This window comes from Hypomesus nipponensis, chromosome 23 (assembly GCF_054491055.1).
Source record: "Hypomesus nipponensis isolate SF chromosome 23, ASM5449105v1, whole genome shotgun sequence".
In the NCBI taxonomy this organism is placed as follows: domain Eukaryota; kingdom Metazoa; phylum Chordata; class Actinopteri; order Osmeriformes; family Osmeridae; genus Hypomesus; species Hypomesus nipponensis.
In genome coordinates, this window is record NC_140383.1 from 19,997,059 (window position 1) to 20,058,006 (window position 60,948).

Here is a 60,948-nt window from a genome sequence, read left to right on the forward strand (position 1 = left end):
CCTCACCACCAGACCACGCGATCTGGACGGCTTTACACCAACACACCCCTACATCTGGACAACATTCTCCCAGTAAACCACCAGATATGTTTTATATGTTTTACGGCCCCCACAGTACAAGTATGCAAGGCCGCAACATGACCAAATACTTATGCTCTCTTCCTTTTTTTTCCCCCGTTTTTTTTTTTTTTTGGGGGGGGGGGGAGGGGGTTGCGATAACTCGGTCCGTGTGGCTGCGTTAGCTTAATGGTGGTTTTAGTGGTCTGGGGTGTAATCTGTAAGAGTGTGCGATGCTGTGTTTATTTGCTGCTAGATGGAATTTGGAGGGGGGGGGGGGGGGAGGGGGCGGATAAGCAGAACGGGGGGCGGCGGAAAGTGGAAGGGACGTAAAGATGGCGCCCAGTTTGCTCTCCTCGCAGCTGTCGTCGGACATCGCCTACAGTGCCCTGCTACCACAGCCCTGCAAGCCTCCTCTTCCCAGGGCCCAAGATGGGCACGCTGGGGGGGTGGGGGAGCAGCGCCCACGGTTAGCTGGGCGCCCCATACAGCCTAGCAGCCCCACGCAAGCTCCTCCGAACAAAACCCCCTCAAAACACCGACATCCTGGGAGCAAACGGCCATCCAATCCAACAACTCCGCTGTGTTACCCTGCGCGGCGGCTCTCTCTGACATAACAGCAGCCTGCCGCAGACAACGTGGCCTACTGGTAACAGCCAGCAGGCCAGCTCACCAGGCAGAACGTCAGTGCGGACCATCATCGTGTGACCGGGTCTTCTGACGGCAGGCGCGACCCTGTGCGGGGTTGACGGCGAACGGCGCTCAGCAGAGGTCGGCGGCGGCGACGTTTAACGACGGGCTTCTTGGAAGGGAACCTCGGTCGGTTCACGTCCTGGCTCCATTTTCTCCCTTCCTATCTCTCGCCCTCTCTCTCTCTCTCAGCCCTCAGATATGTACACTCACCTGCATTTCGCAGCCAGAAGCTGGGTCGGACACTCAGAAATGAGAATGCGGGTAGATTTGTGGGTGTCTCCTTTACCCTTGGCTACTCGCACGGTCTTTAATATGCAAACTACCTCCAGCAGTCTACAGCTGCTTTGCTTGGGAGAAATAAAGGAAGAAGTTGGGATGAATAAATAAAGATGACTGAAGGAGGAGGAGAAGGGAGGGAGGGAGGGTGGGAGGGAGAGAGGGAGGGGGGAGGGGGGAGGGAGGGGGGGAGGGGGGAGGGAGGGAGGGAGTAAATCAATGCTGCGGTGTATCAACAAACTGGCTGTCCACTGCGAGCTGAGAGGAAGACGAGGAGGAAGATGAGGATGAGGGAGGTTTGAAGGTAGGGAGGAATAGAAAGGAGGCGGAGGGAGGGAGGGAGGGAGGGAGGGAGGGAGGGAGGGAGGGAGGGAGGGAGGGAGGGAGGGAGGGAGGGAGGGAGGGAGGGAGGGAGGGAGGGAGGGAGGGAGGGAGGGAGGGAGGGAGGGAGGGAGGGAAAAGCACAAGCAGGAGGAGTCGGAAGAGAAGAACTGGGGGGAAGGTGTGAAACAAAATGGTCAAAAAGCCATTAATATTTATCAGGTTTCCATGACCCCCCTCCTGTCTCACACTTCCTCCTTTCTGGATGCACACGCACACACACGCACACGCGCACACACAAAACATCCACGGCACAGGTCTTTGGCCCAGCGTGAGGCTGTGTTTGGTTCTCCACAGCCTCAGGTCTCAAGACATGACCGACAGAGCGAGAAATTCTGCAGGACGAACAGGAACACTGAGACGGGCAGCCCAGGGAACCAAACTCGTTCGTTTGTTCACATTCTCTCTCCTCCTTTCCTTTTTTCTTCCCTGGCTCTCCTGTCTGAGTCAGCGCTGGGGCCGGCTGACCTCGCCCTCGGCCTCTCAGAGGTCTGGCCTCCCTTCTGGTCTCTCGCGCGGTGGCGTCCCACTGTTGTTTTATCAATACCCCTTTTCCTGGTACCGTTTCTTCCGGTGTGCCTCTATACAACTCTTCTTTCCGCATGGTCCAACCTTCCACTCTTCCGGACCCATCCCCCCATCCTCTCTCTCTCTCTCTCTCTCTCTCTCTCTCTCTCTCTCTCTCTCTCTCTCTCTCTCTCTCTCTCTCTCTCTCTCTCTCTCTCTCTCTCTCTCTCTCTCTCTCTCTCTCTCTCTCTCTCTCTCTCTCTCTCTCTCTCTCTCTCTCTCTCTCTCTCTCTCTCTCTCTCTCTCTCTCTCTCTCTCTCTCTCTCTCTCTCCCACACCATATTTCCCCCTCCCCACCCCCCTCCAGTCCTCAAACATGGCCTCGTCCCTCTCTTCTTTCCCCTCTCCTCTCCTCTCTTCTGTTTCCCCCCCCCCAGCCCCCCAGGCCTCCATCCTCGCCCCCTCCTCTCCTGTCTCATTAGTTTTTTTTTTTTTTTTATGCCTTAATCTGCTTCACGAGGATCCAGTCATGGTGGCTTTTCTTCACCAGCCCATGTCTGTCCACCTGTTGTCCACCCTCGGTCCCCGGCCCTCCTCCCCCCCCCCCCCCCCCCCGCCTCATACCCCTCTCACAATGCCTCCTACCGCAGTGGCAACCGCAAACACACACACCCTAACACATCCCCCCCCTACACAGACACACGCGCACACAAACACAACCCCCTCCGCACACGACCACTCACACACACACACAGAGATAGAGAGAGAGACGCACACGCACACCCGAACATCCCCCTACACAGACAACCACACACACACAAATAGAGAGACGCACACACACACCCGAACATCCCCCTACACAGACAACCCCTCACACACAGAGATAGAGACACACAAACACACACCAACACACACACACACACACACAGAAGGGAGATGTCTTTATTCAGGGTGCTGAGCAGGAAAAGCCAAAGAGCGAGAACTCAGAAGGATGCAGCTTGAGGAAAAGTTTCAGAAAGCACAGAAAAAGAAAATAGTCTAAGACCGTCACCGAACAGTTGTTCTCGCGTCTGATAATTAGGCTGAATGAATCGGCCGGTATTTTTAATAAGGCTGATTCATAGCCTGGTATCCTGATACCAGATCATGTTTCATCCCATTGTTTCATTACAGTCAATTTAAACAAACGTCATATTACATTTATCAGCGAGTCGCAATAGAAGTGGAAATAAAAGGTCAAGCAAGTCGTTTGGGGAGTGGGAGGTGGGGATGATGGGCTTACTTTTAACTTAGCATTTTTATTGACTCGGGCACAACAAAATAAGCTCTTTCTCTGTGAGTGTGCGCTCTGCAACAACCATTCAAGCCCTGTGAGCCCCATTGTAGCACTTAGAGGAGGATGAAAGGGGCCCCAGGGGTGAGGGCCCCCACAGAACAGCCCCCTCTGCCAGGCCACGACTGTTCTGGGCGCCGTGAAAGGAAGGACGGCCTCCTGAAGGAAGGGGCCGGGGACAAAGACGCCAAAAGGGCTGATGGCGAAGACACGACCGGGCCTCGGCCCGGGAGAGCGGGGAGGAACGGATGCTGGTCCAGGGGTCCAACTGTCTGTCTGACTGTCTGACTGTCTGTCTGTCTGTCTGTCTGTTTGTCTGCCTGTCTGCCTGTCTGCCTGTCTGCCTGTCTGACTGTCTGTCTGTCTGTCTGTCTGTCTGTCTGTCTGTCTGTCTGTCTTTCTGCCTGTCTGTCTGCCTGTCTGCCTGTCTGTCTGCCTGTCTGTCTGTCTGTCTGTCTGTCTGTCTGTCTGTCTGTCTGTCCTCCCTCCATATTTAAAAGCCGAAGTGATGTCTGCTTGCTCTCGATTATCTTGGGGTTTTCAGACATGCTCAAAGCGCAAAAAAAATAAATACTTGACTGAAATTTGAAACAGTTACTCAACAGTAATGTCTATTCTTGTTCAACTATTTTCTTTCTACCGAACGACACCCCTCCAATCAAGCTCAGAAGGAAGAGTGCATCTACTCATGGACGACAGGCTCATGTTCGTGTTACGGCTGGTGAGTGTAGTTCGGTAGAACGAATATAGTACCTTCATGAAACTGCTCACAACTAGTTCTGTTTTTAAAATGCGTATAAATATATATATACAACTCACACCAAAACAATCTGGATGGATAAACAGCACTACGAGCAACAGAAAAACACGCATTTGTGGGGTGAACAGTCCATCGATCCCTTACTCCTTCTTCCAGTCACATCCCTCCACTTTCAACGTTTTTTGTTGTTGTTGCAATTACACTTTCATTCTTTAAAATGAAGACCAGATTTGATCACATTTAATGCTATCTCTGTCTTTGCAAGTCACAAACAGAAACAGTGTTACCATTGATAAAAAATCGGACCAAATGCGACAACAATGCAACAACCCCTTCTTCCAGGGTTCCTCTCAGGGAATCTTCTAGAGTAACCTGCAGGTAAGCTGCCCTCCCCAACCCCAGTCAGGCCCAAAGCCCAGGCTCTAGCCCCGGGCCCTAGCCCACGACACCTCACTGCTACCCGGGAGCTCTTTCTGCCCCCATCAGGCCCTTGTGATGGATGGATCAATGTGGTAATTGATTAGTGATGTGGAGGTGGGGATAAGCACACAGGTCAAACGTCAATAACGCCCCTGTGACAAAAGGTGACAGACATAAAATGTAGCAGTGGATAGCCCCAAGCCACAGATCTCACCATCAAAGACTGCCCGAGCCTGACACAGAGGCTGGGAGCTCTCCCAAGACCCTCCCCCCCCCCCCCCCTTCCCCCCCGGCCCCCCCTCCCTCTGCAAGTATCCTTTTCTCGTGGTAATGCCTTCAGTTAAAGTGACAGGAAGCGTGATGGTACCTACCGGTGGGCTCGCCCCCATAAAAGGAGCCGTAAAGCAGAGCCCCATAACAGGCTCGTCCAGAGCTTCATTACCCTTCCCACGTAGCCCCACGGCCCAAGGGGGGGGGGGGGGGGGGTGGGGGGTAGCAGGTTATTAGGTGGGGGGTTGGGGTGGCTGTGATGGTGATAGTAAGGAGGGAATTGGTCAGTTTTGGGGGGGGGGGGGGGGGGTGGATGCTCCTCCATGAGGCATTTTTGCGGTCTTTGCAATGACCCCTTTATCCTCTCTCTAACCTCACCGGGACCTCACCATGTGACCACAGGTCTCTTACCTGGCTCTGTGGGCCAGTCCCCAGCTAACCTGGCTAGCCCCTGACATAGGGGCTGGGTGAGGGGGTAGGATGAGGAGGCACTACGAGGAGGTTAGATCAAGGAGGTGGGATGGTCAATTCGGATTAGGAGGCAGGAAGAGGTAGGATGAAGAAGGTAGGATGAAGGAGGTAGGATGAAGGAGGTAGGATGAAGGAGGTAGGATGAAGGAGGTAGGATGAGGACACAGGAAGAGGAGATTAGATGAAGGGGTGAGGTCATGAGGAGGGGTGTAGGGGTGAGGGTGTAGGGGTGAGGGGGTGAGGGTATGGGGAGGGTGTAGGGGTGAGGGGGTTAGGGGTGAGGGGGTTAGGGGTGAGGGTATGGGTTTAGGGGTGAGGGTGTAGGGTATGGGGAGGGTGTAGGGGTGAGGGGGTTAGGGGTGAGGGTATGGGTTTAGGGGTGAGGGTGTAGGGTATGGGGAGGGTGTAGGGGTGAGGGGGTGAGGGGTGAAGGGGTGAGGGTATGGGTTTAGAGGTGAGGGTGTAGGGGTGAGGGTGTAGGGTATGGGGAGGGGTGTAGGGGTGAGGGGGTGAGGGGTGAAGGGGTGAGGGTATGGGGAGGACACATCAGGTAAGTTGACGCCTAGCAGACAAAACACAAGTGCATATTTTAGTCTTAGACTTACTAGTGAGAGAGAGAAACAGTGAGAGGAGGGAGCGTGAGGGAAAGAAAAAGACAGAAAAGAACAGAGAGAGAGAGAGAAACAGAGGGAGGGAACAAAGACTGATTAGTGTTTGTTTTCAAGCAGCTCCTTGACCAATAAGAGCGCAGAGGCCCCAGCATGCACTGGGACATGCGTCCCAAACATCCCAAAACACTCTCAGCCAGTCAAGTCTAGTCCTACACCCCCACCCCATCTCCGCCAAAACCACTTCTCCCCCTCTCCACTACACACACACACACACACACTCCTCCAGCGCAGTCAAAGCCCAGCAACATCGCTTGGCTCAAGGCCAGAAAAGGCTCAAATGTGTCCCCACTAAACCATATGGACACATCCAAGCCTAATCTAACGGACACTGCTACACACACACACACACACACACACACACGCTAACAAAACAGCCTGAATCCCAGAACAGCTAGATAGTGTGCCTGTGTAAGGGCCAGCAGAGCAGTGACCATCTGACACAGTGTAACCTGAATCCATTAAGACTGTGTGTGTGTGTGTGTGTGTGTGTGTGTGTGTGTGTGTGTGTGTGTGTGTGTGTGTGTGTGTGTGTCGGCCAAGGTGGGATCTACGCCCTCAGGAGTTCAACCGGCGTCCAGTTACATAAGCAGCAGGGCTGGGCAGCAATCAGAGATGTTCAGAGATGTTCAGAGAGGTTCAGTGATGTTCAGAGAGGTTCAGTGATGTTCAGAGATGTTCAGGTGATGTTCAGAGATGTTCAGGTGATGTTCAGAGATGTTCAGGTGATGTTCAGAGATGTTCAGAGATGTTCAGAGATGTTCAGGTGATGTTCAGAGATGTTCAGGTGATGTTCAGAGATGTTCAGAGATGTTCAGGTGATGTTCAGAGATGTTCAGGTGATGTTCAGGTAATGTTCAGAGATGTTCAGAGATGTTCAGGTGATGTTCAGAGATGTTCAGAGAGGTTCAGAGATGTTCAGAGATGTTCAGGTGATGTTCAGAGAGGTTCAGAGAGGTTCAGAGATGTTCAGAGATGTTCAGGTGATGTTCAGGTGATGTTCAGGTGATGTTCAGAGATGATCAGAGATGTTCAGAGATGTTCAGGTGATGTTCAGAGATGTTCAGGTGATGTTCAGGTGATGTTCAGGTGATGTTCAGAGATGTTCAGAGATGTTCAGGTGATGTTCAGAGATGTTCAGGTGAGGATCCCCCCCCCCCCCCTCCCAGTCACTCTGAAGAAGGAGCAGTCATTAGGGTTAGCAGCTCATTAGCCATCCGTCCGCTTCCCCCCCGACCCAGAGCACGCAGGGCGTCGGAGAGTTCCCACGGCAACGCAGGTGCACGCTGACACAGCTATGACACGGCTCTCTCCCTCGATCTTCTCTTCTCTCTCTCTCTCTCTCTCTCTCTCTCTCTCTCTCTCTCTCGCTCTCGCTCTTGCGTTTACCTCTCTCTCTGTCTCTCTGGTGGTTCAGTCTCTTCCCGCTAGTGTAGAAACAAAGATGGACAGCACAGGTGTGTGGGGAAGGTACGTGGGGAGTTGGGGCCGGGGGGGTGAATCCTTCTCTGTCGTAGCCCCATACCCCTCTCTCACAACGGCTTCGAGGGGCTGAAAGGTGTGCCCGGGAGACCAGTGACAGAGACTCTGGAGAGACCAGTGACAGAGACTCGGATGATACAAGTAACAGAGACTCTGGAGAGACCAGTGACAGAGACTCTGATGATACAAGTAACAGAGACTCTGGAGAGACCAGTGACAAAGACTCTGGTGAAACCAATGACAGAAACTCTGGAGAGACCAGTGACAGAGACTCTGGAGAGACAAGTAACAGAAACTCTGGTGATTCAAGTAACAGAGACTCTGGAGAGACCAGTGACAGAGACTCTGGAAAGATCAGTGACAGAGACTCTGGTGAGACCAGTGACAGAGACTCTGGAGAGACCAGTGACAGAGACTCTGGAGAGACCAGTGACAGAGACTCTGGAGAGACCAGTGACAGAGACTCTGGAAAGACCAGTGACAGAGACTCTGGAAATACCAGTGACAGAGACTTTGGAGAGACCAGTGACAGAGACTCTGGAAAGATCAGTGACAGAGACTCTGGAGAGACCAGCACACAACAGGATAGACATCAGGACAGATCACATGCACATGTCCACTTCATTCAGCAGATGACGAAAATAGGTGGCCCATTCTGAATCAAATCCTTTCAAATTAAAGTTACTTTTTTTTTTTTCTCTCTCCTTTCCAGTGCACATCTCTCCTCCCGGTAAGTTGCCTGTGCCCCCCAGTGGCCAATCACAGCAAATGCAGCAGTTTGACCAACTTGACAGCTTCCGGATGAAATAACCTTTCGTGTGAAAATGATGTTTGAAAATGATTGATTTAAGACAGATGCATTTGCAAAGCATGCTAGGACTGGACCTGTCACGAGGCTTTCGGCCTCTGGTCCACCCTTTCACTCACTAGGCCACATGTCTGTAGGCTACACACACACATCCACACACACACATACACACACACACACACACACATCCACACACACTGGCAAAGAGAGAGATTCTCCAGAATGATTTCATCTTATCAGTGACTCGAATAGCTTTGCTTCAGTCTGACACACTTGGATAGGCACTGAGTGTTCAGCCGCCTCTCTCTTTTACCAGGGATGGAGGGATCACCTCTATCCTCTCTCTCTCTATATCTCTCTATCTCTCTATCCTCTCTCTCTCTGTCCTCTCTATCACTCTATCACTCTCTATCTCTCTATCCTCTCTATCCTCTATATCTCTCTATCACTCTCTCTCTATCTCTATCCTCTATATCTCTCTATCACTCTCTATCTCTCCATCCTCTCTCTCTCTATATCCCCTCTATCACTCTATCCTCTCTATTACTATCACTCTATCACTCAACCCTCTCTATCCTCTATACCACTCTATATCCCTCTATATCACTCTATGACTATCACTCTATCACTGTCACTCTATCCCTCTATCCCTTCATCCCCCTGAAACACTGGCTTAGCTTGCTGGGAGAGGACCAGTCATGCCACTCCAATGTTTCTGGTGATTCTGGTCAAATGAGCTCACAGTTTACCCAAATCCACACCCAAATCACGCTCATTACCAAGTCTGGTGCCAGTGTTCCTGTCTTGTTGGTGCATTTTTTAAGGATGGCATGCCAAATGTTAATATCGAAGGATTTTGGAGGTATTTCAGAACAAAGAGCACACCTCCTGTTGCTCCAATGATAGACAGCTCATTCATACAAGCATGGCTTCTGCCCTCCAGTCCAGCCCCGGCCCCAAGCCTTTAATTAAGACTGGCTTAGGCCCGATTGCTCCTGACACACCAGGGAGTTTCCTGAGAGCCAGCCCATCTAACCCCCCCACAACACTGGGATGAAATCCACCGACAGGCCTCCCTCCCTCCCCCACTCACTCCCCCTCGCTCTCTCCCTCCTCCCAGTCATACCCCTCCACGCCATTCTCCTTCTTACCCTTCCCTCCGTCCTCATCCGTCAAACTCGAACACGAGCACACACACACACGCACGCATGCACACACACACACACACACGACCTCCACCTCCGTACCAAAACAAGATTGCGTGGGGACTGTAATTAAAAGCCAGTCTTCGCAGGGGTTAAGGAATCACCTGTATAATAGGCTTTGGCTGCTTCTGTGAAAGTAGTCTTTAACTCCTTCAGTCAACACCGGCTCTGTTTGTAAAGCCCCTCACCACAGGGTGACAGGCAGGGCAGTACCTGACAGGACCTTCATGAGCCAGACGGCTGAACCGTAGCCACCGGCTCCCGGTCTCACGTTCCGGTCTTTTCCGGAGGATCCTAGGACAGGCCACCACCATCCTCCACTCAAACAACCAACACATCGAGAGCATGCCAACGTCAAGCAGAACATACAGTCCCATGGGCAAGGGACCCCGTTGACATGGGACAAAATAGGAGACTCCAGTACGCAGAGAAAACGTGATAGTCGTGGACAGCCTGAAGGGGAGTGAAACCCTGCATCCACATTGCATCACGGTCAGTTTCTGGGACAGCGCGTCCAGACGTGGAGGGTGGAGTCGGTGGGACACACAAACACAAAGGCCGCACGTGCATACGGAGGGTGGGAGAGCTGGCTGGAGGAAATGTGGAAAAAGTCCAAACCGAAAAAGAGAAAGGGTAGATGGGTGGAAAGAGAGAGGTGTGTGTGTGTGTGTGTTCCAGGGTGTGTGTGTGTGTGGTCCAGGGTGTGTGTCAGGTGTAGGGTGTGTGCGTGTGCTGCAGGGTTAGATGAGAGGTGACATCAGTGCCCCTTCCTTCCCCTAAAGGGAGGAACATGGAAACTCCGCCATGTGGCACAGAATATCTTTACTGATGAAAATAAACCCTTCATGCCATTATCAAAAGGTTATGCAGACGGCCAGTTACATGTTAGTGTAAACAGGAGAAACTGGACTGATTGACAGACAGACCGACAAACAGACAGTCGGGGGGGGGGGGGGGGGGGCGACCAGCACAGAAGGTTTGCTGTCGAGGGCCAGTGGTGTACAGCAGAACAGGTGAGTGGGCCCCCACCAGGGACAGCCAGGGGCCACGGGCTCCGGTGAGGAGGGTGGCAGATTGAATCGTGCAGTGAACATTCCACGGGGGTCAAAGGTCAGAGGTCAGGAATACAGTAGAACTGGGGCACGGCTGGCGCCCAGACAGGAAGTCATTAGGCAGATTCCATTTCTACTTCCTGTGGTGTTTCCTGAGGAGAGCGTGGACTGGGCGTAGCGTGGCAGCACTGGAAATATCTGCTGACTGACATGGGGTCAAGCGGGTTGAGACGACACCAGCTCTATTTGGACTGGCTGGGAATACGGTCCAGAAATGTGCTAACTCTTTCCATATTTGACATTGAAGCAATTTAAAGTGAGAAGTTCCATAGCCTATTGGTCTCCACAGCAACAGTCAATTGCAATAAATTGACTTAGTTAAAGTGGGTGTGACCAGTTCAGTTAAATATAATAACATATTAAATATGTAGCTTTAGATACATATGAAAAAAATAAAAGGTATGGTATCACTTTCCCTACATGACTGAACATGTGTATTAGATTTAGCCTTGAGTTGTGCTGATCCACTAAATAACACATTCCTCGACTTTTCTATCTCCTTAAGTCCAGTGCAGAGATATAGTAGTACAAAGTAGCTGAATGAAGGTCCTGACCAGTGTACAACTCTCCCACAAACTTTCTCCCAACTTAGCTAGCAAGTGACCAACAGACTGCATGTTGGGCTCAACAGTGCCCCCTCAAGGTGGTGGTAAATATCAATAAAGCAAATCCTCTTGTGTTACAGCATACCTAGCCTAGTATGACTTAGTCTGTCTTACAGTAACTGAGCCCCTCTAATCGAGCCAGACTGACTGTCTGTAGTGTAAAGCGCAAACCTGTGTGAGATCATTTAACCCATTGCACCGACTACAAAACCATTGAGCGAAGCTAGGAATGAGGTCAGTGGAGCATTTTGAAACGTTTTATGATCGAGCATTCCTCCCATGGAGGAGCAAATAAAAACAAAACATGAATCCGGCCAAATGTCTACTCCTCCCTGTCATGCCCATCTCACCCCCATCCCCTCCTCCATCTCTTTGTCTTTCTTTCTGTGTGTCTCTCTCTCTCTCTCTCTCTGTTTCTCTCTCCCTCTCTCATCCCTCCATCCATGCAATGGCTAACTCAGTGGAACGCGAGGTCTCCGGCTGCATCCTGTATTTTCCAATTATCACCTTTTAAAGGCCAGCTGGGCGCATTCCAAACCGTCGGGGGGGTGGTGGGGGGGGGGGGGGCAGTTCCATTTGCATTGCCCTGAGACAAAGTCACGGCCAAGTACTTTCATGCTAAAGTTCATCGCGACTCGAGTCGCCGCGGCGAGCGGGACGTCGCCGTCGCTAGCCGGCCGCGTCGAGCCAGACAGCCTTTCGTGACAACACTTGAGGTGAGGGTTAGGACCTCTCTGGTGGCACATTCAGGTCACTGATCATCTTGTACCACACACACACACACACACACACACACGTCTCTCTCGCTCTCAAACGGGCTAGGAAAAGGGAGTCGTCTCACATTTTGTTTAACGGTCTGTTCCTCGACATGTCTACCACTGCTCCAGTCCTATAATGACGAGACAGTGAGAGGCAGGATAGAGTTGGAAAAGCATTCGGACACATGGCCAGCACTGTACACGGTACGCAAGCTCCCGTTCCTGAAAGGTGTTCTGTTCCGGCCGTCTCTGGGACTGGCGTGGCTGTAACGCACCAGGACAAACTTTCTACTCCTGGTCAGATCAATGTTGGACCCCAGGGAGAGCACAGCATTGCTTAGAATTTCACCTCATTAAGTGGAATTTATTCGTTGGCTTCATTAACTTGATTTTTAATCAGTTGCAGGGAATATTTTACATCTATTTTATTTGGGTCAATTTCTTATGCCCATTGAAATGCTGTGCTATCAAAGAGCTGTTCCCTCTATTGATAGCACTGGTGAGTTTTTACTATTCCATTTGCTTTGCACATTAATGAACATAGCTCTGGGTGCCTTCAGGCTCTTCCCTCTCTCCGCCCCCCTTTCTTTCCCTCTCTCCATCCCTCTCTTTCTCGCGCTCTCCCCCCCTCTCTTTCACTGCCCCTCTCCCTGTCCCCCCCTCTCTCTCTCTCTCTCTCTCTCTCTCTCTCTCTCTCTCTCTCTCTCTCTCTCTCTCTCTCTCTCTCTCTCTCTCTCTCTCTCTCTCTCTCTCTCTCTCTCTCCCCTCCACCTCTCTCTCTCCCCCTCTCTACCTCTCGGACTGCATATAGCAGCATTTAGCTGTGAATTAATTTGCGTGTTTGGTTATACCCTGCTGGGGTGCGATGCTGCCGGTGCATAATCAAAATCTGCAACACTACATATGGGCAGAAAGCAAGGCCTTGTGGGTATTTTCACAGCGCTGTTCGGTAGCTGGGCAGAGAGAACCAAAGGTGTGGGGGGGGGGGGGGGGGACGACAGAAAGGACATGACAACTCCAGAACAGGGTAATGACACATCAAACCTGCCTGTGTGTGTGTGTGTGTGTGTGTGCGTACATTTCTGAGGCATGTGGCTGTCCGTGTGTGTGTGTGAATGTCCCGGGCATCTGTACGTGCGTGTGTGTGTGTGGGTGCGTATGTCCATGTCCAAGACGTGCGTGTCCGACCAAGGGGACAGGAGGACACGCACCCCCAGTCCCAGACCTGACACCAGCAGCCGCTAACACGGTGTGTCTAATGCTCCTATTTAGTGTTTGGGGAGCATTAGCGCGTGGCGGCAGGTTTTGGGGAGGGGAGCGCGGGCAGCACCTAGCCCCCACAGCTGTGGCCCTGGAGGACGGACAAAAGATCGGGGGGGAAGTAGCGCATCACTGACGACGGCACTAACAGGCATGGCACTTGGCCCGGGCCCCGGTCGACTCCTGTCCTTTGATTGGCTGCGGAGCCCTTCTTCATGGTTCATCTGGGCAGGGAGGACACGGAAGGGTTAGGGACTGAGACACACCTACTACGGCTGGGGAGACAGCTGAACTTCACTGCCAGTGCCTCGAGTCCCTAAACGTTCTACTCGTGAACATGATCACGGCAACCCTGTTGTCCCTTTTTAAGCGTATACAAGTTCATGGATAGCCATTATATGTATTAAGCCGTTTGCTAAACATTGTGTGGACACGCGTTGGTACGGTACTCCTCCGTACTATGACAGGCAAAGTGCACACAAGCTTGAGTCCTACGGAATCACAACACAATTCTGTTGTACTTGGATTTTAGATTTGACTACATTTTTGTTGTTGGTACACACCAAACTCTAACCCCAACTAAACTATTGTACCAATGTTACATTATTTCCTGGCCAGTTATAACTTGTTTGGTTACAGTTAACGTTTTGCTTTGGTGCAGGGATCCATTTTTTGATTCCAGAAATCCTGCTGTTTTGGCATACAGAAAAGGAACAACACTGAGTCAACTAAAAACACAATAACACAGTTACAAAATACCCAAATACGCTCCAATTGAACGTAAAACGGAGGCAGAGAGAAACAAGACTTCTTCTGTGCTTGTTCTCTTTCCCCTGGTCTTTATTTGTAGCCTAATCCTTTGATAGGAGGGGAGTCCCTTTGTCATCCTGGATACATCAAAGACAGGCTACGCTGCTTTCTGTGTGTTTGTGTCCGCACAACATTCAAATGAGCCGACTTGTCAAGCATAATGATTGCAAAGTTTACAGAGGCACAGTCTGCCTGGGTGAAACTGTTGTGTACACCTCCACCAACGTCTGGGCTGGCGTTGGACTGGGAGTGATGTCGGATTTAGAATAAGCTTTAACCTTTTAGCAGACCTTTTGAGTCCAGCAAATCCCATTCACTCACCCTTTCAAACGTTTTTTTTTTAAATTTATTATATATTTTTAATAAGAATGGCTTAGGGGCCAATTCATAACCCAGCTTCAAAACGTTGCACCGTAAGCTGTGATGGAAAGCTGGCATAATGGCCTACACTTCCATCTGAAACACACACAAACCAACCACACAAAAAAACTATACAGACACGTCTTCAAGAAACGTCTGATAAGTAGCCTACATTAATCTATGAGAGCATTTAGCAGCTGTGGCTTATTTAGGAAAATACAACTCCATTAGTGTTTGCAGAGGTGCTAACAGCGTTCCCTTTGAATACTGCTCACGGAAGCCAAGACAGGCAGTAATTAGTTGTTTGCTGGCTGATCATCAGCCAGTAGGTGATAATTAGATGAGCATTTTAAGTCTTCAAAAAATAAAGGTTTGTTTGATCCAAACACGGTTCCCCCCTAGATGGACAGAGAATTTTCAATGGATTCATTACAGCATATTCTCATCACAATCGACGGTATCGGCTGAACAGCGGACGAAAACAGCGTTCCTGAACACAGTACGCTGCGGTAATCACGTAACATCGCAACAACACTTCGCGACGGCAGAGCTAACAACGATGACGACCTGATAAAAGGTTCCCCGAACAGCATCTGGGTTCTTCATTAAACACAACTCACATCTTTCTATTATCTTTGTAATGGGGGATAACAGAGAGTTTCGCAACTACCCCTTTCATGTTTTAAAGGGAATATGAAGCATGTATTACAGCTGTTTGGAGTAGCGTAAGCTGTGCTTTGCTAGGGAGCCCAGAGAGCCTTGTGAAACAGCAGCGATGCTGGGGCCCAGAGTCAGACGAGCTCAGAGATGGAGGGGGCGGCCTGTCCCGGCGTCCGTATCAATGACGGGGCCTGTTATGAAATGGAAAGCAAAATATTTGGAGTTTCAACTTCACAGCAAAATAGGAAAACGAGCCAGAGTATCCATCCATTGCACACAAAGAGGAACTTCCCTTGTTCCACCCAGTGTCCGCACCTACGCGTGCACACACATACACACACACACACACACACAACCTACGTCAGGGGAGATGAATCCAAAATATCCACTGGTTTTAATTAGACCATCAAACGCTTCACTGCTGACCCGTTTCCTGACGGTGGGTGTGGGTGTGTGTGCGCGCGTGTGCGGGCGTGAAGGTCCAGAGTTCTCAAGTCGCTACAATAACACCAACCAGGCCAGGGAGATATTCACCATTTCGAGTCAGTCATCCCACGACCACCAGTTCTCAATAGCTTGGAACCACTCCACGCTCACATCGATCACTCACAGGCAAAAAGCTGGATGTGAAACCTACTTGTCCCTTAGACCTGAGAGAAAATTCAGAGACCCGGGCTGTGAGTCTTTCATGGTGAAAACAGGCAAACATTGCCCTGTGAAGTCCAACACTGCACAGCCAAACCATGATGCTTCTGTCAAGCGACTCTAGAAACCCCATTCACAGGAGTGACTGGGACACAGCCAAACGCGTTTCCATGGTCTTGATAAAAAAAAAAAAGATAGCTAGGCTAATACCCGTCATTTACACACATTTTGAATCCCTAATCACTCATTTCCCCTCCCCCAAAAGATCAGAGGGCCCCAATAGTGGATAGAACAGGAAATACTTAATCAGAAAGATATGTCCTCTAGACCGTCTACGTCCTATTTGTTTGTCTGTTTGTTCGGTGTAAGCAGCCTACAGTTTAAGTCAGCTTAAAACTAAAGAGAACAAGGGATTCCCTGCCATTCAAAGAGAACATCTCATGAGTTTCCCAGGAGGTCAAAGAGTGTTGTCACAGTCCACAAGCTTCCATAAACAAGTTACATGATACACTCTACAAGCTACGGTCCGAACCTTTGTACACAGTTTAAAAGATGCAGTACAGTCTACAGTGCAGAAGCTACAGTCTACAAGCTACACAATGCACTCTACAAGCCAAGGTGTACAAGCTATGTAATACACTCTACAAGCGACAACGTCAAAGCTACAGTGCACAATTTCCAAAATACAAGCTCGGATCCACAAATTAGACTAGGCCGGGGTTGCACGACTGGACTGGATGCTACACAACCACAGTACAGTAGACGCCCCATGGGCTAATTGAGGAGGTAGCTTTGCTGGAATAAGATAGATTTGCACCATATATCGTAAGCGTTTCATACAAGAGCCATCACAGGAAGCCCCGTTCCCACGTCAAACAGTACAGTGACAAAAGCCCTGAACGCATCCTTCCAACGTGATCATCCAGATAGACAGTTCCGCTCAGGTCTTTTCTCCCACAGGGTCACCTGCAGGTCAGCAGGACAAAGTACACCCCCCCCCGTCCCCCCCCACACACACACACACACACACACACACACTACCCCAACCCCCCAGCAGTGATAAACCTCTACTCCCTCTATCCTTACACCTTCCAGTGTAATACTCCCTCCTACCCTTCCACCCTGCCCGGCAGCTTTCCCTGCATCCCTAAACCCCACCTCCGACCCTCTCATCTCTTTAACACACGACTAATCAGCCTGCGATTACAGCTGACGTCAGACCAGAGCCCCCCTCCCCCTTCTACGCGCACCAAGAGAAACCGCCGTTGACAAGTCCACCCAGCACTCTGGCTAACTCCAAGGCAAAAGCGGTTGTCTGTGTGTGTGTGTGTGTGTGCGCGCGCGTGTTTGCGCGTTAGGAACCAAGCTACCCTGTACGTTGTGTGTTGTGGAGCCCGTCGACTTCGCCCCTCCTCCGTCGTCCAGCGAGTGGTTTGACGGGGTAAGCCAAGAGAGGGGGTGTCTTGGTCACCGTTTCCCCGGGTTAAATCGCTGCTAGGAATGGGATTAGCGGGACTGGAATGCCAGGGTAATCACTCATTCAATGACGGCCTGGAGAAAAGGCCTGCTTAAGGGGCAGGCCGGGCCTTTTATACAGCCGGCCGCTTTGATTAGCGCTGTTTTCAAAACCACATCCGATGCGTCAAGACGTCCTCCCCCACGTTTACTGGGGTGGCACCCCCACTGCACCCCCTCCTGAGTTCCTGTAAATAAATGATGTGGGTCTGACTTAATGATGCCCAGACAGGACCAAGGTAGTCTAAACTAGGGTAGGCTAGGCCTGGCCAGACCGGACCAGGGTAGTATAAACTAGGCTAGGACTGGTCAGTACAACCTGAGCAACAAGGCAAGGCTAGGCAAGGCAAGGCTACGATTAGGACGAGATCGGTAACCCCAGACCAGGCCATATTATCCCAGACTGGGCTAGGACAGCAATATTAGGCCACACTAGACCTAGTCAGGCTGGACCAGAATGTAACCATTTGGCCAGATCAAACCATTTGAGACCCAGGCATAGTAGGTCTGACCACACCAGTGTGGACGAGGCAAAGACAGGCCAGTTTGCCTATGAAGACCAGCAGACGCCGTCAGTCATTCCAGTCTGAAATGCACAGGCCGTCACAGAACGCCTACAAAAGGCAAGAAAACGTTTCGTCATAGACCATGTTTGAACCAATCTCTATTGAAGGTTAAGAACAAGAAAGTAGCCTCAAGTGTTTAGGAATGCAAGGGCATGCTTCGTTTCTCACACAGTCTGAGTGGGTGACCACCGCTGTGTGATGGATGCTCATCGTCTTCCTCTGTGAAAACAATCTTCTTTGGTTTGTTAGAGTTACTATTAAAATGGTCTTTGCTGTGGGTGTAATGTCCTCTTACTCAATTCTGCACTCATACTTCCAGCGCACAAACGTTTCATCCCAAAAGTTTTGTTTACTGCGAAGTGTTGGTGTCGTGGGAAGACCTGTGGGGTTATAGTTTTATATATCTGTTTGTGTACTGTGTGTCAGGTTGTTTATGTTATCACACGAACAACATGAGAATCTACACCCCAAAGGTTCTTCTGACGACAACGACGAAAATCGGTCTCAATCTCACAGACTTTCCTGACATGGAACATCTTGAGGAGACGGGTCCCCTCGACAAGAGAGAGCCAAAGAGAGAGACCCCGAGAGCGACCGAGACTTTGACTTCCTCGACAACCCGACTGCTTGTGACAGTCGTTTCCAGTTGCTAGGTATAAGGGCCCATCATAAAGCCAGGCCAGAGGAAACAGGATAAGCGCTTGAGCCAAGGCAGTAAAAAGCTCTCTGGGAAACTTGAAAGCCACACAAATGAAGTCTGCGTCTGCCATCTGGAAACAATAAACAAACAAACTCTGCCAGCCAAACAAACACGACGCGGTGAGAAAGAGAGAGAGAGAGAGAGAGAGAGAGAGACTGAACCAAGGACGGAGGGGGGAGAGAGAGGGAGAGATGAAAACACACGTAGGCCATGTGCATGGACCATTAGGGGCGAGGGATGAAGAGAGGGGCACAGAGGGCCCAGTCTGCTGAATAAGGACTGCTTTGACCACGGGGTGAAAGCCGGGCTCTGACCATGGATCCTGTGTGTGGCATGTGGGGAAACCTGCTTCGAATGAACTGGGATGCCCGATGGATGGATGCGGTGTGTGTGCAAGTGTGTGTGTGTGTGTGTGCGTGCGTGTGGCCGGTGATAAGCTCACATAAAGGGATCGACCGAACACAAGTAGCCCAGAGGACAACGGCAAAGCAGATTTAAGACTCAAAATATCCCCCGTCACCTATCCACTTTCTCTTTACCTCTCGCTAGGGCATCTCCACACACACACACACACACACACACACACATTGCCACACCCTTTTCTCTCCCCAGTCCTCAGGGTTCCATTTCGCCATTTACATGAGCTTCTCCATGGGAAACCAGGTCCATTATTAGCTCTCGTCTTATTGCTTATGTTCTTTTAATATTGCATTTGCATGGCCATTAAAGTCGGGGACACAGCTCCGAACCACGAGGACTATCATTTTAATATTCCCATCCTGTGAGTAGCCGAGTATTTTATTATACATAGCCTTAGCACACAGCATTGGTAATTCATAAGATTAAACAGTGAAGGGTGGGGGAGGGCATTTAAAATCCCCTAAAATGGACTCCCTAATTCCCTCTTCGTAGTAGACTAGGAGGATTTATTTTTCACAAAATCATGTTGGAAAAATGTACAAATTCAATCACCACCTTTTGCAAAAGGTATAAAATAAAGATTTTCTTCAGTGGAGTTAAAAGTGCTGCAGCGAGTAAACAGCTGGGTTGAGCAGCATAGTTTTACCTGCTGAAGCTGTTGACAGTTGGGCAAAAAAGGAAGACACCTCAGAAAGCCAATCAATGAACTGCTCAGTCGGGCTCTCATTAACAAACGTCAGACATGAGCTGGAAGGTTCCCCTAGAACATTCTAGTACCAAAGGAGACATCTCTGACACAGATACACGTATAACACACACACACACACACCAATACAAACACACACACACACACACAGTTAAAGCACAACACTAACCCCTCACGACGCACTCCTCTCCACACATCGCTGTCAACACTGACACCAAGGGGTCAGGCAAGGTACTGCATCAATTTGCAACCGCTAACATTTTCTGACGACAGGACGAAACCTACAGAGAGGAGCACACAAACATGTGCACGCACACGCACACACACACAGGTATAGCAGTTTAAGCACCACACCAAGCCTAGTCAACAAACTCAGTGTGCGGTAAACTCAGTTCCCCAACTCATTAAGTGTGTGTGGGTGTGTGTGTGTGTGTGTTTTACGTGTACTTCAGACAGGAAATGCTGGGTGAATTAGCCCTCATGGCCCTGGCACAGGCCTAGCCTACCAACCCTGGCAGGAAGCCAGCCCAGGTGGCGTGGGAGGACGGGCAGGAGAAGGAGAAAAGCACAGCCCCGACAGTGGGGAGAGGAACAGAAGGAGGAAGTAGGGGAACAGAGGACGAGATATATATATATATAGATATATAGATATATACATAGAGAGAGAGAGAGAGAGAGAGAGTGTGACAGAGAGAGAGAGAGAGAGAGAGAGAGAGAGAGAGAGAGAGAGAAAGAAAGAAAGAAAGAAAGAAAGAAAGAAAGAAAGAAAGAAAGAAAGAAAGAAAGAAAGAAAGAAAGAAAGAAAGAAAGAAAGAAAGAAAGAGAGCAGACTGAGAGATAAGTTGAGGTGGCGTTTTTCTCACAGTCCCTGACCCCATGACAGCTTGGGAGGGCGTCGGACATTTTCCACGGAGCGGGAACTGGCTCTGCTGTCGTCCTCCCCGCCCCGACACTTCCCTCCCCCTTCCCCCCTCACCCACAGACTGAGGAGGGCAGACAGGCAGGCAGACAGAAAGACAGACAGACAGACAGACAGACAGACAGACAGACAGACAGGCAGGCAGACAGACTCACCGGAGAACCTGGAAGTAATCAACAGGCCCACACACGCTCCTCCGACTGCTAGCCTGTTAACAGTAAGTGGGCTGTACAGTACCAGGCCAGCGCTCGTCTTTCAGGGGGCCATTAGCGGATGCTAATCATGCCTACAGAGCATGTTCCAATACAGTGGGACTAAATAGGCCTTTATCCCCAGCTACCGAGGCTTGGGTGGGCTTTACACGAGAGGTCAATGTCCCAGCATTCAACCTAAATGGGTGGCCATAAACAGGGCATTACTGATGCTCACAGGGAATTAGCTTTTGTAAATCCAAATTGAGGTGGAACATGCCAATAAGGACGCCTGCTGTAGGAGAGAGAGACAGGCCTGGGCGTTCGGTATACATTTGGTTAGGTGTGTATCCCACAGTGAACACACTCAGACTGATGGGCCAACCTATGGCTGCTGGTGTCCCAGACACAGCCATTACTAGGGACGCCCACCCCAAGAAATAATAGTTTATATATATTTACATTTAAATGTAGTCATTTAGCAGACGCTCTTATCCAGAGCGACTTACAGTAAGTACAGGGACATTCCCCCCGAGGGTGAAGTGCCTTGCCCAAGGACACAACGTCATTTGACACGGCTGGGAATCGAACCAACAACCTTCTGATTAATAGTCCGACTCCCTCACCGCTCAGCCATCCGATCCCACGTCTGATCCCTCCCATATATAACCTTCTGTAAAGGTAAGAAATATTGGCATCGTCAAACACATTCCCTTTGTCAGAACGCGGCCTCACTGGCAGCCATTGTTCAGTGTGACCCAGGAAGGGTCAGGTCTATTTTCCTCCGGACTATTCCATCCCAGGCTCTTCTGTTGTCATGAAAAACACGGCGTATTTCCCCGACTTGGCGCTCCGTCCCTCCACCACGCTCAATCTCTTAACCACATAAACCAGCCGTCAACCCCCCCCCCCACCCCCCACCCCCCCACCCCCCCCACACACACACACACACTTCTCCCGGCCCCACCACAGCCTCCAGAACAAGATTCTTTTGTTGCATTGTTCACACATTCCTCCTGCGTGGCCGTGTTTGTACAGATGCGCTCCCATGTGCTCGGCGGAGGCTGGAGGAAGGCCTGCTCCTGGCCCCCAGAGATGAGCCCTGTGATCAAAGGCACCGGGGCCAGAGGAGAGGCACTTGTTTTGGCCCGGCGTTTTTTTGGACTAGGGGAGGGTGGGGATGGGTGGGTGGGTAGGGCAAGGGGGGGGGGGGGTAACAGGTCCATCTGTTGGCCGTGTGGATTTGCTTCGGCCGGCTCTGGGACAAGTGCGGAGCTGTCGCTGCGTCCCTTTCCTTCCAAGTCTCTCTCTTGCTCCCTCTCTCCCTCTCTCCCTCTCTCTCTCTCTCTCTCTCTCTCTCTCTCTCTCTCTCTCTGTCTCTCTCTCTCTCCCTCTCTCTCTCTCTCTCTGTCTCTCTCTCTCTCCCTCTCTCTCTCTCTCTCTCTCTCTCTCTCTCTCTCTCTCTCTCTGCGCTGAACCCCCACCCCCCACCCCCCACCCCCCCCCATCTCCCCCCCCCCATCTCCCCCCCCATCCCCCCCCCCCCCGTTTACTCAGCTGGCTCCCCAGCCCCTGGCCCAGGCTTTGTTTTCACACAGCAACATGTGTTAACTTAATGCTCTGTAACACATTTCAAAGGCAAGCTTAGCAGGGTCAACAACAGGTAATAGAGCGATTTATTGATGTACTGACTTGAAAAAAAGGAAAGAGAGGAGAAAATGTGTTCACGCACACACACACACAGACACACACACACAGACACACTACTGCTGATGTTCACTCCATCATGTGTCTGAGGTAGTTCTATTAAAGCTAAGCAGACAAAAGAATTAATCATCCTCTTTTGGGCCTGACGGTCCTATCTTTTTTTAACTGAAAAAAGAGCAATGTCAGCTTAGATACTGGTTTTGTTATTTGTCTCCTGCAAGATAACAATAATAGTAAAATAATGTGCTCATTTAGCAGCCGCTTCCATCTAAACCGTCACACAGGAGATTCTAAGCTGCAACTTCTTGATCTACAGTCAAATGCCCTTCCACAGGGTTACTTCCATCCCTGCATCTAGGAGCATCACCAGCCATCTTTGGTTTATTGTCTTTGTGTATTTGTTTGGATCTCCGGCAACTGCCACTAAGGTAGCAGGCAGCTATACTCTTCCTCATCAGAACTCAGAAGTCCAATCAGAGGTTAGGACAGGAAAGGGATGAAATGAAGATAATTAGATGGGCAGAACTAAAGACCAGCATACTGTGAGCTGTGACTTGACTCTACACAACCTGCCTAGCTGCCTGACTGTCTGCTTATATCAGGCTGGCTCATGCCTGCCTACCTGGCTGTTACACATAGCTACATCCAATTCACTTCAACGCGAAAACAAAATGATGTCTAAACTGAAATTTTCTGTAGTATTTTCTTAAACTTGAATATAATTAAGGTTTTATAGCCTGCAGTGTAACATGACTAGTTTGTGAAGGAATTGTGCAGAAAGTATCTATTACATGATATTGGCAACATCTTTTAATGTTAATCTGAATATGATCAAGGCTTTCAAACTGATGCTCACAGTCAAATACTTTTGCGTAGGCCAAGTCAATGGGGGACCTAGATTGTTTTCCTGCCTGACAGGATTAAGGCCGCCAACCAATGAGGAAATGAGGTGTCAACACATTGCTGTTTATTCAGCCCTCATTTATTTGTCTACGGGAAGCCCAAAAGCCCAAAACCAGCTTTACTCCGACACAGACCAGATGAGTGGAGGGACAGACTTGGAACATTTTAAATAATCTTACTCTATGTGTAGCAACAGTAAGGGGATACGCTGGGCAAAATGTAATCAAAACCAATTGTCTTGGACATTAATTAAATGGAGTTTCTCACTCTGCAACTGAAATTCCATAAAATGTAATGATTTCTTTTCTTTTTCACAGACACAAATCAAACAACAAATGCTTTGTAAATTGTACATACCCATTTACAGTAGTCTGTAGTTGTAAGAAAAATCCCTCTCAAAATGTGCAAGGTGGACGTTAGCGTGACTCCTGTTTTACTGTTTTATGTCTTTGGTTCCAGTTTCCACTTTCTAAGGTACTTTTTATCTGACTAAACTACAAGTCCCAGTAACAGGCAGACACCAGGACGCCTTTACTGTTAAGAAGTCAGTGTGAAGTGCCATCACAATAACAACCAGCACAATGGTAGCAGGCACATTATAGCATCTGGGGGCCAACGAAAAAACACCTTCCATTTATGTAAAAGGCCACTTCAAACCCCAGTGTATCGAGTGAAATGCCATGTCTCTGCACTGCTTTATGCCATTTCTCTTAATTGAAAACGTTATAGGGGTGCATTATACGCGGGCGTTTTTTGTTGTTGCTTTTTTGAAAGCGGGTAAGATTCTTGGACTGGAAGGGACTGGGAAACTGCCCATTAACTTATCAGGCTCAGGCCTTGGCTTCCTAATTGACAACCTCCAGGCCACTTTCATCACTTGTTGACTTAATAGCAGCAGCGGCGGTGCGTGTTTCCTCCGGGATGCAGTTGCATCTTTGACACAAGGGTGTTTCTGACACTGAGCAGTCAGCCGCCAAGACCGGAGCTGCAGCTCCAGGCTGTCCATAAAACAGGCAGTACACATTCCTCTCCCTCCGACTCCTACTCGACTGGCTATTAGGCCTTGTTAACCATGTAAACACCACTGCTCAAATACAGCAAGGAAACCATCGTGCCCTCTTTCAATGTGGAAACAGGCGTCTAATAAATTGTGGCCTTCTATTTCCAGTTCCTTTACTTTTCGATTCTAGTGGGATTAATGCATGACAAAATATTACAAAATGTGTGATAATAAAAAAGACAAAATCCCAAGCCTATAAATGCTCCATAGAATATGAATTAGCCAAAGTAAACAATAAGACCTCTATGATCAGAAGTGTTGCTGATCACAGATACGAAGCAAACCTCATTTAACCTTTAGGCAATACAACCGTGTGTGCTGCAGTCATATACACGTACACAATCACGAACACACACACACACACACACACACTGGCGTGACAGTCACTTCACACCGAAGATTCGCAGGGTCGTCAGAGCCTCTGGAAATTCATCTGCCTTGAATTAGAGCCACCTGGCTCTCCTCCCCTGATGACCAATAGGAGAAGATTACTAGAGCCTTAAAGCCACGGCCTTCTTTGTAATTCACATTGAAACGTTTTGAAGTCCCTCATTAAGATAGTCCAAAGAAATGAAGCACAGATGTACAAAACCAACAGTACAGTACAAGGAACCATAATATCCATGAGTGGAAGACACAATAGTTCTTCTGTCTAGCTCAATTATATTAGAAATGATGTATATATATGATACCTTTCTTCCCTGTAGGCCTACAGAGAATGAATATAATGTATTCCCTACAGTATAATTTTTTAATACAGTAGGACTACAGCATTATTTCGGAATGTTATGCTTTCATATGATTTACGTTGCAGTAGCACTTGCCTACGCTGTGGCACAGCCTTCAAGAGGACCTTGATCAAGGGCTCAAACAGCTCACATAATGGACAGGTTTGTACCCCACTTACATACTGCAAGCTCGAGCAATACGTTGCCGCTGCATCGTTAACTACAAGATTATACGAATGGGAAACTGAATAATCAAATAATTAAATAGGCTAGTGTTTAAACATTTAAAGTCAGAAATGTGTAGGACTTTCGAGCCTGTTTTGGGTGACACGGGCTTTCAGACCTTTAAAAAGAATTATCACGCCATAATTGGTAAAAGCTTTTACAGCCATACAGGCTATTACAGCAGGCTAACGTAATATTATATCATCATTTACCAATACAATGTCAGATTGTTGCCGACCGACAGCACAACGATCAGTCCTCGTTGTAAGCTTATGATGCCAGCATGTATGAGACATTCTATACTAAATTGCATTTCTGCTTCAACACTGTTTAACAGTCACTTGTGATAAGTACACTATAGTCAGCATTATATAAGTGGGTAGAAATCAGGACTTACTGAGAAGCAGTTCGTCTGACAGCTCGACTCATGTACAGCGCCATGTTTTTTCTGCCTACGTTATGGAAGGTCTCAAAACGATTGGTTACAAGTAAGCAATCGGAGCCCTCTGGTTGGCTTTAAAACGAAGAGGGCGTGCATGAGTAAGGTGGCACATGGCTCAATGTAAACAGTCTACTGAAATGTACTTTCCCTACGTTTTATTAATTAGATACCATGTAGTTGTTGTTTTTTTCATACACACGCTAAAAAAATTATGGATAAATGTTATAGAGGGCATGCCGCTATGTAGTTGGGGAGGTGGTGCTGGCGGCGGAGGTGGTGAACTCATTTCCACCGTAAATTGACGTTTATAGAGTGAAAAAATGCTAAACATATTCATGATTTGAAGAGACTTATTTTATATCTAATATTTGCAAATGAACCATGTAGACGTGGAAACTACATAAAAAAGATTAGACTTCGTTCTGATGACTGATTATTACATTTAATAGATACTATATTATCCAATGAGTCCATTCATTAGCTGTGAGCCATGCAAATTCCTCTTCAGTGAGTTGATTACTTCACAGATGGTCCTTCTCCACAGTCACTCGATGGCCTTCTGCTCACCAGAGAGAAATAAGGACTGAGAGAGGGAGCTTAAAGCAGAGAGAGATAGGAAGAGATGGAATGGGCATGGTAAAGAGAGAGAGAGAGAGAGAGAGAGAGAGAGAGAGAGCTTACAGCACCAGCACGGCACTTCACCCCAGGTGTCCTCTCTCTCAGCAGAGGTGAATTACGACCACTACCGTCAGCCAGGTCCGAGTGTGGCGCACAAATGACACGCAATATTTGCCATGATTAAGTCAGCAGGGGATTCGCTCCAAATGTCAGTGTTCAGAAAACAGCTATTCCACCGTGTGTGCGCAGCTTGCTGAGACTTACTGTACCTCTAAAAGAGGTGGAAGTAAGACACAAACAGACATACAAACACAGCCTTGAGCTGAAAAGGTCAAAAATAATGTTATTATGTACAATCAATTGCTTTTATAAGTAATAAAGTGTGCTATGGCATATATTACTTAGTGGCATATGGCACATAAATATACTATACCAAGAAACAATTTGTTGCGTTTTATCAATTGAAAACACGTTTGAATAGCATTAGTGTAGCTTTGTATACATGCATAGGCAAAACTGTTTTGGAAGGGCACCCCACATAAAGATATATCTTCAGTGACTTTACACTAACTGAACACCACCCTCCACAGCAGCCCACAAATGGTCATAACAGCAATGGAGTAATATTATACTCCAGAGGCTTATTCTGAATTCAATCAATACAGTCACTTTGCAAGGCAACATAGGTGTTGTTGTGATGATGTTCCTAACCAACAGCTGTGTATTGATATTATCCACAGTGACTTCCAATGGCCTTTAATGACTGATCATCTCTCTCCCTGCATCTTTCTGCACAGGACTGAAACACATTCATCACTAACATCGACTTTGGGATTTCACAATTCTTTACCCCAATGGAGGATAGACCACAGATGGAATGATAAGCAATGGATTCTCTTTACACATAACTGAAACATGAGAGATTTTCTCATGACCTTAGATCAAAATGAAGGTCATTTTCAGAATACAGACATTTTTTGTCGACTTTATCCGAGAAATTATTTAAACACCGAATGTTTTTCAGTTTTGTGAATTGACGCAGAGGGATTTTTTGGGCACCCTGCCATGGATATAGCAGAGACAGAAAATGCAATGTTTTTAGAAAATTCCACTCATGGTTTACTTGGAAACTCCCTCCCCCCCTCGTTCATCGAACACAATTGTAGTCTACTAATCCAGTTTTGATAGCATTTGGCACACTTTCTTTGGATCACAGCAAGATGCTCAACTTCCATTCTGGTCTCCCCTAGGAACCTCTGAGCCCAAGAAAGCAGCCGACTGCAGGTCGAGCCAGAGCAGAGGGGGGCTTGGGGGTGCTTCTCTGTGCCCTCATGAGCACGGAAAATTATTTTTCGATTCAATTCGTCCATCTCCACAGACACACACATGTGAGGTTTGCACGCACACACACGCATACATAAACACACACACACACAGACACAGGATGAAGCGTAAGCAGTTAGTTACATTGGGTCGTTTGAAAATCCAACAAGATGTTTCAGATGTGTTTTTTCCCGTCAATCTCATATGTCACCATCATCTAATGACCTCTGTGTAAGGCGAAGGAACATCAAATTTGATATGAAAATACATCTTCTCATCCAGATCCCCTCTGCTCCCTGTCTGTAGTCCCTGATCCAAATGGACAATGCATCACCAGGACTTGAAGCCTCAGATGTCTGGGTTCATTAAAAATCTTGAACTAGTGCCAGGACTGGAGCCAGAGATAAAAGAAAAATGAAAGGATGACAAAATTTATGGGTGGCAAGTCACCACCTCTCCCTGGCATTTATAATAAACAAATGGTTTCTGTTTCCAATTTAAATTTCTCATTATACTGTGACTTTTGGAAAATGTGTTTTGATTTACCAATATTTTATCTGCACAACTGTATAATTGATTAGATTTACATGGCTCTGATTTTAATACCGATCGCCTCCCCAAAAATAAAATGATAACAACTCCCGAGGCGCATTTACATGATACAAAACAAACGCACATATCAAACAGGACTGCCTGAGACATTAATTGGCTATAACCACCATAGAATCCAATTCATCTCTCCCAGAGACAGTTCTGTGAGGGGGCCCCCCAAAACATGGTGAGACTGACTTCACAGGCTTGGTGAGATGGACATCAATGCAATGTGTTGGTGCTGGCCACATTAACCCATGGCTAAATCCCATCACACAAATGTCAGTGGATCTGTTATGAAACCCTGACATTTAGATCCAAGGTCTCCATTGTGGTTTTAGAGGATGGCACACGTTTGTCCATTCTTAGCACCCATCCTACCTATGCACGCACGCACGCACGCACGCACACCAACCACCCTCACTATACATACACATTGGAGCCCTAAATGTTTCAGGGCTACTTTCACGTGTCAAGATTTTTGTGCCATAATTCATCCTTTTGTTGTTGTCAAGTTAATTATTTTGCTACATGCTTGGTCCAAGATCTCTTGCAACTCTGTTTGCCATAGATATGTCACCCGTTTAGGGCCATAAAATAATATTTCATACTGTATTGTTTTTGGTCAAATATTAATCTTAACCCTAATTAGACATAGAATTAAGAAGATTATAAGATTATAATAAGATTCATATTCTGTAAGTGAAATATAAACCACAATTGAAACAGAAATATACTTATGTCACACAAATAAATAAGTAAAATAAAACAAATAATTTCAGTTTGATTTTTATACTGTAATAAACACATATTTTTACACATATTGTCAAAATAAGTATGCAATGTGATGACAATAATAATCCTATCAGACAGTACTATCTAACCAATGTGAAAAAATCCTCTTCTTTACAGTGGCTTATAGTTGTAGTGCAGGGGTGTCAAACTCCGGTCCTCGAGGGCCGCTGTCCTGTATGTTTTAGATGTTTCCCTTATCCAGCTCACCTGATTCTTATGAATGGTTGTTATAACAACCCATTTAATTGAATCAGGTGTGTTTGAGCAGGGAAACATCTAAAACATGCAGGACAGCGGCCCTCGAGGACCGGAGTTTGACACATGTGTTGTAGTGTATTGGTGCAGTTGGGCCTATCACATCTGAGGCCTAGTTAGAGATGCAGACAACAGGCCCAGACCAGCCCAACATCAGACATCTCCCAGACAGCCCCCAACTCACCGCACCTCTTTTGCCCAATCTCACCAAAGCACGCCAGGACAGGCCACATCTGAGAGCTCGGCATTGCTCAGGAGTCGGTAGAAATGAGGACCAGGGGTTCAACAACAGGAGGACCGAAGTGTCATCAGGGCCTCATGTCATGACCACAACACCTATAACCCATGCGACCTGACACATGGGAGTTGCTGCATCATTGCCTGTTCGCATTAGCCATCAGGATAGAGAGACAGAGACAGAGACAGAGAGAGAGAGAGAGAGAGAGAGAGAGAGAGAGAGAGAGAGAGAGAGAGAGAGAGAGAGAGAGAGAGCGAGCAGAGAAAGAGAGAAGCAATGTCTGTCTCAGGCAATGAAGGATTGCCTTTCCTTCATGTCTCTCTCTGACCTACAGTCCTCCCTCCCCTCCCTTCCCCCCTCCCCCCTCCCCTACCCCTTTATCTCACGCTTGCCACCACCGGCAGTCCAGATCAGGAATTACAAATGATATCATGACAAAAATGTTCACGCTTTTCAAACCAGTGATGTTTTACCGTCTCATTTACGATGATACCTTGTTACGGTTCCAGCTGTGAATCAGGGATGCGTCGTGGAGCTGGGGGCCCGCCACCCACTGGGCTTGGCCAATGACCCGGAAGGCAATAGGGGATGCCAGAGCCTGCAGCATGTGCTGCTCTGACAGAGCAGCAGGGCACTGTCAAAAACCCTCCCATAACAAACTTTCCAGATCACTCCGTTTTTAACAGATGAGTAAGCACTGGCGCTGGCTTTTCTCTCTCTCTCTCTCTCTCTCTCTCTCTCTCTCTCTCTCTCTCTCTCTCTCTCTCTCTCTCTCTCTCTCTCTCTCTCTCTCTCTCTCTCTCTCTCTCTCTCTCTCCCTCCCTCCCTCCCATTCTCTCTGCCCCTTCCCCTCCCGATCTCTAAATCTGTCTGTCTCTCTCTTTAGCTTCAACGAGGAGTTGGTGGATTTTCCCTTCTGCTTTGACACACATCGAGATCCATGCCTCGGGGGTGGGGGGATTGGGGTGGGCCATGTAGGGGTGCAGGATTGTATCTAGGGAGTGGGAAGGAGATAGTGTGTGGCAGGGTCAGTGCATGGGTTAAGCAACAATTCGGATGGGTGCTCGTAACACAGGAGGGGCAGGGGGCAGAGAGGGGCACTAGTACACCAGCTCGAGAGGGCAAGGGGGTCAACGTGGAGTTACACAAGGCCATGCTGTCCTATTAGGATCCATTAGAGCAGTGGTCTTCAACCGCGGTCCTCAAGGCCCGCTGTCCTGTATGTTTCAGATGTTTCCCTGCCTCAACACACCTGATACAAATGATTGGGTTGTTATCGAGCTCTGCAGAAGCCTGACAATGACTATTGATTTGAGTCAGGTGTGTTGGAGCAGGGAAACATCTAGAACATACAGGACATGGGCCCCGAGGACCCGGGTTGAAGACCACTGCATTAGAGCAGCAGTGAATACTACCATTTGCTTTACAGTTCTTCACCTCATCGGTGCATTCTGTACATCTGCTTTGATTACCACACAACACTGTTTAACACCTGGACAATGGATTTCAAACAACGGCCGTACTTTTGGTAACGATAGAGCAATACGTAGATGAATACACCAAACAAGGCACACAAGGTTGGCTGCATCCTCTCAGTGTACCAGCAAAAGGATTAGAAAAAAAACGTCAATTGTGAACCGCAAGAAGAACCAACAGCTCATCAAGCACCTAAATCTAATCATCTTTACTGTCTAACAGAACATTGGGCTTGTTTGGGTTTTCCAGACTAATTCCCTCACGCGATCTCAGACCCTGCGCTTGCACTGCATTACTGGGATGATGTGACGCAGCCTGATGGAGCTCCAGGTGTCAGGAGGCATTAGGGCCCCGGACCCAACCCACAGACTCGCTGACCCAGACAGAGAGCCATAGAGAGAGAGAGAGAGAGAGAGAGAGAGAGAGAGAGAGAGAGAGAGAGAGAGAGAGAGAGAGAGAGAGAGAGAGAGAGAGAGAGAGAGAAAAAAGAGAAAGAGAGATAGATGGGTGTGAAAAAAGAAGACAGTGACAGATGGTGTTAAAAGAACCGAAGTGTGAGAAGTAAAATTAAGAAAAATAAATTGCGAGAGAGAACAGAGAGAAAAATTGAGAGCGTGAGAGTGAGAGAGGGAGAAAGAGGGAGAGAGAGGGAGAGAGAGGGAGTGAGACAGAGAGACAGAAGGGGGGGGGGGGGGGGGTTGGAGATGTGAGCTGGTCCGCACATTACCCAAATCACAGGAAATGGTTTTAAGGGCTTTTTTCCTGTTCGGTTCACTCTGATTCCCACTTTCTCACTTCATTGAACTGATTTAATGAGCAGGTCTCGCCTCAGACCTCAGACTACCACCATCTTGGGCACCAGTCACTCAGCTGAGGGGTGTGTTTGTGTTGCATGAGAGGTTATGAGAACAACACAGGGATGAAGACACACTCACACTATGCCGAATGAATGGGTCCACTGGAGTGTTGGCCACAGATGTGAGATGTGTCTGACCCACGAGCGTTTGAAAGTTCAGCTGGGGGTGAACCGACAAACAGACAAACGGTTGTGTCGCGACAAAGACAGCGTTTCTCCTTCTCTCCCTGGCCCTGTATTCAACACCACGTGTTAGAATGTCCGCCTATGTGTGTGACCCTTCACATTGTATGTGTCTGTACACGTGTCGGCGTGTACAGTAAGCGTGTGTGTTTGTGTGTGTGTGTGTGTTTGTTCATGAATGAGTGTCCTCAGTAGTAGTAACCTCTCCCGTGGGCCTGTAGTACTCTACTCACTGCACTGATGTGGAACAAGCCCAGCTGGACTTTGGCCTGGCAACACGACACACACACACACACACAAAACACCACGCAACACGACACGGCCAGTCTGAAAGACATCCAGAACATCAGAAAGGACCTAAAGCTGTGAGAGCCCGGTTCATGTCAGGACAGAGTTCCACGTAACACACAGTCATGTCAACCTCGGTCTGTCTGAGGTTTGCCCCCCGCGTGCCTTGTAAAAATACACCACTCCTCGACACACTGGACAGAGAGTTTGCACAACAGTATGTATCACGCTAACACGTCTTCCTTTTCAATGGACAGAGAGACTTACACGCGCTTCTTACTGTTTAGGCGTTTTACCTCCACTTATATTTGCATGTAGATATGTATTTGAATGGATTCCTTATTCATGTGTGTGGTGCTGTCTTTACCTCAGCCTCCATCAGGCTTTGTCACTGACACGATAAACATTCTGGAATCCCAGTTCGCCCAAAGCACCGCCAGTGTTGCCTCTGTGCAAAGTGGTCACAACTGACTGGTTACAGTCGCAAGGACACGCGCTGGCTGTAGACAAGCACCAAATGTCATACAAGTGACCCGTGAATTTTTAATACAAGCAAACGATGACAGTAAGACAAGTGACCAGGCAGAGCAGTGACCGGAGCGTGGAATCTCACTGAACCATAGCCAGGATTAAAGGCTGAATAAGTTCCAGTGATGTGTGCTGGCCCTGGTCCCTGTCCCATCTACCTCAACCCTAACCTAGGACCAGTGCAGTTTTATGAAATCAAATCTTCTCTCTGTGGTAAAGATACAACACAATAGCTGCGTTGTTTCACACCTTGAAGTTATTCACTGTATCCAATCATTCATTGTTTACAGTTCCGATTATATTTACCATTAACCATTCAGAAATGGTCAAAGAAAGCCACAGAATGCCTCTCTCCACCGCCTCCCTCCCTCCCTCCCACCCCCCACCCCTCCCCTCGCTTCTCGTCTCTCCCCCAGCGATGGTCAGCCTGTTTAACCAGGATGTGTTGGCACCTTGATTATATAAATACCCACACACCCTGGGCATAGGAAAGCTGTCAGCACAACATTTGTTATCCATTTTTCACCACCCAAGGCAGTCAAGACTGAAAGAAAAAACGAGACAAGGCGTTATAAATGTATACCAACACTTACTATTTTGCCCTTTGGTGAATTTTGGCAGCTTAACAGATGGGGTTTATATCGGCACCCTTTAATTTGAGGTAGTAGGGCTGTCCAACACTCATCCACCTCTACACATGCTTGCTCACTGTATTTAAATTCTTATGTGCTTACATAGACAGTCTCTCTGTCTCACATAAACACTCACCAACCAGTCATAACACACATTCTGTCGGTCTCATCTGTTTACCATTTGCATGTGTGCATACGGTAGGAAACGACTGTGAGCTGATGGGAAGCATTACTTCAACAACAAAAAACGGAAACTAATGGCCAACCCAATGGTTCCAAGTTCAAAGTCAAATCCTAACCCTGACCTTGACCCTGAGTCTAACCACGCAATTAGAGTATGCTTCAGAATTGGAGCAGTCAGCCTCATATTCAACATGTATTATTCAGTCATTTGGAACAAACATTGGGTTTGTTTTGAGAAAAACCTAAATATACTCAGACACACACACTAATGAAGGGCCACATTCAAGGTGCAAATGTATTGACTGGAACATGGTTCTGGCTGGGAAGCTCAGTGATTGGCAGGAAGAAGAGTAAGTGGTGCATGATCTGACCCAGTCGGAGACAGAGGCTGTGATGACCACACCACCACCACCACCACCCCCATGCCCCCCCCCCCTCCCCAACCCCCTCTCTCCTTCCATCCCACCGTAAATAGATGAAAGCACATCTGTTTCTGCGACCAGTAGCCACACATCTCTAATTGCGGCCTGGCCTTGATGCCTGTGAGCGAGCCACTGGACGCTAAGCAGTTTGGACACGGGAGACGCTACAGCACATTATGAGAGGAGCCCTACCATTAGAAGGCACCAGATAGGGAATTCTCTGGAGCCACGGTGTTAGTGCAAGCTGTTTTGTCTTAGGGCTGACTGAAATAGATATCGCAGCCACAGCCTGGGGACTGGAAGCTGGAAGGGCTGGGGCCGACCATACAGCTGAGGCTGGGGCAGCAGGTCTGGGCCTGGGGTTAGGGGACAGGGCTGAGGCTGGTTGCACAGCTGGGGCTGGGCTGGGGCTGGGGCAAAAGGTTTGGGCCTTGGGCTGAAGGATGCCAATGGGTATAGGACATTGTTTTGAAGTGATACAAGAGAGATATTTGGACAGGAATTGGCCGGGTGGAAGGGCTGGACTGGACTAGGCTAGGCTGAGCTAAGACTGGACTGGAGACATACAATGCATCCAGGGATGAGGGAATAAGTATGAAGGTGTTGCTAAATTCTGGTTGGGGCTAAAGAGAAACTGTGCTGTTCTGTGTTGACCTTATCATGGTTTGTTTTGGTCCAGATTGAGCTAAATGAGGTCATGATCAGCCTGAATGGGATGAAGAATATCCGTATAGGTATAAGTTGGTCTAAAAACGGTCCGCATTGGTCTGGCTTGGCCTGAGCTGGAAGGCCACAACCAGTGACCAGAGACGCCTCAAGTTGTCTAGTTGTCACACTGTGACGCTGATTCGGACTAATGAGCAGCATTCTGTCAGCACACATCTGCCCCCTGTACACTGGTGAGACCTGGCAGTCCCAGAACCTGCTGGAATCCCTGGACCAGTCTGGCCCAGCCCGGACTACTTCAGGTCGACCCAGTAGACACTGAGACATGCAGCACGCACCAAGCAGTTCACCTGACAGGTTGACATCGTTTACCGTACATCTGAGCCCATGGAGGGGTCACGACCTCCATGACAAACAAAGTCAATAAACAGGTCAGGAAGACGAGTCCACTAAAAGGGAATGCACACGCAGCACACTGCTGAGTCATCCACCCTGCATGGGAAGACGGTAACGTTTTATCAAAGCAGAAGGAAGTCTCGGTAAGGAGGGGTTTAAAGACACCAGTTGGATCTCATAGAAATCCAGAGAACAGGATTGTCTTGTATCTTGTATGATTCATGTAAACCTGTATGTTCCCTAATGAGTGACATTGGTTCTAACTGTGCTTTAATTTCTCAATATTTTTTTTTTCTTCATTATCACACCAAACTATCTAATCAAATATGAGTGTGCTTTTATTAGCAACGTAGCCAATGTAGCTGTGATCTTAATCCAATACATTCATATTGAACAGTAAGTTATGTTCTCGATTGAAAAGAAAGCGCAGCTAGTTATGTAAAAATAACATTCAGTTCGGAATAGGTCACAGAACTCCAGTTGGCAGAGAAAAAAAATGATAATGATGCTGATGATAATGAAGACGATCTCAAGAGTGACAGACAGCAGTCTCTCCCGGCTCCTGAACAGTCTCCGCAGATGGACCGGCCTCTGGAACATTCCTCGTGGCCATCCTGCTGGAAAAAATGGCACAAAGGTTTACTAAACATCATTGTGGCTGCGGCACCAATTACAGTTAATATACATCAAACAGCCCAGGCCGAGACTGAGAAACAGACTGATCACTCCAATGACGGCAACTGTCAGTCTTGCATGCGACGACGAGAGCTGTTGAAATGATTAGTCTACGCCCTTGTGAATGAAACAGCCACACAACCGCCGAGACGACATCTAGAGTATGGCCCGAATGACCAGAGAAAGCTGCTCGGCGACGACCAAGCCAATCCAGCCATGTCTAGAAGCTCAGCCGGGCCGTGACTGTCAAAAGAATACCGCCTTTGTTTTGAGGGATCCTATGTACATGTTGAGGGACAAAATCATGACATAGGAACAGCGACCCAAAACAGAGTGATTGTTTAGCTGGCTTTTGTTAGGTCTTGTGTGTGCGCGGGCGGAGCAGGACAGGTTTGATCTCTTCCACTGCAGAGCCTCTGCCGTTATGAAGCCGTCTTTGTCCCCGGTCCTCCTCCATTGTGATGCTAATCTGGCGCTTTTTGTCGAGGGGTCCATGGCTCCGTGCGTGTCCTCTACCACCGGTCTGGGGCTGCGAGGGGCAGAAGGTTCAAGTGTAAACGTCGACATCGCTCTCAAGTACGAACGGGCCTGCGAATGATGAAGGAAGGAAGCAAACGAGGGGAGGGGAGTAAATACGGGCATGTCTTTTCCAAATTCAAAGTCCTCTTCAGTTCAAACGTCGACTGCACGTCGCGTCTCATTTTGCCACCGTCTCGTGTCTCCTCTCATCATCTGCTCGGGTGTGATGTTTCAACAATAAGCAGCAAAGAACAATGAGGTGAAATGAAGAGTTGGTCTTCTTGATTCTATAATGGCAGCTCTGCCAGTGGCTGTAACCATGTCTCATGCAAACGTGAAACGCAACAATAACATTTGCGACAAGCAGGTCAGACAAGTGATCCGTGAAGCGGGCCCACGTGTATGCACCCCCTGCCCAGCTAAGAGGCCAAAAGGTTGGAGAATGGGGGACGGAGGTTCGAGGCTCAGGGCTCGAGGTAGGAGGATGGGGGTTGGAGGACGGAGGCTAGGTGCTGAGGGACGGAGGCTGGGGGAGCGACGGTGTGAGAAGGGTCCACCATGCGCCTGGGTGTGAAGTCACGAGCAGTTCACAGGGACGTGGAGTCACAGTGTGTGTTTCACAACCAGCTGAAGCAGTATCAACACGCTGACACGTCCCATTAGAGCAGACTGATGGTGAGGTGCAGGAGACAGCAGGAACTGAATGTAGGCTACATCCTGTAGACACCTACAGAGGCACACTGAAACGCCCCCTCACACACACACCTGCACAGATACACTCAAACACTCCCTCGCACACACCTGCATAGCGGACAGACCACCAACATTCTCAAAGAGAGGCCGTGCCTCTGTGTTCCGGTCTCTTCCATGCAACAACTCTCCCACGCACACCTGCTTCCTTTGCAACCCCTTTACACCTGATGTGCGTGGCTTTGCGTAGGAGGTGCGTGGGTGCGTGCAAGTTGATTTTTTGCCAGTGTACGACTTTTGAAAAGACATGTTATGTATTTGCGTTTGTATGTCTGTATCGATTTGTGTGACTGTGTGCATGTTTGTGTGTGTTCGTTGGGGTAAGTGCGTGTGTGTGCCTGTGTGAGTGAGTGAGTGTTTGGGTGTGTGTGTATGTTTGTGTGTGTGTGTGTGTGTGAGGGTGAGTGTGAGTGTGAGTGTGAGTGTGTGTGTGTGAGTGTGAGTGTGTGTGTGTGTGTGTGTGCGTGTGTGTATGTGTGTGTGTGTGTATGTGTGACAACAGGACCTCCGGTCACCCGTTCAGCACACGGCTCGATTTATAAAGGGTGTTCCTCAAAAGCAAAGTGCTCACTGTTTGAATGAACTGCCGTGCTGAAGCTGACAAGCGTCTGGCTACGTGTGAACGGTGAGTGTCCACGCGAGGGCCGGTGGAGCAGGGGACAGGCAGACAGGGACTTTGGCGGGACTGGCTGGACGGGGCTGGTCAGGCGACTTCTCGTCCACAGGGAGAGGTGGTGATGATGAGAACAGACACAAGCCACATGAGGCCCCCTGACAAAGAGAGAGTGCCCTGCGGTATCTCCAGTCGCATGCACACACACACGCACGCACACAAACAAACACACACACACACAGATGAATGTGAGCATGCACATGCCCACACAAGCGCTCGCACACAAGTCTCAATTCAACTTTCTTTCGCCATGTATACAATACTAGTTGTATACATGGACAATTTCATTTGGTATTCTCCATGCAGGGTTAGGGTTAATGTCAGTGTTTCATTGTTTATCAAAATAGATCTAACTTTGCACTGGACGTAAGTATTTTGAGCAACACTTCACACAGTAGGAGGGATACCGCATAGAATATCAATAGCAATGTGCTTCTCTATTAACAGTGCAGGATGAGAGGAAATGCAATTTTAGACAAGGAAGAGTAGTTTTACGGTTTTACACCAAAGCGTGAAAGCAGTATTTCCTTCTTTTAGATTTTAGATTATGGTTGTACACCCTCTAGTGGCACACAAATTAACAACAAGTAAAAATGTATTCAAGAGAACATAACATTTTATTGAACTAGCAACTGCATACTATGGCAATGTTTAAATGTTAATAGATCAACGCTGAAGTGAATGAAAGACTCATTGCCTCATTTGAAACGTAGCTGTACTTGGAGTTTGTCCACTCCAATCCAAAGACGCTGTTGAGTAACATTTGATATGAAATGAAATCTGGCAGCTAAAAACATCCCAAATTTGGTCAGGCACCTTTTGTGGAGCCATGCTGGTGAGTTGGTGGAAGATGTGGACATGAGAAGTCATCCCCAGTTTGGCTCACCAGTAGACCCCTGGTCTCTCCCCTACTCAACGAGGCCACCTTTAAAATGATATGCCTTCTGGGGTTGCTCACTCGTGGGCTGTCGGGGCACCATTGACTGCATCTATTTTCCCTCCAAATCAGTCTTACCCCTCCCTTCCACTACCCTTCATACAACTGCCACCCTCCTCTCTCTCTCTCTCTCTCTCTCTCTCTGTCTCTCTCTCTCTCTCTCTCTCTCTCTCTCTGTCTGTCTCTCTCTCTCACACACACACACACACACACTCTTTCCTGTTTTACCCACCACTATAAAGGTCACATTTCTGAGAAGTGACTTCCATGCATGTTCCATGCTGGGGTCGTCACTTTCAATTTCCTAAAACCTTTCATGTCACACACCCATCAGGGCACTGGGCTGTGCGCGCAGCTCCCGGTACTGAGGCCCGATTCAGGCTCAAGACTTCAGATTTGTATGTCTAATTGTGCTCTCATATCATACCGTTTTATAATTAACATGATTTATCATGTTCGTTTCACTTACCGATTCACCATTAAAACCACCTAATACCTTACCAACCAAGTAAGCCAACGTGGGATCCAGTCAATTAGGCCAGCAACATTAGTACTAAAAAGAATATAATGTAGAAAGAAGTGTATGTGAAACTCGGTGACATAGCATTTACGGATAATCAACGAATAGTGATATGTCCCCGTCTTATTTCAGAGATAATAGTTTTGAGAAAGGGGCAGAAGGGGGAGACCCCTGCGTCCACACTGTGTCCATGAATGCAGGTTCCATTCCAGGGACTCCCCTCTGAGCGCGTACGATAACAATTGTCATCTCCCTATCCGACCCAGCGTACACGCGGTCGAATCTTAAACTCCGGATTAATGGAGCGTGAACCCTCCCCGCTCTCAGGTGACGGTGGATTCATGGGACTCGTTTCGTGATCTAAATGAGCTGTATCATAACCGCGTGTGACTGGTGACGATTGGTGACCTTTCGTTAGTCCAGAGCCATCGGCTTCAATTACTCGGAGCACGCTAGCTTGCCAGGCTGAGAACCAGCTGAGCCTGACCGCTTAGAAGCTACAAGAAGGCCTCTACTGTACTCTGTTGTAGCCTACTTCTGCCACGTTGTAACTGTGGCGGTAGGAACCGTTCCTGTAACTGGAACCCTAAATTAATCTGTAACTGCGCTTGAAATGTGAGAATTGCTGAAACTGTGACAATGAACCTGTGATTATTGAATCTGTCACTGTAACGTCAGCTGTCACTGTAAGTAGGGAGGGTAGGCCACAATTTCTGGGAAAATTGTGAGGTGTGCTTGCGTTGGTTACCGATGGGTCCGTTTTGCTACTGATATTTTACAACTGATATTTCTGTATATTTTTAATAAGAATGCATAATTATTATTTATGAAGATGGCATAGATTAAAAGCATACATTTCTTGCTGCTCATTTACCCTTCAAAATACAAAGATTGAAGTGTAGAATGAAACTGTGTTCTCTTGTAATTTCCCTTAGTGCAAGAGGGAATTGTGATAGGCTATGTTGCAGCCTCAGTTAGTTGGAAAGAATTGCATCAAAACGAAGAAATTGGGCAATCTTGGGTCAAAATTGTCCAAACCCTAATCTAACAACGTTGTCACAAGCTTTAGACCTAGGTCTCGGCCTATTTTAGCTGTAATCGCGATTAAAACACTATGCAAACTGAATATATTCCCCCCAAAACATGAATAAGCTTGAAATGTATTTCTGGAAAACTGGCTAATATAACAAGTTTACTATAATTGATCATTAGTAGTCATTAACGTCAGTAACGTCCCTATAGCTGTCTGAAGATTAAGTGGTTTTGTGATGTCACCGGCTATCGGCGCTGTAAGTAGGGTGAAGAACATTCAACTTTGTCAGCTTTAATGCTCAATCTTGGTCATTGATCCTGGTCCTTGGGCTAGCCCTGTACATTTTTTGATGTGTATCTGCTCCAAATGGCTGGCTTGTCAAAACAAAAGTTGGAAGCAAGATACCATCTATTGTGACTTGCCAAAGGCAAACACACCCAATTACTGTAACATTAGAGCTCAAACTAAAACTACTCCAGCTGGGGTACAACTTGCACACTGTCCCCAATGATAACTTCGTCTTATTCATTACCTGGGTGTCAGTTGAATAATAAGAGACTTCATAAGAAATTCAGTTTTTCAAAAGGTCATGTGAATTCCCGCTCAAACTGAAGACATATTCAGTTAAGTTGGACTCTGTGAAGTTTCAAATAGCCAGGTGTTCACGCTGAAGAATGTCTATCTGAAGCTCCTTTATCTGAGAGATCTTATTTTCACACAGCTTGCTGGGTTTGGGCTCAAACAAAGTATACAGATACAAGTCACCGACAGGTGTATCTATTTTTCTTAGAGAGTTTCTCTTTTGCTCAGAAGAATGAGTTTGCAATAGCAACACACTCAGCTGATGTCACCTTGTAAATATGTTTCTAACCACCTGATGCAAAAACTTCCATTGTTCTAAGCATCCCACACGATATACTCTGACAAGACATCTGGACAGTTAAAAACTGCAGATTAACCCTTGTGCTGCCTTCGGGTCACATGACCAAAAGGTTCATAACGAACCATCGTTGTGTTTACCCAATTTTACCCAATACAAAAGCAAATAAAAATAATTGTCTTTTAACCTTCGCAATGTGGGGGGTTTGAGACAGCTCAACGGTTAAAAGAAAATGCTTCACTTTGTTTTTGTATGCGGTAAAGTTGTCGCAAACGACGGTGGGTCACAATGACTGATGGGTCAGAATGACCCGAGGAGAACACAAGGGTTAAAACTTACATGTGTGTGAAACATAGACATAGTATGCATTACTCTGGAACAGAAGTTTCACTAGCGACATAAGAAATATGTGTCTATTCACAGCCTCCAAGTTTTCACACAACCCGCTATATAACAGTTATTTCATGTCTTTCTGCAGTGTGCATGAATTCGGTCTCGCTGTTCGACACTCGCTGTTTAGACGCCGTGTGGGTACAATCTTACAAAAAAGATTAATCCACATCACAGGATTCCGATGCCGCAAACCCACCCCGCACACACACACCGCCACTGCGAATTTGGCGTTCTCCTAATCTTCCGACATCTCCACCTCAAACTTCTCCTCACCTCAGGTACAGACTCTGCAGCATCATAGCCACTCAAACAGGATGCTCGTCCTCAGACGCTCCTCTAACCTTTCTTATCTATCACCATTCAAATCACACAGGACATACTGGAACAGACGCTCGTCTTTAAAGAAAGTAAACGTGTGCATAGTGATGCCGTCTGCTTCAGACGGCTCACTGCTATGGCGCCCAGTTTGACTATGGGGTTTATCAGTGAACTGTCAGACCTGTATCGTGTCTAGATGCATCTGTGACAATGCCCTAGTTTGCACGCTCCTGTGTACGGTATGCGCGTGTGTACGACAACCACACGCTTAGATGTTGACAGTCACAGACTCTCACAAGGTGAGAGCACAGAAAGGTGACAAAAGGGACACTAAAGCTTGACCTAGTATCATAAGACTCAAGGAAACGTTTGACCTGACTGACCTTTTTACATGTATATGAAAGCTAACTATTAAATCATGTTGTTTGGTTTAGGTACAGTAACTTTCCATGAACAATTCCACACTGGCCAACCATTACTGTCCAGACTGTTGAATTGAAAACTGTTGAAAAACATGCATTGTAAAAGTACACACAGTGTTCACGACTGCAACATAAATGATAGTTACAGTCACAGTGACAAGTCTGATGACAATAGAGACAGTTGAGGATGGAAGGTGGGAGGGTTAGGTTTTTTCTTTTGACATACTCTGTCATCAGAGTTGACAAGCAGTCTCGCTGCTTAGCACAACTCTCAGACACCAGAGACAGAAGTCAGGGGAGACCACTCCACACGAAGGCACACTGCAGTTCTCGTGAGTATCTTGTCAGTGCTCAGTCACTGACATACGATTTACACCGTCTCCTATGGTGGCTTTGCTCCCCATAGTATGCCGGCTCTGGTTATGTTTGAACACACAGCTTTGATTCTCCAACAGCGATGGCTGACAATAGCACGCAGGACAACTTCTCCACCACTGCCGATGGGAGCTCCTGCGATGTACTCGTCCACAGGACTCCGGCGCTGGTCATTTTCCCCGTGTTCTACTCGCTGGTCTTCCTCGTCAGCGCCTGTGGCAACAGCCTGGTCCTTTACGTCAGCTGTGGGAAGAAGGGGCCAAAGTTCAACTCCACGTCGGTGTACCTGGTGAACCTGGCGCTGTCCGACGCCCTCTTCACCCTGGCCCTCCCAGGCAGGGTGGTCTACTACATCCGGCAGTTTGACTGGCCATTCGGAGACCTGCTCTGCCGGCTGACGGCTGTTTTGTTCTTCACCAACACCTACACAGGTGTGTGTGTGTGCTGACAGAATGACCCAATGCATTGTACGTGTCCAGATGTTTGTCTGCTTGCCCGCTCTGGAGTGTCTGGAGTAGTGTTTGCGTGTGTCGAACTGTCTGGCTAAACCTAAAACCTTGGTTAGGTTATACTGTATACTTGGGTGTCTTTCTCTGTTGTTCGACCCTGCCCCGTGCTTAGCGTAACAAGTCCATCTCATCCTTCTCCTAGGTATCGCCTTCATGACCTGTATTAGCCTGGACCGCTTCCTGGCCACGGTTCACCCTCACCGTCTGCAGCATCTGCGTAGAGCGAGGGTGGTCCGGGGGGTCTGCTGCCTTGTCTGGCTCCTGGCTTCTGTTCAGACGTCGCCGCTTCTGTTCCGTCCCATGCTCCAGGAGCAGCAGGGCAGGCGCACCTGCATGGAGTACTTCAACTTTGACGGCTCTCCCTCCACCCCCTACCTACTCCTCCTGGCCTGCCTGCTCTCCTTCTGCTTCCCCCTGCTGGCCATCCTGGGCTGCTACACCCAGATCCAGCTCAAGCTACGGGCCAGCGCCAAGCAGAACCCGCTGACCGGCCGTTCTGGCTGGAGCCGAAGGGCCAACACCATCATCCTCCTCATCCTCCTCACCTTCGTCCTGTGCTTCAGCCCCTACCACCTCAACATCATGAGGTTCATGGTTAGGAAGATGGTTGGCCAACCCACTTGCCCCGAACTGCGAGCCTTCAAGGTGTCTCTTCAGGTAAGAACGGATAGCTGAGATACTAGCTGCACCATTCTCTCTGTTTTCTCTGTTTTATTTCCTCTGCGAGTCATTCCATGTGGGGAAGCGAGGGGAGCATACTTTTGTATAATAGTTTTCATGGAATATATTTACTCATTGCCAAACAGGCTGCTGTCTTGAGAGTGCTGTTTTGAAAAGTACTTTTGGGGGTTTCATTTTGAAAATGTATTTAAGCACAAAGGAAGTAATGTTTGACGTTTCCAAAACTAAACAGAGTCTATAAAATGGAGAATAGCTCTGCGGAGCACTTTCATATTACTTCACGCTGTCAAGTAATATTGCAATAACTTGCAGCCAAAGAGGGCAACTAAGTTCACTCACCTCGAAAGTAACCATCAACAAAACGGCCAAAACGACGATACAATAACATCAAAGCTCATTTATATTTCGGTTTTATCTGAGTATGTTTTATTTGAGTGTTCTATGTTATTCCACTAACAAAACTATCTACCTTCATGTTCATCCGATGATCTGTTTCAGGTGACTGTGTCTATGATGAATCTCAACTGCTGCCTAGATCCAGTCATCTACTTCTTTGCTATAAAGGCCTACAAGAAGAGGGTGTTAAGTCTGTTTAAGGGTTACCTGTCCGCCTCTGGACCCACCTCCAAGACCACCACGGACAACAGCAGCAGCAACACTTGAACCTGAACCCCCGGGCAGAGATCAGAGACCATTGGAGTCTGAGGAGAGAGAGAGAGGCTGCTCTGGAAGTCGTGGGAATAAACGTTATCTGGTTACTTTACCAGTTGCTTGGGTTTGTAGATGTTCTTGTGTCTGATAGCACTTGTTTGATAAAGCAGTTGACATGTGGTGGACTTTAGCTCATCGTTGACATGGACAACCCCTGAACAATTTTCTGGGGGAATTGCCATCTGTCAGTGACATTTGATCTGTGGTTAAGTGATGTGACAATGACGACTATGAGAGCAAAAGTCATGTGAATCAGCCAAGCCTGTTAATTTAATGTAAAAGACTGAAATGTATACTATATAGAACTGCTATCCGTTAGATTATGTTGAATATTTTGACTCTTGGCTGACTAACTTGAAATATAATTTTGTACATGTAAAATATTACCGCTGTCTGTTAGATAAACTTTGTGCTGTACTGAATCTGACTGGTCACATAAGGCCAGTGCCATTTCTATGAGGTCAACAGTACCGTTGCTTTTTTTCCTTGTGTGGTTCCTTTTTTGTAGACAGAATTTGTTTAGCTTTGTTGTATTTTTGTGGTTCGGTATGTCTGTCCTCAGGAACAAAAAGTAGTTCATTTCCTCTTTATATTGATAAAAAAAACACAGACATAAATGTCAGTGTAGTTTTCTTTCATTGGTTTATTAACACCTGTTTATTGGTTGATCTTTGTCAAATTAAAAAGTACTTTGACAATTTACTGGTTGGATGTTAATTCTTCTGATTTTAATTTAAACATTTTCTTACATTTCCCATCTGCAAGCGTCATTGCTCATAGCCTACATATCATCACAACTCAATCGTAAAATGGCGCAAAAAAAACCGTTTCGCTTTCGGCATGTCATAATTCTGTAAATTAGACTGGAGACCACTTCAAAGTTGTTGTTGAAACTTGTCAACAGACATGAAATCTTAGCAATCACTAACCAAGGTACCTTAATGAGTTGTTTTCATTTTCAGCTGGCAGAGAGATTAATATGTGGACACAGTCCAGTGGAAACAATCAGAATGTAGCAAACCGTGTAATTGAATGTCATTTGATTCTGTAAACTCCCCACTCCTCAGTGCCATTACACCAAATACAAAGAACAAAAGCAAGTTTATAAAAGTTAATAATACTAACACATGGAATGGGAATGCTGCTTAATGAACAATACAGAATGTCTAATACTCAGGGGACTGGCTATGATTCCCACTGAAATAGTTTCCCAGCCAATGAAACCTCAAATGCAGAACTGTCAGCATGGATCTGAATCACATATGAATATCAACCTGAAACTGTTTTAGTAAAAAAAAGAAAAAAAAAAAAAAAAGAAAAAGGAGATGAACTTAACCTTCATTCACCAACTTAATTTACATTTCTCTCTTCTGTGTGTTTGTGGGGAGTGGGGTGGAAGGGGGTGCGTGGGTACAAGTTTCCTCACTTCCTGCTCTACCTCTTGTGCGCATGTGTGTTTTCGTTGTGTATGCGTTGTTCTGTGTAACCAGGTGGCTTCTTTATAGAGCATCAGTGTGGATTCAACCATTTCAAAACCTCAAAGTTTCATTTCTATATTTAGACGTAAAACCTCACATGGTTTACATAGAAACCAACCTCATCTATTCCTCCAAGAAAACAATCGTCATTGACAGTGTATTTATTGATATAAACCTGCTGGCAGTGAAGCTGACAGTGAAGCTGAACTTTTACTGAGCTTCAAGTCCATTTCCCAGATCAACACAGTGTCTGAAGACATTGAACAGTACCAGCTTTTTCTTCCCAAAATGATCTGAAGAAAAGCCCATTACCACCTTTGAAAATCCAGACAAGTGATTCAAGAATTTTACTTGACCGATTAAAATGCCAGTTTGATTCTGTTTACAATTTCATGTTGACTACTGAGTTGACTAGTCTCTTAATATTTGGATGCCAAAATAACCCAACTCTTAAATATATACAAAAAATGCAAGCCACCCAAATAATAGGTCAGCAAAAGACGCTACTGCCCTCCTGTGGCCAAGACACTGAAGTGTCACATAGCAGCTCCACATGCTTCCCTCCAACACTCAATTACAGTTTTTATCCATTGTTTACACACAAATACTGGTACTTGAGACACAATAACCACAACATGTAACTCATACACCAACCCTCTGAACCAAGTCTGCAAACTACAAGCACAATTCCTGCTTGACACTCAAATTGCAGTTCTAAAACACACTTAACACTACACACAATTCTAAATTTTCATGAAGAAAATCTCTTGTTTTCACGAGGAACACACTGTCATTCAAATATGTACACTGACACATCACATGGGCAAACACCTGTCACAAAGTTTTACAATTAGCCATCGGAGCATTAGCATAAAAGGGCAACAGGTGAGTTCTTCTGTTTTGGAGCGATGGATGCCAACATTGGAAACAGAGGCTGAGCCAGAGGAGTGAGAGTAAGCGGAGGAGGACGGGGAGGACGAGGACCGTAAACTCTGATGAGATCCGAACCACCTTGGTTGACCATGTGGTCTGTGGTGGCTGCAGTGGAGCACCAGTTCGCCTCCATTGATGAGGTTGGATTGAACCTCACAAAAAGACGAAGGAGGGGAAGGGATATCACTGGCGAGCGTGCCATTGTTGAAGTCCCTGGCCTGCGCGGAGGGAACATCACAATGTGTGCAGCGATTACTCACCACGGCGTCATCCATCACCATGCTACCCTTGGCCCCTACAACACTGCCCATCTGATCACATTCCTGGACACCCTACACAACACAACTCATTCCACCAGATCAGATAGACGGCCCAGAGCAGCTCAGGAACGTTGTCATTTGGGACAACGTAAGTTTCCACCGGGCTGCTCTGGTTCCTAACTGGTTCACTGCCCACCCACGCTCATGTTATCTCCCTCCATATTTTCCATACAATCCTATTGAGGATTTTTTTTCTGCCTGGAGATGGAAAGTGTATGACCGAAATCCACAAACCCGTGTACCCCTTCTCCAAGCTATGGAAGACGCATGTGGAGATATAGCAGTTGATGCTTTTCACGGCTGGATTCGCCATGCTAGGCGATATTTCCCCCGCTGCTTGGCCAGGGAAAACATTGCTTGTGATGTGGATGAGGTGCTGTGAACAGACCGAAACAGAAGAGAGGTTGTGTGCGTGTTTTTTTTTTTACTGTAACTCTATACAGTAAATGATTCTGTTGTTTTGTATGTAGACCACTGTATGTGCAACTTTGTGTTGGTTGGGATGAACACTGTGTACATTGTTTTTGTTGGGAAAAAGAAAAAATATTTGTTACCGTGTATTTTTGTGTTCGGAGTATAAAAACAATGTTCTCAAATATTTTACAACACAGTTATGTATGTACTGTCTGTAGTAAGTGCAACACTGAACAAAAAAATGCCTAATTCATTCTGGTCAATGGAGAACAATTGTTTTCCATTCATTATAGTGTTTTACATTGAGCACATCAGTGTTCAACTGGTTCTTATAAATGTCTATTCATAGGATGGTTTGTGTGTGTCATTTGAAAACAAAATACAATTTTGAGAAGACATGACATCGTTTTGAATGTAAAGTTTCATTTTGCAGGAGAATTGAGGGGTTTTACTCATTGTGTGTGTGTTTTTGATTTGTTCTGAGTGTATGAGGCATGTTTTCAGAAAATGTGTGCAACCAATCATAAGGCATAGCCTTGTGAAATCAATTATAAAAAGGGCTTTTGTGAGATTCTTTACATCCATGTATTAAAGGGATGGTCAGGTATTTACTATTTACATCACCATCCAATGTACGTTAACTGCATCCTTCCCTACACAGGCTGTGGCTCCAGCAAATCTAAGCAAGCACATTTTCCTGCTCACTCAATAGAACTAGCCTGGCTGCCAGCCCAACTTAGCCCCGCCCACAAAAATTTTTTGGCTCGGTTGGGGGGAAAGTATGTCCGAACAGGAGCTGTAAATAGTGCAAATAGTCTGGGCGGGCTTTATACGATGATGGACAGATGATCAACAGTAACGTAATCAACCACGTCACCAAAGAGCGCTTGGGTTGAATTTGTTTTCAACCAACAACATATTACGTTGCTCTTATTGGTTGGAAGTATATCCAAGTGAGCGAAGAGGGATTTTTTTTTACGAGTTCGGTTGAAACATGCCCCATAGTCACAGCCCAACGGAGAGTTATCAGACTCATATTCTGACTAGAATTATGAGTATGACAACGTCAGGCTACAACAGAACTGCCTTTATCGTGATTTACTGTGATACTGCTCTGATACCAGCAGAGGGAAACAATCATCTTACCAGAGCTGTCTGGATAGGAGTTTATAGATAGGACAGCTGGCATGGAATATGGTGAACTGATTGGTCAAGCTTATTCTGCAGAAAGTATCCTACTATCAGCAGGACACAATGTTGTTGAAATTTACAGACCGGTGTGTGTGTGAGGGAACAAAACTATAGTATTTCATTTCCTCATTACATTCATTTTCATATGAATGACTTGCTACAACATACAATGTAATATATACTCTTAGAATGTTAGGGTTCCCGAAAATACCTTTATAACAGATTATTTGCAAAAGCCTTCTGTAACACCGACAACCAAACCACTCAGTAGGGTGAATCCGGGTTCAGGACTTTCATTTCAAAAGCAACAAAACTCACAGCAGACAGTACTGTAGAGAGACAATCAGCAAAGTCCAAAACAGGACAAAAGAAACAGAAATGGGCATCAGAGAATCACAAAGGGTAGGTCTGGGCACAGAACACAGGGTACGGGTAATAAACATTCAGAGACACAAGTGAGAAAAGCAAGCAAGTAGTGGGAGTGAGCTTCTGTAGAGCTCATGATAAGTGGACACTAAACTGGAGTGGCAAACGATTACTCCAGTGAACCTAGTGCAGGTGTGTCAGTGGGGAACATACTGTGCTTCTCTTATTTTAGTTATCTATTTCATGCCAGTTTTACATTATATGATCCTGTCACAGTCACAGTGAATCCGGCTCCACCCGTGCAGGGTTTGGATCTTGGCACAAGGCAACACAGAAACCCGTAGAGGCCGATGTACAAAAATATACTTTACCATTAGTATCCACTCACAGAACCACACTACAAACCAGTGAAATATAATATGACACTCCACAACACTGCACTCTTAGTGTTCAAGAGGTGGCAATACAACCATGGTGATCAAACAGGGTGAATGAACTACAGCACGCTGGTGAATAGCAGGGGGAACCAATCGAATCAAGACGCTAGCGTCGTATATTGCATGCCCCACTATCTGATTAAAAGACACTTCTCTCTACAGTCAGTGCTCGCGCAAGAAGGTGGAACGTAAGGGAGATACCCTTCCAAAACTTGTAAGGGCTCAGCGTTAATAGTTTGTGAAAGCCCAGAGAAACACAAATATCCCTGACAATTTTGGAATCCCTGTCGGATGCATTTTTTAGGTCTCGAAAAGAGGACATGTCCGGGAAAAAGAGGACGTCTTACAACAAATGTTGTATGTTGATAAGGGCGCACCTGTAGAGCACCTGTATATCAATAATGATCGATATTATATGTACATAAACCCAAGTCTGCACATTTGTACATGACACCGTTTAACACAAACCACAACAGTGACCTTAGAGAACTACAACTCTTTATTAACTTTTATAACACGCCCCCTAGCGTGGTGCACTGTGGGAAGGCAAGCGGTGCAGAGCGTTAAAAAGCGCTGCAGTGTGAACGCTCGTCAGCGCTTTCTACCTTCATTAATTAGTCGGATCGGTAACAGGTGTGTCAAAACCCTTTCTCTGTCCCCTTCCACCCCTTTACAATCGCTTTATTTTGTGTTAATTTCAGCACATTTTATTTACCAAAACCTAGCATTCTTGTTTGCCTGGATCAGTGGCGATTTTAGACCCTTTTTAGGGGTGCTCAAGCACCCCTAAATTTCATCTCAGTGTAACGGGTGCGAACCTGAGAAACTCACTCCTCAGGTATGTAATGGGCTACCCGCGTCAACAAATAGCTAGCTTTTCTTTGGCGTAGCTGGCAGCTTGGCAAGTCGGAGGTCGTGCGTTCGAGCCCAGCAAGTGGCGAACGACGCCTTGTAGTGACGGAGCGTGGCCACGTCCGTTATATACCGTCACATCAGCACCCCTTAAAGTAATAATAAAAAAATACAAAGTATTATTGGTTATTATCATTTGATGCTGGGAGTTCATGCAGAAAGGGACATCCTCAGGTTTTTCATTCATTCAATATTTTGCAGAAAAATACAGCAATGTACAATTAATTGTTATCCAGTGAAATTAGAGATTATATTAGCAAGGTGGTTGAGCACTTTTGCAAGGCACTGTATTCATGTTACATTCTCATTGGGGGCTGAGCACCCCTAAAGGTATGATCCTAGAATCGCCCCTGGCTTGGATCCTGTAGCTTCTTTTCAGACGCTTAATGCCATTTCCTCATTGTGGTTTTCAACTCTAATGCTTGTCTTGTTTGGCAGGGGATGTGTTAAACCCTGACTCTCAATGTTAGTGATGGTTCAGATCCATGTGTGTCCATACATTTGTTTTGGAACGGCACAGATATTTGAAAATTTCCCTCACTGAACTTAATTCCTTTTGATACCAATAAAATGAAACATTTGGACAAGAAAACAAAACTTTGTGCTCTGTAGCAATGTATGAACAAGCATGAACTTCACAAAACCATAAATAGTTTAAGGGAATTTAAAAGGCACTTTTCAAATTGCTTTACAGAATAAAATAGCTTAATCATGCAAAAGGAAACCACAACCCAGTCCTCCCTCAAATGGCTTTCAGTTTAACACAAACAGGTTGTTAGGAGGAAGTTTCGATGTTTATCCTCAGATTGACACTAAAGCCGTTACCCAAATGTGTTTTTGAAACAGTCGGTGAGAGAGTGCATCCAGTAAGAGGTTTCCTGTCCAAGTGTTGCAATCTGCTCTCTTTCCGCAGTGACACCTTTAGCTTCATTAACTACACTGACTGTACTAACTAACTCAACAGACTGTTTGGAAATGGTTCAGGCCCTTTTAAAATAGCCGACATATATCTGTTTTTGAATTCAAATCTGATTTGAGCAGATTTCGGGCAGTTTTCCAAAGCGATGTCGAACCATGGCCGCACAGTTTCACACATCAACATCTACATCCGACCTAAACACCCAAAGAAAAGGAAAGACTTCCAACAAAAAGCAATTCTCTCCTAGGAGATCAAATGAAAATCTCCATGTCCATAGGAAGAAAATGTTTGATATGATGTTATTACAGACTGCACTGTGCACTGTGTCTTGTAACACAGGCCATCTTCAGGCATTTACCACTGTTAAAACTGGGTAGATCTAGTCCTTGATTATCTTGTGCACTTGCAGCCAATGTGTATTGTCTCAACTCACTCCTTGGTATGAGTACAGACCACCCACACCAGCAAGAAGCTAGTATTCGGTTGGCGTAACTGGTAGTGCAGGTCACGCTTGTGGAATCGGTGGCGCAGAGTTTGAGTCCAATGACGGGTGGTTGGGACGTGTGCGCACTGCTGACACAAAAAGTATCTTGCACACTCACTACAGTACGTGTGTTTTGCACGATACTTTGAATAACAGTGTCTGCTAACAGAATAAATATACAGTATTTAAGAATGAAATAAATGAAAAATGGTGCAAATATTAGAACGGTCGTGCAAGTGACTGCTCTCTCACCCCCCACGTCCCACAATAAAGAAAGGGACTTAAGGTGGAAGTAGGGATGGGTCTCCAAAGGTTAAGTTTAGATTTGAGTAACACTTCAATCGCACAGTCAGAATGCCTGAAGAGATTTGAGTTTGTTTTCATTTAAACACTGAGTGGCAGTAAGTGAGTTGCGTCTCTGAATTAAACAGAAAGTTTGTTCCAGATGATAGGAGCCCTCTCTGCCCAGCCTTCAAAATACCTCACTTCACTTCTACTCTTTGGTGTCAACAGTTGCGATTCTTTGAATCAGATACCACTAAAAAGGATTTCCTGAGTGGAGGTTGTTTGCATGAATGATTAGTTAAAAGCGACTTTGGTTAAATAGAACGGCTGAGCTCTGCTCACCCAAATGAACACCAGTTACACCGTGGTATTCACAACTCAACAGGCCCAAAATACCTCACAACTTCCCACAAAACTCTACACCAGACAAGCTAGATTTTTAAAAATAGTTTAGTTTTTTTAAATACGTAGATCTGATTGGATGAAAACAGATATCATTCTACCCTGGACTGTTGAGTTTAGGTTAATTCCGTTGCTCTGATCAACACAGTTGTCAGGTACTGTATTGTAAGGCTGGGTGTCACCCTGCCCCCACCTCTCATATGTTAAAATATAAAGTTGCTGGGCAGTGTCTCTACTTAATGGGTCTCATATACTTCATTGTGAAACTTACGTAGTGTAGCATTATCATGTGTTGATAAGTGTCAAGATGTGGTCGGATTGGCTGTTCTTATGTATAAATTGAACACAATTGTGAAGGAATTGTGAAGAATAGTTCTGTGGATTCCTCGTCTCCTGGGGGCATTCTCCTCAGCTCTGGCTTGTCCCACTCCTTCTCCTTACTCACCTCCTTTCTCTTCCTGATTTACAATAATCAAGGTAGGGTAGGTAGTATGTAAAACCTTCATTTTGTAACATTGTCATTGATTTCATTCATTTGTAATGTTATTAAATATCTATTTCATTTAACCTTACTTTTTACAATTTTTGCTCTGATTTAACCCATAGAGCCAAATGGGTTGCGTTCTTTCCCCTCTGCTCTTCTCCCTGTACACCAACAGCTGCACCTCCAGTCATCAGTCCGTCAAACTCCTGAAGTTTGTGGACGACACCACCCTCATTGGGCTCATCTCTGACAGGGATGAGTCTGATTACAGGTGGGAAGTTGACAACCTGGTGACCTTGTGCAGCCAGAACAACTTAGAGCTCAATGCTCTCAAGACAGTGGAGATGGTTGTGGACTTCAGGGAGAACACAGCCCCACTCACCCCCATCAGCCTGTGCGACTCCCCAGTCAACACTGTGGAGTCCTTCCGCTTCCTGGGCACTATCCTCTCCCAGGACCTCAAGTGGGAACTGAACATCAGCTCAACATCACTAAGAAAGCACAACAGAGGATGTGCTTCCTACGACAGCTGAAGAAATTCAACTTGCCAAAGGCAATGATGGCGCACTTCTACACAGCCATCATTGAGTCCATCCACACCTCCTCCCTTCACTATCTGGTAGGCTGCTGCCTCTGCCAAGGACAAGTGTGAACTGCAACATATCACCCTCGTTGCTGAGAAGGTGATCGGCTGCAATCTGTCTACCCTCGACAACCTGCACTTCTTGAGGACCCTGAGCCAAGAAAGGAAGATTGTGGCTGACTCCTCCCACCCTGGACACTGCCTGTTCCAGCCTCTTCCCTCTGGCAGAAGGCTGCGGTCCATCAGGACCAAAACCTCACACCATAAGTAGAACAGTCAGAACAGTGTCTTTCCATCCGCTGCTGGCCTCTTCAAAAAGGCCAAGGATTCACACTGACTTTGAACACTTTTATCTGCACGAGCCACCTTGTTATGTTGCCCTATTTTTGTTTTCATATCTATTTTATATTTTGATTTATTTTACATATTGTTTAGTTCTTTAGTAACAGTCAGACTTTGTACACTACTTTTATTTAAGATCCTTATGTTTATTGTATTCACCTTCCTGCCACAGTAAGTTCCTTGTTTGTGTCAACTTACATAGCAAAAAAAACAAATTCTGATTCTGAAATAACAGCAATTTCCATTGGTGTTGGCATAATTTGGTTAATGTTAATACACTGTTCAGTTTACCCTCTTCCTTTCAACCGTAGTGAAAAGTTTGTTTTTTTGGTGGCCAATATTGAACCCATTACAATATACTTAAATAACTATGTCAACAAATACCAGCTCAACTCTTAATAATCTGCTTGTGGGATTTCTGAACTAGGCAACTGAACTGCACATTTAACTGATTTTAACAGATCTTTCCGTACTGTGGCTGTCACCATGGCACCAGAGGCGTTGTTAGACATCAAACTCTACTGGGGCACAGGCCTCCATTGCTTTTTTTCCATATCCCTTTTTTTTCGTTCAAGCTTGCTGTGCACAATGCACTAGGCTATAGAAACCCTCCTTGCTTAACCCACTATACAACAGTTCAGGGACGCAAGTTTGATATAAGCTTCGGCGGGGACATCAATAGTTCATGCGAGCGCGCATGTTTTAGTCCAAATAAGATCATCGGTAAACCTATCATTTAGAAACGATCTTTAGTTTCGTAATGTTTTCTTAGCCTACCTCAATTCTGACTTGTGTGCCAAGTTCGACACCTGGACGTCTGTGTGCTTGCTGCAGTGGCTATTTGGCAAGCTCAGAAGAGCGCGCTGACATGGAATACTATGTGCATCGGTTTGTGTTTTCGGTTAAACACTTTTAAAAGCGTTGATTGGGATACTGCGTTTATTTTTTCCAGGATTATCAATCTAAATGAATGCGATGTATTATAATAATGTGATGACTATTAATAAAGTCAATTGTTCAAACTTTTTATTTTGCTGGGGCACAGCAGATTTATACTGGGGCACGGGCCCCAGTAAAAAGGGTCTAACGACGCCCCTCCCTAGCACTATGAATAGGCCAATGCGGTGAGTGAGTTTCCTGACTGGCCACGAGGCTGTCTGTCAGTCAGCACGGTTTCTGCGCGTCTGTGAGTCAGCCACACAAGGCCGGGCCAAGAGGAAGTCCACCTCTTCCCCCTATACAACCACAGGGCCTGATCCCCGTCCCTACTACTCCACCCACCACCCTAGAAGAGGAACATGGAGAAAAGTGCTCAGAGGAAGACATGCCATTTCTTTCACCCTGAAGTGAGAACATGCCCACGTGTTGTGACATAAGAGAAGAACAGTGCTAAAAAACCTCGCGACAGAAAAACATCTGTCCAGTGCTATGTCGAGCCTATTGAATTCGACATCCACGACTTGGACATTACAGTGCATTATTATATTCACAAACACTCAAGTGTTATTGGGAAGTAGTGTTCAATCAAATAGTTCTCAAATACACAATTGAATAGTACCCACATTTGGATGTGTCCCTATACAGACCACATCAAAACCATGCAACTGTGTTAAAAGAAATGAGGCATTAAAGTCATTCTGGGTATTAGGCTTCTCAACATAACGTAGTTCAACACCTTTTTTTTTCTTTCCTAGAGCGGGTGTTAACCAAGCTGTGAAATACAAACTTGCCTATCTCTAGAGACATCAGTGCAACCTTTGTAACCGTTGGGACATAATTTAATTTCTGCCATTTGACTTTTGTGCTTTCAGGATAGTTCAGATTTCATTTTTTATGCATTATATATACAGAACGTGTTGCTTTGATTGGACACTGAATTTGTCAAGTTGTTTGGGGAACGGATGACCTGAAGATCTCGCGTCCTCTGTTTTAGACAGTGTACTACCATCCTTTGTTCACCAAACACAGATTTAGTATGTTCCATAAGATGTTGATACAGCCTGATACAGTACACTATAAGTGCTATGATGATGTAGTACAGTACAAAACATTTTCATTCTGCATGATGGAAGCAAGCTTGCTTTCTGGCTGTTCTTACCTACAAAGAAAGGGGGAATCAACCATGGAGACATCAATGTCAGACTGATATGAACCTGTCTGTTAATGACCTCATGATACAACAAAGTAAGTAGCATGTCCCAAACAGGTAGCATTTCACATATACTGCCTATGTGTGTATGGTACTGTATATATACACTGTAAAATGTGCTGAACAAAAAGTAGTCTCGGGTTTAAAGTTTTGGAGGACGTTCCTACGATGAAACGTTGAGTGTGATCACCTCTCGAGGTTTGTCATGTGACAGTCGGTGGTTTTTGAACTGAAAAACAATCCTCTTCGTTTTCCGCTTCAAGAAGAGCCATTCCATTGGTAATGGGATAGGAGCTTCATTCAAAGCTCTTGTCAGAACATCACGCGAATCAAAACACGGAGATGGTGCGTGGATGGGTGTGTGTCTGTGCGCACTTCTGAACATGCTGTTTCTTGATAGTATGAAGCTCATGCTGAGCCACAAACCTTTTAGTGAAATTGTAACAAATAGTCAAGTTAAAAAAAATAACCTCTTTAATGAGATGATAAGGAACTGTCACGCATGTACTTTCAGCTGAAGCCACATCCTCCCCGGGGTACAGACGCACATGGCATGCCATGTGGCAAGCTATTTCCTCCCAGAAATCCAGTATCTATGACCTGTCCTTGCCAAATTAGACAAAGTATTGTTTGTATAGTGTAATCCATCAGGTTCATTTAATTAGTTATGGGTTGGTTCGCTGAGGTCATAGTAAAGTTTATTGATTAACATGGCACGAACACCGGCTGAATAACACCCAAGTCGTTCTTGAAAAAATCAGAACATTACCTCATAACAGTAAAGATCCACTCAGTATGTCATACGCACACAGGTGGTGAAAGTTTCATTACCAAAGAAAGAGAGAAAAGACAGAACGAGAGAGAGAGAGAGAGAGAGAGAGAGAGAGAGAGAGAGAGAGAGAGCGAGAGAGAGAGAGCGTAAACATCCACACAGGAAATTGTGTCACTATGGTTTGACTCAAACTTCTGTATTATTCTGAGTGGAGCAGAGCTAAACGGGGCCAGCCAGGTCTGGGATCATCTTGTAGTAAGAACCGACACCGTGCCAGGCTAAGAGGTTCTATGCAACCTCCACAGGACACTTGGAGAGAAAGGATATAACAAAATTCAGTTACTTGGTGAGTTCATGCTTGTCTCATGGGGTAATAAAATAGGGTATTTTTATCATGAATACACTTGATGAATGTGTAGTAATGGGATTGAGCGAGGATGTGTGTGTGCGTGACCTGTCCTTTGAGATGTCCCCGCACAAAAACCTGGGCACATGCACCCGTAGCTAGAACCAGTACAATTAGAGCCAGGAGAATCAGCAAAATCAGTTTTAACATACATATCATGTATGTTAGCCTATATGACAGAGGTTGGGAGTTTTCTGAGGGCTTCAAAAACTGACTGAATCAATCATCATTAAGATTCCAGATATCAAATAACAGGTTTTAAAGTAACACATGACACAGAAGACAAAAAAAAAAAATCACGGCAGCGTGATAACGTGTAAGATTCCCCCGAAAGAAATCAACCAGAGTTCATGGCCAGAGTCCTTCATAGGTGTTAATGGCTAGGAAACATGTTTTGTGTCGTGCTGTGGTTTGCAGTAGGCATGTGGGGCCCTGGAAGGTCACTGTGAGGACAGACCCTTGGCTGTCCCAGGGAGGTGGACCCATCCGGTTGTGTGGAGGAAGGTCTTTCAGCACCTTTTCTCTCTGTGATGTGACCCCTGCAGCTGTGTTCAGAGCTTAGCGCTGGCATTGTTCTGAGGTTTCCGCAAAGGCAGTTGTTTTTTGAGTTTTTGAACGTGCCCTGAGATTTGGTGTGGGTCAACATATTGTAAGTGGCTATTGAATGTGTGTCAATGCATGTGTAAAAACAAAACATAGGAATTGACCTGTGAACATAAAACAGATTAATGTCACCAGAACACAGATGAACTCTGACTTTATTCTTCTGTGGCTCAGACATATGTACTCTGTACTGCAGGCTAACAAATGTACATTTACATATTTAGCAGATGCTGTTATCCAGAGCGACTTAGAGTAAGTACAAGGGACATTCCCCTCGAGGTAAATAGGGTAAAGTGCCTTGCCCAAATACACAACGTCATTTGTCACAGTAGGGAATCGATCCGGCAACCTTCTGATTACTAGCCCGACTCCCTCACCGCTCAGCCATCTGACTCCCTATGTCAAAATGTACATTTTCTTAGTACTTTAGTGGTTCAGACATGTTAGCACACATACAGTTTGGAAAGCAACTCTGATCATAACACAATGTGGCTCATAAAATGTTGAGAAGCATGTGTTGTACTTCCTCAGTGAAACTAGATTTCAGTTATCGATACAAAGGTCATATCTTTTAATAGAGCTCATTTCTCATTTATTTGACAGGGATTTCATCTCTGGTTATGTCAATTTACAGTAGAGTGGGGGATAGGGTTTTGTGTTTGAATACTTTCGATTATTTCGCAGTGAGCGAGATCTCTATGTACTGTACATGTTCTTGGTTGTGATAATAACTATTGTGATCTGTCTTTGCAGGTATACAAATTCCCAACTCCCTAATTCCAAAATGGAAGTGAGATCCACCACCCAGCCTCCACTCTCCTTCTCCTCTTTCTCCTCATCTCCCAACTCCAGCACCAACTGCAGTACCCTGTATGCCCACCGGCAGTATTCAAGAGTTTTCATCCCTCTGTTCTACATTGTTGTCTTCCTTGTGGGCTTGCTGGGCAACACGTTGGCACTGCACGTCATCCGGCAAAACATGAAAAAGATGAACGCCACAACTCTTTACTCCCTGAATCTGGTGGTGTCTGACATCCTGTTCACCCTGTCCCTGCCTCTGCGCATCATCTACTATGCCCTGGGCTTCCACTGGCCAATGGGAGAGGCCCTCTGCAAGTTCACAGGGCTCCTGTTCTACCTCAACACCTACGCCGGCGTCAACTTCATGACCTGCCTCAGCGTGGACCGCTTCATCGCCGTGGTGCTGCCGCTGCGGTTCTCCCGCTTCCGCAAGGTCAGCCAGGTGCGCTACATCTGCGTGGCAGTGTGGGCGGTGGTTCTGATGCAGACGCTGCCCCTCCTCTCCATGTCCATGACCCACACAGAACCGGACGGCCACATCACCTGCATGGAGTATCCCAACTTCGAGAAGGTGCCCAACATCGCCTACATGCTGATTGGCGCCGTGTTCCTAGGTTACGGCATCCCCGTGGTAACCATCCTGGTGTGCTACTCGGTCCTGTGTTTCAAGCTCCGCCTGACGGCCCGGGCCAATCACCTGACAGATAAGTCGGGTCGGAGCCGCAAGGCCATCGGCGTCATTTGCTGCGTGTCGCTGGTGTTCGTGGTGTGTTTCAGCCCCTACCACATCGACCTGCTGCAGTACATGGTCCGCAAGCTGGTCTCCGAGCCGGACTGTGCGGAACTCACGGCCTTCCAGGTGTCGTTGCACTTCACCGTGTGTTTGATGAACCTCAACTCTTGCTTGGACCCCTTCATCTACTTCTTTGCCTGCAAGGGCTACAAGAGGAAAGTCCTGAAGCTGCTGAAGAGACAGGTGAGCGTGTCCTTCTCCAGCGCCGTCCGAACGTCGCCCGAGGGCTCGTCACGGGACATGATCGACGGGAACAAGATTCACCTCAATTCTTCCAGGTACAACCCGTGAAGGGGGACAGCAGGAGGGGGACAGAGGAGAGGTATGACGGGGGTCAGGGCGGTGCTGCACTACTCATTTGACCGGATTGAAAGGGAGATTCACACCATTCGAGCGTCGTGGTATCCTTGTTTTACACTTTTGCTCAATGTGGAGTTGCAGTGTGAGGAAAACCAGACCGTATTTGTCAAGGCATCAGGTATCATCAGCCAGACTCATGGCCATGTTGCTTTTGTGATTCAACAAGGCCACAACATTGCATCATCCAAAAAAATATGGTGTGGCGGCAAACTATGGAGAAAGCATACTAGCATGTTCTCATTAGTTCTCATCAGGTCCCTCTGGTGGAGAGTAAAGCCGAGGTGACAGAAACTGAAATCAAAGGGTTGTTCCTCTTACAGTTTCAGTAGACACAATCTCATTTTAATAAACACGTTGTCTGTATTGCACCAATAGTAGGAGAAAAATATGGTTTCAGATTATTTCACTTGTGGAATTATTTTCAAACATTGAAATCTGTAGTGTTCCCCTCATGTACATATTGTTGTTCCACAGTCGTTCATGATGTAAAGCTTGTGAATGGACCTTTTTGCAAAGAGTGTTCAAGGGCCATTCCTATTGTCATTGCATTTCTAATAAATATTTCACAGGGAAAATACTAGTGGTATTTTTCTGTGTGCAATGGTGTTTAAACGTGATTGTGAACCCTTGTGCGACCAGTTTAGCCTCTAGAGGGCAATGTTACACAGAAGTAAGAAGCCTACTGATATATCCCCATCTTGGTTACTGATGTAGAGAGTTCGAATTCAGTGTCCTAGCGCATAGTGGTCATAGATGGCATTTGCTAAAGAGCCAGTATTAAAACAATATTAGATTTGGAATTAATCTTCTCATACATAGCATTTGGCAGTTCCTCACAAATATTACATGTACAGTTATAAATACCAGAGAGAAACAGACTTTCAGATGCAAGCACATGACAAAGACAACATCACACAGACTGTTGTCAAAACAACATATTGCAATGAACACAATACACCATCTGGTCACTGAAATGCATCAGACAGTCAGAGAGGGAGACAGGGAGAGTAGCAGAGAGGTAATTATATCCAGGGAAATCATTTAG

General features: G+C 46.6%; 3 protein-coding genes across 5 annotated transcripts in view; 2 read left to right on the forward strand and 1 right to left on the reverse strand.

Annotated features, from left to right (window-relative positions):
* Positions 1–25,634, reverse strand: part of clybl (citrate lyase beta like) — a 56,872-nt gene extending 31,238 nt beyond the window's left edge. For all 3 annotated transcript variants that reach the window (XM_084689291.1, XM_084689290.1, XM_084689289.1), the window contains exon 1: positions 25,579–25,634. In XM_084689291.1, coding sequence (XP_084545417.1) covers positions 25,579–25,622 — 44 coding nt within the window. In that variant the 5' untranslated portion in view covers positions 25,623–25,634. The remainder of the gene's footprint in view (positions 1–25,578) is intronic.
* Positions 25,635–42,650: 17,016 nt separating this feature from the next.
* Positions 42,651–44,421, forward strand: LOC146234512 (G-protein coupled receptor 183). The gene is made up of 3 exons (XM_084688571.1): positions 42,651–42,999; positions 43,220–43,734; positions 44,257–44,421. Exons 1-3 carry the CDS (start codon positions 42,651–42,653, stop codon positions 44,419–44,421), a joined length of 1,029 nt encoding a protein of 342 aa, XP_084544697.1.
* Positions 44,422–57,153: 12,732 nt separating this feature from the next.
* gpr183a (G protein-coupled receptor 183a) lies at positions 57,154–60,470 on the forward strand. Its single transcript, XM_084689278.1, has 2 exons — positions 57,154–57,286; positions 58,703–60,470. Exon 2 carries the CDS (start codon positions 58,734–58,736, stop codon positions 59,832–59,834), a length of 1,101 nt encoding a protein of 366 aa, XP_084545404.1. The 5' UTR covers positions 57,154–57,286; positions 58,703–58,733; the 3' UTR covers positions 59,835–60,470.
* Positions 60,471–60,948: the final 478 nt, after the last annotated feature.

Coding starts and splice junctions, on each gene's coding strand:
- LOC146234512 (XM_084688571.1), top strand. CDS start 42,651: ATGGCTGACAATAGCACGCAGGACAACTTCTCCACCACTGCCGATGGG. Junction 43,000..43,219: donor CTTCACCAACACCTACACAG/GTGTGTGTGTGT, acceptor TCCTTCTCCTAG/GTATCGCCTTCATGACCTGT. Junction 43,735..44,256: donor CCTTCAAGGTGTCTCTTCAG/GTAAGAACGGAT, acceptor GATCTGTTTCAG/GTGACTGTGTCTATGATGAA.
- gpr183a (XM_084689278.1), top strand. CDS start 58,734: ATGGAAGTGAGATCCACCACCCAGCCTCCACTCTCCTTCTCCTCTTTC.